The sequence below is a fragment of the Ruditapes philippinarum genome, unplaced genomic scaffold (genome assembly GCF_026571515.1).
Source record: "Ruditapes philippinarum isolate M1 unplaced genomic scaffold, ASM2657151v2 ctg22074_1_1_1_1, whole genome shotgun sequence".
Taxonomy (NCBI): Eukaryota; Metazoa; Mollusca; class Bivalvia; order Venerida; family Veneridae; genus Ruditapes; species Ruditapes philippinarum.
This window is the reverse complement of record NW_026857207.1, coordinates 1-56420: the sequence shown is the minus strand read 5'-3', so window position 1 is coordinate 56420 and position 56420 is coordinate 1. Positions and strand designations below refer to the sequence as shown.

The window sequence follows — 56420 nt, the reverse complement described above, 5'->3', positions numbered from 1 at the left end:
AGGATTTACTGTAATATTCCTCGTGTAAATCTATGTTTTATGTTTGGCTTGTGACTACATTATGTACGTGTAAACTTGTCATAATTGAAAGAAAATCGAATTGTCTTAACTTGTATATATAGTATATAGTATATTTTTGTTTAATTAATCTCAAGAACGTACGTTTTACATTTTGATGTACGATATGAAGTGTAATATGGACGGATCGAAGCTTTCATTAACTATTACATCTTAAGAACAGACTGTATAACTGAGTCTTCAGCATTTTTGGATTTTGACCTTAAACGTTTTCACGCAAAAGAGAAGATATTGCTTGGTTTGTTAGGCTTCTTATTAAAATTATTCATAATTGCCGCTTGGTGAAAGTCGTGGACCTCAAATCACCCCCTCCATCCCGACACAGTGAGTTTTAATTCAATCAAAGAAATTTGGATTTTTCATGAGCGGAAGCTATTATGTTAGTTGACAGAACGCCAGTTGTTGTTGTAGTAGTAAATCCGCTTGTATGAAATGGTGCACAGAGGAGCACATGAGGTCTTTCTCTACAACTTTAGATGGAAAGTCCCCATATGACCGAAAACTTACACAAAAGATTAACCATGATTCTTATCGTTATTGATGAACTAAACTGGGTTACATATTATCTTAAAGTGATAAAAATCGGATTAATTTATTTATAGACCATTTAGAATATGAAGATACATATCAATATATATGTAGGAAAATTTAATAAATCAGTTATTAGGCTTGCAAGACAAAACATTGATGTTAAGAAAGGTTTTGGTATTTCATTTGAAAGCGGATTGTAACGAGAAAAATTAAATAATCCATTTTGTTATATAAAGAGACGTGTGTATTTTAGATTTGGAATATTTATCTAGCAAAATTTAAGAGCTTTAATGATTTTTGTTTTAAAATTTAAAGCTTTTGCCCTGTATGGGCAAATATCGATAAATCTTAATTTGACATTACTTTTTTCAAAGAACGACTAGAAAAACAGAGTGGTTGGCCACCAGGGCCATATGCAATACCAATGTCGAAGTATGGCTGCCCCGAGTCGCAGTCTCGCGGATGGTTTAAAAGTTTATTGAAGGTCAACATGATTTCAATAAACAACAGTTCTGACAGTTCCTCTACAGTTTACAATAGGGAACCGGAGCGGAATTCTTTATTCGTAGACGATGACTTTTTCAAACCACCAGTTCAAGACAGAAGGGATGTGAAGCTGTATTTTTTTGCGTAAAATTCCGAAACGAAACTAAACTTGATCAAGGGACAATGGATTCCAGGGAACTACCCAGGCGTTTATAAGATTGGACAATTCGTGTCCTTTAGGTATATCTCTGTCAAACATGTTTCCTACTTGAAATGAAACTTACGCCGTTTGATAAGAATTTCCATTGTTATTGATTCTTTTATTAATAGAACTTCGATAAAAAAATGATCTCTGTCATTTTCGAAAGTATTTACTTTTATAATTATCGTATACCCTTACAATAAATATAAATAATATGATATTAAAAAAACAAAGAACCCAAAAAATTTTTTACCAAAATGCGATATATATAATATAGAATTATTAAAGAAAATATATACAGAAATTGATAGGAATAAATTTTAATATTTCTAGAATTCGAAAGTCAAGTCAAAACCATTTCCCCCATCATTTGACTTGTGTCGAGGTATTGTTCCAATTTTGAAGCATAAAGAGAAGTTTTTAAAAATGTGTGTTTTTGTTAAAATTTTATTTTAAACTTTTTTTTTTTCCCCCCTTGATGGCATTGATTCTGTAGCATAATATTCAACCAAAATGAAATTTTTAAAAATTTAAAGGGCAATTAGGTTTCTTGACTTTGCATTCCCATTTTATCCTTGCTAATTATAAAAAAAATCAAATTTGCACATTTTTAAATTGCTTTTTTCCCCAATAAAATTAAGTCAGTTGTTTTTGGAAAAAATGTCCGAAGTAAGATATTTTAAAAATTCCTTTTAAGGGAAACAACCCAAAAGGTTTAAAAATAAAACAATTAAAATGTTTTTAACAGAGAAAACCTAAGAAAAGGGGAAACACTCAAAACAAAGGGCAAAATCATTATGTTTGAAAACTGTTTTTATTCTTAAAAAAGGCAATTTTTTGGGATTTTCTTTTTTTTTCATTAATATCAAAAAATAACCTTTTTTGGAAAAAAAAAGATATACGAAAATCCTTTTTTTTTAAAAAATTTGATTTCAAACCCTTTTGGATTTACTTTTATTTTTTGAATTTTAAACCCTATAATAGACTGGTGTGCAAGTACTGTCTATCCTTTACAAAACCCATCATTTTTCTATAAAATACATTTTGTTTTGTCTCAAATTTTATTTTTTATAATTAGACTTATTCTTTGTAAAGTTTTAAACCCTTTTTTTAAAAAAAACATACCTGCTATGAAAAATTTAAAACCCTTTTTTTAAAAAAAACCGGACCCAAAGATACAAATTGCCTCATATTCAAAGTTTAAAACAGGGGTTCCAAAGGGAAAGAAAAACGCACTTTTTTTATTACTAAAAAGGTATTTTTTATTTTTAGGGGGTTTTTTGTTACTTGGAAAAAGGGAAAAAAAAAAAGGCCCAATAAAAAAAAGAAAAAAAAAAAAAGAAAAAAAAAACAAAAAAAAAAAAACAAAAAAAAACAAAATTTTAAAGTTTTTAAAATTTAATCTTTTAATTTCAATCCGAAAAATACATCTTCAGACTTTTTAGTCAAAAAACTTTTGGTTTTTAAACTTTTTGGGCCCCAAATGTGGCATAAAAATTTAGAAGGTTCTTCCATCTACTCTGATAACTTTCTAATTTGGGCGGGAAATTGCTTTGAAAATCACGTGTAAAACTATATACCCCCAAAATCTTAAAATTAAAAATAAAACCTAATTTCTTAAATTTGAATCTTTAAAAAAATTTATTAAAAGGGTAAAAAACAGTCTCTTTACGGTTTTTACTTCACACAAAGCAGGGGTGTGTTCATTTTTGGAACCTTTACAAATGTAGGTTTTTTTTTAAAAATAATATTAAAGCGTCCCAAAAAAAAATTTCTGCAAGTTATCTTTTTAAAAAAGACCAACATTTCTTGACCCGTAATAGGATAGTAGATTTCCAATTTTATACTTTAATTTTTGTTTTCCCTTTTTCAAATTGACTTTTCAATTTAAAATTTTTATAAATTTTTAAATAGAATTTTTGTGTTATTTTACCCCAAGGGTGACATAGTTAAACATGTATTTTTTAACCCCCCTCCAAAAAGTAAATTTTTTCAATTGATCAAATGGAAAAACCAATACCCCCCTATTTAAAACAGATAAAAATGGAAAAAATTTTTTAAAAAAAACTTTTTAAACCCGGGTTTAAAAACACTCTAAAATAAAACTTTCTTTTAACAATGTATGACCAAATTTTAAAATTTTTTTTAATTTTTAATTTTCTTTCTCTTTGGGGGGGGGAATTTTAAAAATTTAAAAGTGTATAATAAATTTTTAGAATACAAAACTGTAAAACTCACTTTAAAAAAGTCATCAACTTAGCTCTTTTCATATCTTTAAAAATTTATCGAAATAGAAAAAAAAATAATTTTAAGTTTTTTTCCCAAAATTTATTAATATAATTTTGGCGGGGAGATATCTTTCCAAAAATTTAAATTTTTAAAACTGACGAGGAAAACTTTTGATCAGTTTTAAGAGTTAAAACTAAAGTGGGGAAAAATATTTTTTTTTGTAAAAATCAAAAAAATCCCAAAACAAAAAAAGCAATTTGAATTTTTATCATTTGTTTTAAATTTTTTGGGTTTAACAAGGTGATAAAACAAATTTCCACCAAACATTTTCCCTTAAAATGGTTTTTTTTGACAGCTGTGCAAACATGAATAAAAGGTCTTTCCCAAAACCCTGTTGGGGCCCCTCAGCTAAATTTTAACAATCCCCAAAGGTGTCAGTTATGCCCGTTTTTTCAAACATAAATAAGTTTAACATACCGTGTTTTAGTTTTTAATGGGGTGAAAAAAAACCCGCAACTTTTTATGCAAAAAATTTTTTCTAAATTTTTGGAAAAAAAACTGGTAACGCCAAAAAATTTTCCCGTAAATTTTTCAAATTTATTGAAATATTTTGACTGAAAAAATTCTAAACAAAATTATTTTTTTTCAAAAAAGAAAAAAAAAATTTTACCCCTTTTTTTAATTTAAAAAGAAATTTAAAAAAATTAAAAGAAATTTTTTTGGGGTTTTAGGTATTGACAAATTACATGTTTCGCTTAAACTGACTTAAAGAAATATGGTAATTGGAAAATTAGAAGATAAATGAAATTGAAATGAGTATCTATCGAGGGTAAGAAAAAGTGATTCATATGAGTAATTCTATCGTGAAAGGGGGTAAAGTGTGTTAAAAAATTTCTATTTTAAAGGGGGTTTAAATGACTTAAATGGTTTTTAAAAAGAGATTGGGTATGTGAGTCGAAATTAAGTTCTAGGAGAAGAGTAAGTGAGTTGAAATAAGTTAATTATGAACCTGGAAAAAATAAGTTGAGGTTTTTTTGAAATGAAAAAAGTTTTATGAAAGAAATGGGAAAATAGGTTTTGAAGTTGAAATGAAAATTTTTTCCCCTAATGGGAGGAAAAAGGGTAATTGAGTTTTTTGAAAAATTGAAAAAAAAAGGTTTTTCTTTATGTATAAATTTGAAAAAGTGAGTTTTTCGAGTTTGAAAAATGAGTTTAAAATCCCATGGAAGATGGGATCCGTGAAAGGTTTTTGAAAAAAATAAGTTTTGTTCAATGGAATTTTGGGGTAAGTGAGTTTAATGAGTTTTTCTTTTTTCTTATGAATAATGAAAGGATTAAGTTAAGTTTGAAAATTGAGTAAAATCCATAAGGGACATTGGGGAAATTTAAGTGGGATTTTGAAAATTTAGTATTTTAATTTGAAAAGATAGGTTTTTAAGTGAGCCTTTGAAATGGGAGTTTTCTATGGAGAATGGGAAAATAAGTTGGAGTTTGAATGAGTTTTTCTTGGAGAATGGAATTTAAGTTTGAGTTGAAAATATATGGAAGATGGGATTAAGTTGGGGTGAAATGAGTTTAAAAATGGGAGAAATGAAAATTTTAAGTTTTTTTTTAAGCTAAAAAATGAAATAAGTTTTCTAGGGATCATGGGAAAAATTAGTGGAGGTTTTTGAAAAATTTATTTATCCATTAGGGGAATTGGGGAATAGTTGAAGTTTTGAATGAAGTTCCTAGGAAGTAAAAAGGTTTAAGTTAAAGATTTTTTTATTAAAAATAAGTTGTTTCCCTATGGGAGAAAATGGGGGAATAGTTTTGAGTTTTTGGAATGAAAAGTAAATCCCTATTTGGAAAGATGGGAATAAAGTTGAAAACTAAAAATGAGGTAATTTGTAAAGAGTTAAAGGGGTTCCTACTGGTTAACCTTTTTTTTTATGTCGCCCCTTATCTTATTTCCTCCAATTTAAATAAAGCAATCAGAAAATAGCATAATTCCCTTTTAAGAAAGTAATTGTCCTTGGGGTAAAAAAATTTTTTAGAATTATAACCTTTAAACCTGAGAACCCCAAGCTTTTTTAACAAATCAAACGAAACAATTATTTCCCCCCTTTTAATTGCCCAAAAAAAAAAAATTATTTTTGGGTTTTATGTTTTTGTTTTTGTTAACAAAATAAGTTGCAATTAATTTTGTTTGAAAAAGCGTTCCCATATTAAATTAAAGAAAAAAATCACAAACAATTGTGGGTTATGGAAAATTTAATGAAATAACAGATTGGTTTTCCTTTAATTCAAATCTTTATTATATGTTTTAAACTAAAAAGTAAAAGAAAATAATATTTTATTTTCCGAAGAAAATTTTTTTGTATACACAATTGTTGTTTGGGTTTTGTTTCCCTTCCAGCCATTGTTTTTTTTTTGGGGGCTTTTTTACGAAAAATGTAAAAGTAATTTACAAGTGTTTTAAAAATCTACATTGGAGAAAAATATTCAAGGTCTTAAAAATTAAATATAAGCAATTTTTGAACAAATGCCTTTTTTCCCCTAAACAAATCAAGTAAATTTGGGGTAAAATTTTTTATTATTTTGGGGTTCTCGTTTTTTCGGTCATGTTTTTCCCGTGAATGTTTCAAGAATTATTTTTAATAATCCATCCTTTTTTCATTTCGATGAAGGCAAATAAAAGGTTTCCATGATGAATCTTTCAACACTTTTTGGTTTTCTAATATATTTTTCATCAGAAAACATTGGATCCCATGGAACCAGAAATTTAGGTTTTAAAACCTCCCCTTCAAAATTAAAAACAGCATAATTAATAAAATTATCATTTAATAAACAATCTTGGGGAACATACCCATTTACAAAAATGAGCCTTTTACCATCAGAAATATCAAGCGCCCCATTCAATTTTTTTAACATTTTCCCTTAGGTTTATTTGCTTTAATAAGCAGAAATTACCTTCCTGATCAATCAAAATAAACAGTAAGTTTGTTAATTCTTTTTTAAATTAATTTAGGTTCAAATACTGTTATTATAATATGGAAAAAAGTCCCATTTTTTAACGAGAAAATATGAATAAAACAATGTCCCAAACTTAAACTACCTTGCAAAGTTAAGAAATAAAATGTTTTTTCGAACGAATGTTTTTTATTTTGGTGGGGGTGAAATTAATTGGAAAAATTCTTGCTCTTAAATAAATTATTCCCCCTTACTAACGAAAATTGCCGATTTTTGTTGGTTTTAAAAAAGCCGTATATAATTTAAAAGTGATATGCCAATTTTTTTGCCATAATTATATTAAATTTTTTTTAAATTTTTATATATGCCCCCCATAAATTTTAATCATCGTTATGTTTTGTTAAATATTTTCACAGAATTTTGGATTTTTAAATCCCAATTTTTTCAATAATTTTCAATAAAGGTGGATTTAACAAATTGTTTTAATTTGAAAACTACGCCAACATTGTAAAAAAAGAGTTTATTTCCCTTACATAATTAAAAAAAAGAATAAAATTTGTTTTTCAATTTTTTATTATTTTCTGGACGCTTTTTTAATGTATTTTGGAAATTAATAAACGGTATCATGGTTTAATGTCCCCCGGAATTTCCAAATTGCCCAATGTAAAAATAACTTGAAGGCAAAAAGTCCCCTAAGTAATCATAACGATGTAATTTTGGTTGTAAATTTTTAGAACCCGTTTTTTTTGAAATGGGTAATTTTTCTTTTTGACTTGTCCCAGCCGTTCCATTTGAAGTGTTTTAAAAGATTTTTACATCAACTCAAACAATTTTTGGTGAGTAATGGCAAAGAACAAAACAGAAATTCCCTTACAAAACGTACAAAAGCAATTTTTTTGGTTCTTTGTTTGTTTTTTTATCTATAACTGTTTTAATTAAACGGAAGGGGTTCCCAAAATAAATCCCGTTTTGAATATAATTTGAATAATTGTTTTTCGCCTCTACTACAAAATTAGCAATAAGAATTTTCCCAATCGTTGGGTTTAAATTGTGTTGCCCCTTTTAGGTTTGGGTTTTTTTTGTTTTATTCGCCCAAATATGGTTTTTTGCTTTATTAAGTCATCTTTATCCTTTAGTTTTTATTTAATTTTAAAAATTGGATAATTTTTGAATGGCCCAATCCTTTGTTTTTTCCGGAGGTGGGGCCTGCATTTTTTTAGGAATAACTATGAAAATTTTGTTTTTAATCATTTTGTTACAAATATGTAAAAAGTTGTTTTTTTTCAACCGTAGAAAAAAAAAAGTTTTTTCTTTTAAATATTCTATTTCTGAAATATTTCAAATCTTTTTTTGATACATTTTTCTTTTTTTGTTCTTAAACAAAATGTTTTTTTTTCTTTTTAGAAAATATCTTAGTTAAAGTTCTGGGGTTTTTGGGTTCCAAAATGATTTCCCCATGGAAATTAAAGAAAGGAATTGCGACTTTAAATTTGCCAACATAACAATCTACAGAAAAATTGAAATATACACTGGAATTTTAAAAGGTAGTGGCCCCTTTTTTTTTCGTTGGTTTTATTTATGGGGCCAATCCAAACGCTTGAAATTAATAATCTGTATATAATTGGGTTAAGAACCACATGACTTTAGCATAATGAAAATGGTAAAACGAAAATAATGGAAAACAAAATTTCGTTAGTTGTTTTTTATTCACTCATTTGTTGCTTTATATTATTAATGTAACTAATATATATGTTATGTATTTGGTTGTGCAATTGCCCGGCCGCGTTTCCTTCGTGAGTTTTAAAAGATTATTGGGGAATAGTGAAAAAAAAGGTTGAAAAAATTTTTTTTGAAAATGAGTAAAAAAATCTATGGGGAAGTTTGGGGGATAAAGTGAAGGTTTTGGAAAATAAGTGGGGGTTTAATTTTTTTTTAAATATTTTTGTTTGCTCCGCAAAAAATTCTCAGGCCAACGTTTGGATAAAACCCTAAAGCACAAATGGAAAGTAATGGGGTCCAACAAATTTTAAAAGAAATGTTTTTTTTGATCAGCAATAATAAAAACAAATAGTTGGGAAGTTTTAACTTGTCCCGTTTTTGGTGTGGGAAATTTTATTTTTCAAAAACTTTAACATAGTCAAAAAATAAATGCGCTATTCAAACTTTGTTTTTTTTCCTTGCGTTTAATTAATTTTGATCCTAGAGCCCATGAAAAAAACCTTTTAAAAAAGAAAATTGGAATTTGCTTTTCCATTTTTTCATTTTTTGGAAAAAGGCAAAATCATTAGTACATAAAATAAAACTTAGAATATGAAAGATTGGTATTTCCCAGGTTAAAACCAAACCACTGGAAAAAAATGAAAAAGTCGTTTTTTTAATGGGTTGGCCAACCCTTTAGAAAAGGTAATGGGAAAATCCACAATGTCGAATTTTCCCCTTTTGCCCCTTGTCCCATATGTAAATATTAACTTTTTTGTTGGTCCAGTAAGAACTTGAACAACCATACAGTGGGAATTTGTTGTGGGGCCAAAAATCTTGGTGGGTTGAATATAACAGGGCCGCAATAATTAATTTTTTTCAAACATGGTCAATAGAAAAGTTTACCCCGGCCCTCCGTGGATTCGAGGGGTTGAGTTCCTTTAATCCCAGTTTTTTACCTTTTCCTGGCCGGTTGGGTTCAATCCCCGAGAAGAATGCTTTTTTGGGGAAAGGCTTAAAAGTCCCTTAGTAAACTGGTGTTTACTGGTTTGGTCACTCTCCAGGGGGACGATGTTTTTTTTAGGAAACTTACCCCCGCCTTATAAATGACCTGGGGAATTTTAAAATTGGTTGGGAAAAAAGGCGAAAAATGAAAAAAACAAGAACAAAACAACAAAGTTCCAATCAGAAAGTTTTTCGATATTGCCCCTTGGAAATACCTTGTGGCAATATAAATTAAATCCTAATCAAATTTAAAACACGAACTTTTTTTGTTAAGAAGGCCATTAGCAAAATAAAAAAACAAGAACACAAGGGGTCAAGGTTGGGGGGCTTCGAAAACTGAAAAAAAAAACATCCTTTATGTTGTTTAAACCCATGAAAAGCCTTACGCCGTAATTTTGTTTAATCTGTTTGTCTTTTTTTTTTGTTTCAAAGGATAACGAAAAACCCTTTACCAATAAATTAATTCAGCAATGGGGGATAATCCCGAATTTTTTTTGTGGGTTAAATGGTAATTTTAGCTTTTTTTTTGAATAAAGCTAAATATACTTTAACACCCAACCGGAAAATAATGTATTGCAATTTTGGAGGTTTTTTTTTAATCATCCCTTATGGGAAGTTTTTGTTTTAAAAGAAATTGTGGGCAAATTTAACTTTTTTGGACAAGGGTTAAAATTAGAAAAATGCCAGTTACACCTTAACAACAAACACGTGGGCGAAATTTTCCCCTTCATGGGTAATTTAACTTAAGACAACAATTTTTTGTAAGATTTTTCCAACTTTTTTAAAAATTTTAAACATTAAAAAGTAATTTAACCAAAACGAAACAAAGTACAATAATTTAAACAAGTTTTAATAAAATTAAGACATTTTAAATTTAATTAATTTTTCATTTGCCAGGAAGAAAACAAGGGGTTCCCCATTTTTTAACATTTGCCATCCCCAAATTCCTTCCCATAAAATAAAGAAAGTTAAAGTATTTTGCGGGGTAACAATAAATAAAGTTTTAAAAAAATAAGGAGCCACGTGGGAGTGGGGGTAAAAAATTTTTGGTTTTGGAGTTTTAAAACCAAAAGAAGACTTCAGTCCAAAACTTATTGTAAAGACAGAGTGGTTTTTATCCAATTACCTTTTTCTTTAATATAATTTTCCCGAAAAAATAAATTTATCAATACGTTTTTAAGTCTTAATAAGAATAACATCCTGAAAATTAGCCGGAAAAATATTAATGTTTTTTGTTCCCCCGCCCCTTGGAAAAAAGGGTTTTCCCAAAGTTAAAGAAGAAGATTTGGGGGGAAAATTTTGGGGAAAATTGGTTTAACAACACAATTTTCTTTTGTTTCGATTAAAAAGTAATACTTAAAAGTAAAAGTATTTTTTTAATATGAAATTAACGTGGCTTTTTTTGGAGCCCAATGGAACTGGCCCCCTTTGGGATGTTGGAAATGAAAAAAAAAAATATCCAAAATTTGCTTTAAGTTCAAGCAAAAGTAAGATTTTTTTTCACCCAAAAAATTTTCCGTTGCAAATAAACTAATCAAAATAAAGAAAAATTCAAAACTAATTTTTTTTCAAAAATTTTCCTTTTATAAAATTGTATTTTTTGAAAAACATCTTTTTTTCAAATTAAAGATTGATTATTTTTAAATGATGATTTTTCTAATTTTTCCCCAAAAAATAATAGCCCCCCCCTTAAATAAGCTTTTTGGGGTTTTTAACCTTTTAGACCAATATTTCTTTTTTTTTGATTGTAAGGGAACCCTTTTTTGGGCTAGCCCTATTTGAATTGTGAACCTTTCCCCTTCCCCCATTTGCCGCGGTTTTTGTCCCTCCACAAGTAAAAGTTTTAAAGAAGGGTCGCAAAAATTAAACCTTTTTTACTAAAAGTGAAGTTTTAGTGGGTTTTTTTTCCTAATAAACCAAACCCAGTTTTTCGCAACAAGGGGAAATTGTTAGTAATACATTAATAAATGTAATCAATCCTTTCACAAAAGCGTTATTTTATATTTTCCAGTTTTCAATTTTCAAAACAGGTACCCTATTAATTTTTTTAATAGATTTTTATAAAAATATATCAATTTAAAAATCATAATACAAATTTGGTTAGAAAAATGTATGCCAAAATTTTTGTGGGGTTTTTTTCTGTTTCTATTTTAAGCAATCTTTTTTTTCCTGCAATAATTTTGCGCAGAACAACGGGCGAAAACCCCTGGCTTTTTGAAAGCCATACCCATGTTTTGGGCCAAGGGCAGTTCCCAATGAAATCACTTTTTTTCCTGGGCAACAAACCTTACCTTGGCAATCCTCTATCGGAAATAAAACCTTTTTACATGGCCCTTTACAGAACTTGAAACCAATCTTTGGGGAAATTTTGGGTTTTTTGGTTAAAATGAAGCCTATAAAAATAAATATTGTAAAAACAAAAATACTCATCGGAATACAAAAGGAACAACAAAGGCCCAAATTGATATTTTGAAATCTTAATCTTTTTTTATGCTATGAAAAAGACGATTTTTATTTTAAACTATTTTTGAATGCAAGATTTAATTTTAACATGAAAAAACAATTTTTTTTTCTTTTTAAAAAAAATTTCAAAATTAAAACCGTACTAACGTGGGTTTAAAAAAAAATGGTTTTTTTATTCACAAAATGCTTGAAAGGTTAAAAATGGGTTTTTTGGATGTGTTTTTTTATACATTAAACTTATTCTTATCTTTTTACAAAATAAATTTGGTTCAATGTAATTATGGCCCCTTTCCGTTCAATTTTTTTGTTTTTGAACCCCATTTAAATACGAGTTTAAAAACCCTTATAAAAATTTTTGAAAAGCTTGCCCCATCAAGCTTTGCATACATTCTATTTTTGCAACTTTTTTTAATGAAAACAAAATTTTTTAATACATTAGGGTGGATCTGATTTTCCTTTTGACCAACCAATTAAAGAAAAGGGTTTTTGGGTACATTCCCCTGTTTTTTCCTCCAAATACTGGGTTGAAACAACGGTGGACAACTTTTTAGTTTTGTATTTTGGGTAAATTAGTAAAAGATCAAACTTCAGAGATAAAAATGGAAACCATGGTAATTTCCCCCATGCCCTTTTTTTATATAATGGGTTTCCCCTTTTGAAAAATGTATGAAAAATTGAAAAAAAAAACCAAATTATCGATATTTAGAAGACAAAGACGTTGTCCCTTTTTGCTCGCCTTTTTGGCCAAAATCAAATTTACCCCTTTCAATTTAACCTTTTTGTTTGTTTAATATCAAAACTAATGAAAGCTTTAATGGGCAAGTAAACTTGGGGTTAAAATTGGTTCCCAAATTTTTTTTGTAAATGGCCCATTTTTTTACCATTTTTTAAGGCCGGAAAAAAAATACGGAAAAAAATACCTTTTTTAAAAAAGCGCTTTAAATATTCCCTTTTTCCCAAAAATTTTTTTTTCCATTATAAGTGGAATTTCACTTATTATCTAAAAATTTTTTCCTCTATTCCCTTTAAGGAATTTTTTAAACCCTGAGTTGGGAAAGTTTAAGAACGAAAAAATATGTAAGTATAATTGAAAACCCTTGTTTCCAAAACATTTCTTTTTTTCCAAGGTTTAGAACATTTTCAGCCTGGAAAACTGGGGGTGGATAAATTCAGAAACCCGTTTCCAAAATTTTTCCCCTCGAATTTTATCAGTGAAAAACAGAAATGTTTTTAAAATTTAATGAATTCCCAACTTGCGGAAAATCCGGCAAAAAACCAGATTCTAGAATGGTTTATTTTTTCAAAACTTTAAACCGCGCTGTTAAACTGCAAACGTAAGAAGGAATAATTTAAGTTTTCGGATAACTTTAAAGCCTTTTTAAATAAATAATTTGTTTTCCCACTTTTTAACCACCCTTTTTCCCATTCGCCTAAAAGGTTTTGAATTGCTTCCAAACATATTTTTTTTCCCTTTGAAAAAAACACGTTACGCAAAATAAAATTTCTTATATACATGTTCTACTTCGGTGAATAAAAAAAGTTTTTTTTTTAAAGGTTTGGGCTGTTAGTTTACTTTTTTACAAAATTAAGGGGTTTTTATTTAAAAACTTTAATTATATTTGATGAATAAACATTTTTTAAACCGTTAACAGGTATCGTTGACCTAAACATGACAGTTTACTAAAAAATGATCCCTTTTGAACAAGAATTGGAAAATCTGGAAATCATCGGTTTTTTTTTGAAAATACAGGTTTGAGGAATTTTTAAAAAGAAATCTTTTTTGGTAGCTTAAAAGCAGTTGTAGCGTTGCCATTTTATCAGTAAAGAAAACTCTTTTATCACTACATGGGTAAAAAAACTTGGGAAATTTTGGAAAAGTTCTAAGATTGCCGAAAGGGAGGAGTGGTTTGGGGAAAAAGAAACAAATGGTGGTAAAAAATTTAAAAATTAATTTATTTAAGGAAAACCCCTGGGGTTTTTGGGGGGCCAATAAAAAACTTAAAAAATTACAAAAAAAGGACATTAATGTCTTCAAGGGTCACCGTTAAAAATGCAAAAAAAAAAAATTTTTTTTTTAAAAATAAAATTTTTCCGTGTGGTTTATGAGTTATGGATATATTTTTTCTGAACTAAACCTTTTTGCCAATTTTTAAAAGGGCCTTATTTTTAGAAATGAGGAAAAAACTGTAAATAAATCTGTAAAAATCATCCCAATTATAAAAAATGTTTTTCTATTTCTCATTGTTAAAGAAAAACAAATAAAACATTCAAGTAAACACAATTACACACACCCAAAATGTTTGGTTCTAAACAAAATGTTCTTAAAAAATTATAAAAATTGTAACCCCTACCCCACCCTTTTTAAGCAACTAAGTTTTACCCTTTCCCTATCTAAAATGCCCTTTTTTTCAAAATTATCCTAAAAAATTTTTCGAAATGAGGGTCCTGTTTTCAAAAAACTTTGCTAAAATTTTTTTCAAAGGTTATTCATTAGTTGATCCATGCCGAATTGATAAAATACTTTTTACCGTGTAAAAGTTTTTATTTTTATCGAACTTTGAAAATATCTGGTATCAAATTTTTGTTAAATTTTGGATTATTTAACCAAAAAAAAAATTTAAAAATAATTTATAGTTAATTTAAATCTAACCTTTTTTTTTTTCTTCCATAAGGGGATTCAGAGAGATACATAAAAAAATGTTAAAAAAGAAAAAAAAAAGAAAAAAAAAGTTGCCCCTTTCTGGGGTTTTTTGAACCCACGCCCCTCAATTTCAATGTAGTTTACAAGCGATTCTAAGCCCTATTTGAAAAAAAAATTACTCTTTCAAAGTGGAGGGTAAAATGCATTACCCATGGTCCTTAACTTAAAAAATAGTTAATTCGAATTTTAAAAAAACTGGAATGAGACCAAACATGGTGTTGAATAAGGTTGAAAAAACCCTACCTCCCAAAGGTTGAAATTTTAATGTGTATAAAGAATATATTGCTATAATTAAATTTATTTGTTAATATGTATACGAATATTTAATAATCTAAACTTGTTTGTTCCCCATTAAAGTTTTGTATATGGATACCTCCATGGGCTTTAAAGCCTAATGGTTCTGAATAAAATAAACTTTAAATTGTTTAGGATATTGTTTCATACTTCAGTCGATCAGAGTTTTATTAATAGCCTCAAACCTTGTACACAAATGCAAATTTAACTTAAATTACTTGATCAGTATGTTGTTATATAACAATTAGTTTGTTGGTTTTGCAATTATTACGTGCTCTTAAATACGATTCCTGTTTAAAAGTTAGTATGTTAGGTTGGTTGGTTTCTTGGTATGAGGCCTTGTACAGAAATCAAATTTAAAAGTATCTGTTATTTTACAAATACCGAATTGAATGTTAATTTTTCAAATGAAGAAAGCACATAAGTATTTCATTTAAGACGAAACTTGATATCTAAAATTATTTATGATACATAACACATATAATTGCAGGAATATGCAACATGATAAATTTTATGACCCGCGTTCTATAAAGTTTCATTTTTACTAGTTTGGACCATTAAAAACTTTATATGTAAAAGAATCTATCCAATGGTAATGTGTTTGATATGGGTAAGGTTACTTACTTTATACTTTGGGTATATGATACTTGCTGCCTAGTTAGAGCACTGCCTAAAAATTAAATGAAGAAGAAAATTCAAATTTGAAATGCGCTTTTCTAAGGTTGAGATTCTATTCATATTGTTATACGCCAAAAACGTCAAAAATAAGTTTCTACTGTTAATAATAAAACGTAATATTCAGACTTGAATTTGTCTCTGCATGCTCGAAATTTGGCTTATTCACAGGGGAAAATGATTGTGTATTGGCTATAAAACAAAAAGTTAATAACTTCAAAACACTCTTCTTTTATATTCCTAATTGGGATCTGATCTGAGAAGTGTTCAAATATGAATGCATCTTGAAATGTCAATATTTCAAAAGATAAGAGAAAATGATGGTTATCAGATTGATAAATATGTTAGCTTTAAATTGATAACACATTCATAAAACACGCTCACTTAAGCTATGTTTATAGCTTGCTATACATTGTCTACTCGTATATTTTAATGCAAAAATAGTTTGTTTTTATAGGCACACGCATTTTCTTTTAAATTGTGGACCATTTGCTGCCTTTAATCGAAAAACAATGTGTCACATTGAAGATCCCATGATAACCGATGTTTCTTAATTCGAAATTACACCATTTTGTTATATAAATGGAAAACTTTACTTTAGCGGATGTAGGCGGTAACTTGCACTTTCCAGTACCGCCCATGAACAGACTCGATCAAACCGAGCCTGCAACATTTATAATTTCGTCGTTTTCTTAAAGTTCTTTAAGGATTCAGTTTTTCTGTATTCTGTAGAAAATCAGAGTAGGCCATTAAAATACCGAGTTATATTAAGATGCGTTGTATACTTGGCATATAGTGTAAAGACATTTTTTAATAATATTACCGAATAGGGACAAATCAAATGCATTTTCATCAGTTATTGCTTGTTAATTCAAATGTGAGTGTATTTTGAGTGAAGATGCACCCAATATACCCGAACAGCATCGTCAGTTAAGATGGATGCTTAAATGAAAAAAAGTTAATACCAATGCAATATATGCCACTAGACAAATAGCAAGTATCTCATTCGGAAGAGCTCAAACCATACCTTTCAAAACGTGATTTGAATATGGGAAAGATCTGTGCTGTGTGGATTCCCTATTTGCTGACATATGAGCAGAAAAGACTTCCAAGTAATGCGCAAAGATATAAATTAATGAAATCAAAATTACTATACACGGTCTTTAATGGTGACGATACATGAGTTTATTCTTATGAGCCAAAACAAAATCACCAAAACATAATTAAGGAAAAGCGCATGCATTGCAAAAATGACCGGCAGTATGCAGAAGGTATTGAATGCCATTTTCATTACAACTCAGTGTCCAGCCATTCAGGTTGCTGTTCCTTAAAGCAAATTAGTAAATGGGAAATTTTACAAGTCAAAGTTCTTCAGAAACTAAACAAATACTCGTATCATATTTGACCATTACCTTAAAGTAACGCGTCATCGCACATAGCATCTACAGTGCAATACTTTCTGTATCAGAAAATAAAAGTGTGTTCGCCCATTCTATGCATTCACCTGACCTTCCCTCCTTGTACAATTGTATGTTTTCAAAGCTAAAATTTGTTCAGTGCAAATACAACTGTTCTGACTGTTTGTAGTGTCTTCAATGTATATCTTAAAAGCCTTCAAATTTTGGGTCCGGAGCCTAAAACTTTGAATATCTGTCAGAATCCCTTGAGGGAACAAAATTAAAAACAATTTAGTGCAACCAATAAAGAATCGCAATTTTTGTTCCTAGATTCATCCTTATTCGAACACTTCTTGTTCCCTCTCATTTTCTATGCTATCGTGTTCCAATGCCCAGTTTTCAGTATCTGTTGCATTTGTTAATCATAAAAATTGATGATTCGTTTTTAAAAATGGCGCTATATGCTTTAAATATTTCATTGTGTTTTAATGCTTGTTGATTTGCTTTAAGTGGTCCAACATCTGAGATGATGTTGTTTCTAAAACTTTATGGCAAGTAATCTTTGTTTTAGCTAATACAAAACGCTTTTTATTAAACAGTTTATATGGTTCCGTTTCCGAGCTCTGTGTCATATCATTCGTATCTTGGAAATGTACAGTATTTAGATGGAAATTCCATAGTGACGTCACCGAATTACCCCCTAACGACAAATATTGACTATGAAATAAAATGGATTGTGAGTGTTGAAACCCAACGGTTTGCCAAAATTGTTTTCACTAATGTATCACTATCAAAGGTATGCGTTCATTTATCTTATTGTGATATTTTAAACCTTTAATGGATAACAGTTATTCGTAAGTAGATAACGTGGGTAAACTCATTGTTTTTTTGCTTTTTGTTGTTTTTTGTCTTTCTTTTTTCATTTGCAATATTACCGTTTTTTATTTTCAACTTTACATTTACTATAAAGAGAACTGAAACTCAATTTTATCAGTTTGAAATCAATTCTTTATATTAAGTTATATTCGAATTTCAAATTGAATGTTTTTGAAAATTATGTAATTGTTTGTATGTAATTGACTTCACAATCGTACATTGCTTTTAAGAAATTCTAGCCCGGTGTACTTTCGCTACAATTTTGATTGTTTCAAAAGGCTGCTGAAAATACAACCTTGCTCGATCTGTTCGTCTATCGTATAATGTTTTTCTTAGTAAAAAATATATTTTGACCTGCTCGTCCTCACTTTAATTTTAACAATGTAATTCTAACATCATATAAGTATATTTTTACCACTGGTTCGGTACTGGCTATTATATTATAGGATTGCGACGTGATAGTATCGGAAAACATCCAAAGAAATTCTGGATTTTTCATTGACCATAGTTTCAATAATGAAATATTCGTATTAGAAACAGACCAAAGCGTCGTGTCGTTTAACGCAAGGTGTAATCAAACATGGTTAACGATGAAATTTCGAGCAATTGTTACTACTGAAGGTAGATATTATGATATTTTTTAAACTAGCGAAAAGTTGAAATATTAAAGTTAAGGATTTCATCAAACAAAAATGTTCGCCTGACACATACTTGATAAAACCTGCAGATCTGTTAATTTGACCAAATATATGCAATATATCAAGTACTTTACCTCTGGTATTTATTAAAATTAAGTTGCAAAGTGTAATGTAAAACAAAAGATACAAACATATTTAATTAATTAATGTGTTTTAAGACACTGAAATCTGTATTTTTTATTATATGTCATAATTGCATTTGAAGTTAACGAAATAAAGTCGGATTTGTGACCTTTGTAAAATTATGTTCATTTAGTTGCTAAGAAAGGGCTTATGATGGTTTGTACAGTCATTCTGATTTCGCATTTGATATGAAATGGCATTTATTTAAATAGTAATTTTACAATAAGGTCAAAGGCATATTAAAACAAAAGTCAAGTTGACTAAATTCTAGGTATTTGCATCCCGATACAAGAATTCATACAATACATCCAATTATAACAAAGTTAGCCAATTATAGCCAACTTATGAGGTCTCATTTTATATTTTGAACTTTTCTTTTAACATTTGCCAATATCTCCTTCGTTTTAGGAAAACTGTTTTCTTTTCTTTTTTATTGCCTTAAGTATTCCGGTTTTGAACAGTGTTCCTATGCCAAAAGTTTTAACTACAAAACTGCTCCTGTTATTATTGCAGTCTTGATTAGTTCAGTAGTACGAATACTATTGGAAAATATAATAAAAATCATTCTGTTAACGCAATAAAAACAATAAGGTTTTAAAATAAATGCATAATATGAATAATTACCTTAATTTGAATGGATGCAAAACATTATTTTTTTAAATAAGAGCACCGATCAAGTAGAATTTGTGGAATCTGGAACTATAGACTGTCGGAAAGATTTCTTTCTGTTTATACCATTAAAGTTTGGGACAATTAAAAGTTCGGTCATTCAGAAAGCTGTTATTTTGTATGTCTTAAGGTTGTACGAGTTTTGCGAGTATTACTAAGCATGGATTTACTAAGCAGTAGAATTGGCCACCAAATTCCACTTGCTTAACTTCTTGACTATCATGTAATTTAACATGTTGAAGGATATAAAAAAAAACTATGAAACTTTTCACTGACTTAAATTTAGAGTAATTCTTTGAAATAAAACGTGTGATGTAATATCAATTTAATTGTTAAACCCCTATGGGTTTTTCTTTCAAAGTAAATTGATAGTATGTAAAACTAACACGAATTTCATTTTAATTGTTAAGCTTTTAATACTTTCATTCATTTAAGCTGTCATTGACATTGAATTTTCTGTATAAAATCTTCAATGCTTTTATATTTCATGACTATTTTGAAATTTGATTTAAGAAACATTTGTTATGCATAGTCCACAATGAATACTCACAAATAAGCGTGTATGTACCAAAATTTCAACGGTGGTTCAAAGACTCGTTTCAACGGGCGGGGTTGTGGGGTTTTATGACTGAAATGTTCAATTATTTTTTGTACGAGTATATACATGTATACTCAGTTGCAAAAGAAATTGTGTCCTTGGTTACTTGGAAATTCTTTTTACATACAAATGCAAGAACGTAGCAAAATTGGTATCAAAAATTGCAGAAGAAATGTATTGATCATACAATTGTTTAATTTGTAATGAAAATTTTAAAAGTCAGAATTAGAGTTACCTGTAAATAGCGATGAGTGATAAATATTAAAAAGTTGCAAAATTGTGATCTTTAATCATTTATTTTGCTCGTTACGTAGCCATTAATCTGCATTTGTTGTGTTCATCTTTTTGGATGAATGAATATGCTCGAGACTGCTGATGCAATGCCGTATGGACGTGGAATGATGTTCTTTAAAACACTTAAAATCAAAGTAGTTATGATAACTTTGTATAGCTAATATGTATTCAAAATATTTCCTTATGTACTATTTACCAGTACTTAATTGTTACTCGGTGGGTTGTTTCTGAATTTGATTTTTAGTATTCTTTAATTTTTCGCTAGCATATAAATTTGCAATTTTAAATCTTCATAATGTCGGATCCTTTCTTATTGCAGGATATGACGAAATTATTAACCTTTAAATTCAGATTATCAAATATGGGTGTAAATAATTTTTGAGTTTCTTATGTTGATAATTACTATTATGAGATTGTGCAATTGTGAATGGCGTAGGGGGGACCTGTAATACAAATATTAGTTTCTAATTTACACTTTGAAAGGCACACTGTCAACACTTGGAGAGGCACAATAACACTTTAAGGGACTGCTGAGGTAGAAGTTTATTCGTTTAGTTATCTCCATATTGATGTTTTCATTTATAGGTATTGATCAATTTCGTCTAGTGTAATGAAATGTGTCAAGACTATTATGTTATAAATCATTAATCTGTTTTTTACCTTCCAGAAACTCCAGCTTGCCTTAGCCTTGGTATCGTTCGTAAAAGAAACAGATTAGAACGGTGCTCTAAATCAAACATGATTCTTTCTACCCGTTCATATTTGAATATTGACCACACTTACGGTAATGAGGAGTTCCAAATATGCGCGTACGGTCACCAAAGCATTGATATCTCCTTCATTGATTTCTACATGCCGTGTTATAGTAGTGACAGGATTTTCGGTAAGAAGATTCAAAATTACGTTTACCTTTATATATGTCGTTATAATTGAAATAAATAATAAGAGTTTATATCTTATTTTGTTAGCGGGAAAATTTGTCTTTGTGTTTAAACGAATACCGATTATACAACATTATGTTTTTAAGAGAAATGATATTTTAGCATTTATGCATTATATAATTTTATTATGTTTGTTTAATGTTATTGATTTTAAGTCAAACGGACACAATAAAGGTCATACGGCGACTTTCAAACTTTACTGTGGAAAGTAGATCTCACTTGCCCTACGTGCAATATTAATGCATTATGTAAGTCACGGGCGGGAAATTAAGTAGACCCACCAACCTCTGTAAGCTAGCTGAAAAGCCCCCCCCCCACTTCACGCGCGATTTGCTTAGTCACAAGTGAAAAACAAACATTTTCACGCGCGCGACGCATTATTAAGAATATTCCCTTTTTGGTCTTTTTAGAGATTATAAAAACATTTTCTGGGTTTAAACACGGACGTTCAAATATAATGTAAAAGATTCTGGCTAACTTTAACGGATATTCTTACTTTGTTCAAAGCTTGCATTAACTGAAAATTTAACACATTTTCTTTACAGGCATACATTAATTCTTCTCTAATTTACATTAAACCGAAACTTTTACAATTGTCTGAATTTACACATAATAGATATTCTTCATAAACAGACAAAATAGTCATGCATTATGTCAATTACGGACGGGTATTTAGGACAAACTACCGAGTCTGCGATATAAGCATGTTAATAAGAGAGTAATTATTGACATTTCAATGTTTACTTTCCAGATTCAAAGCCTAGTAAGTATGTCTTCTGATAATGTATAAATATTTCTTAAATGTATGGAGAGCATGTGCATGATTGGCATAGCTTGCTATATTGAATGTTTCTCGTTTTGTCTCAGTTGTAATACTTGTATCTTTTTGATATGTGTAATGAAATTTATCAGTTAACTGTGTTTCCTGATCTTGATTTAAAATTGATTACAACAGCAAACGACCTCTCTTGTATAATATTTAATGAATAATGTTCTGAACTGTTACAATAAGGAGAATATGCGCATAAAAGGTCTAAGACTGTCTTGTAAATAGTTTTGTTCTTTGTATAAATACAAGGGTGTGCCAACATGTTTTGCAATATGGTCCATAAAAAATATCAAAGGGAAAATATTTTACATTTTTCTATTTAACCTCTTCTCTTTTGACAAATATAAAAAGTTCCAGACGTTCCATTCAATTCTAAATGCTTCAACAGTGTCCTTATGAATACATTTCAATAACTTGGCAAACCTCCACATCAACTCCTAGGACTGCAGGCCAAAGTGTTCTCAATTCATTGGTCGAAAGAAAACCCTTTGACGTGAAGATAACTGCTGTGCGCTTATCTGTCTGACCAAAAAATTGTAGAGATCACCAACTCATCATTATCAACTATTCTTTCTTCTTTAGTTACTGGTCAGACTGGTTGAAAGGCCAAATGCTAAAGAAATCTTGACCACTTGATATCAAAATCAATTGGGGTCATCTACTAGTCATGATCAACCTCTATCAAATGTCCCTATGTCATAAATGATATACTTCCATTAATTTATGCGATCTTATCGATACCATTTCTATATTATTTGAAATTGTTAGAAAAAAAGCTATCACTTAAATGCAAGATAATTATATAGACCCTGCGTTGTAAGTTAAGTGACAAGAAGTATGATCCCTGGTCAATTCCTTTAAAAGAATATTAACCCCCCCCCCCCGTTCATAATAGTATGACCCCGGTCAACATGATTTGTATACTTGTATACCCGACATGAAAAAAATGACACTTGCAAAGAGAGCCCCTGTTATATGTTGCCATAATCTAAAGGTAACCCCTTTCATAATTTACAGAAATTAATGAAGACATGCTTATAAGTTATGGAAAAAACATAAACAAAAAAATAATTTAAGGCATGACTAAATTTCAAGTTTGGTAGATCTTTATCCAAAATGCTATAGCTGTAAGTTGAATGATTTTTACAGACGAACTTTTTCTGATTTTATTTTCACTTGGTTTGTTAAATATACTTTAAACTAACAAACAAACAAGTTAACTTCTTGTCGTTGATTTGTATTACTTGTAATGCAAGAAATAACAAAATAATGTTACTACTTTTTGTGTACTTAATATATCATAGGGCGTAACGGTATACATGATTGTGGGGGGGGGGGACAAGTCAATATTTAAAAGGACCAGTGGTAAAAATATCAGTCTCTCAATCCAGTCTCTCAATCCAGGGATCATTGATTCGAGCTTTACAGTGGTCTTGACTATGTTTCTTCAAATTCTTCAAAGTTCAGTTGAGTTCCTGGAAACCGACTTTAGAGTTGTTCGAAAAAGCTTCAAGCTTTTATAAAGTAAAAATGTGTGAGACGTTTTTTATGAAGAATAGGGCATGCTTCCAATTGAATTCGGACCGGGGTCACTAATATACAGGTTAAAGATAAAATGAAGGCACATTTTGTCTCAACTTGAGTTTCTGAGGCAAGTTGATTATTATTTGACAAAAGTTAGTACGTTTACTTATATAAGGTGTAACTTTCATCAATAAAATTGACAGTATCAGTAGTATAGTTTGTACTACTGACTACTTTTTGAATAAACGGACGAATGAACAAAACTATTACGTAACGCACAACTAATTTTGCAATAGTTCGATAGTGTTGTAATTAATTTCTATTACTTGTGATAAGGACAACATTTTGCGCACTACTTGAACTTGCAAACATGAAAATAGCTCACATTTTTTTATTCATATACTTTACTAATTGATCATAACTAATTCTGAGGGTAACATGTAGCATATAGAAGGCTGTCCAATTAAGTCGTAGACAAATACTGTAAAACATAAATTAAACACTCCAGCCAAACATGCACAAGTTAACCTGCACCAATTGTGAAGTAAAATAATCGTTATTAACAAAAAAAAAAAAAAAAAAAAAACAGACGCTACATATTAAAGCATAAATATAGCCATGAGATGGGCATACATTAAGGATGAAGTTTTCCTTAAAAATAGAAACTTCCAAAGATACCACTGAGTGTTGTATTCAATGCACAAAAACGCTCATATCAAATAATAATAAATATCAAAAGTGAACACTTTCTATTCATGTGGTTAGAAAACAATGAGGGGTATATTACCCGATCACCTCAGTACTGAATATCATTGGGGGGAAAACGAAAATGACGGATTATGTCAGTAATAAAACCTGACAGTTTTTTGTTCTTCATCTCAGCATTTTTCCCTCCTAGAGTTCCATACCTCCTACTGTTGAGGATTGTATACCGCTGAAACCGGTGTAAAGAGGCGCGAAAGAGTTTGCACCTTTTTTATTTCTCATAAACAGTCTCATTAAACAATAGTAACGACAAAACAAGAAAGTAAAAGTAATTCAGCCTGTGTAAAAATTGAAGTCCGCACATTAACATGAACATAAAGTGAAAGGTCACAAGTCACAACAAAGATAACGAATGTGATATCAAACATTTGATTCAAGTTGTTAATTTATAATCTGTTCGAGATTTATTCGATGATGGTTCATATACATGTTTTAGGGGATCTTTTTTCTCCGAAATGAGTCAATACTTTATAGACAAGGGGTCGATTCATTAGAATATTGACATGGGGTCAATTTCTGTCGGCGTTACTTTTCTTCGTTTCACTGGCTTCCAGTCTAACATTACTTCGTTATGTTAATCCTAAGATTTTAAGATTTTTTGTTGTACTTTAATTGTTGCCGGTGCAAATAATATCAATTTTAATTGAAATTCTTACACTGCATCTTGTTTTCTTTATAACGCTTTCTAACGATTACATTCTGTTTTACATGTTTTATAAATGATTTATTTTCTTTTTACATTAAAATAGAATTTAAATCACGATTTGCTATCAAAGATGCTGACGGCGAACACGAGTTTTGCTCTGGAATATTACCACCGAAGACATACAAATCAAAAGGTTCAGAGATTAAATTGTTTTATCGACGTCTTGATTTTTCGGGATACTTGAACTCGTTTGGCAAAATAACAGAGCGAATTGAAGGATTTCGGATACAGTATAAAATAATTAATCATTCATTTCAAAAGTATACAACTGAGATTTCAGGATCTGAATCAGAATCATCAGGTATTATTTATATGCGAAATCAAAACAAAGATTGTATCATCTGTGAACGAAATCATGTTTTTTGTTATTTTTTGTTATTTTAATGTCAGCTAGATACTTCAATATAGAGTATAATCATATAAAGGAATTCCTTTTATCCCCTTAAAGCATAGAAATCATGGAATATTAAAAGAAAAGGTTAAGTAAAAAGTCTTCCCTTTGTTTCAATCCTGAATATTTGGAATTACTTACTATTGTTAACGACTAAGTGTTTTGAAGAAGTGCATAAGAAATGGTATTTTGTCTATGATATATAAGCCCCTAAAGGATCAATAAATTTTTTTAAATGGAACATGTTTTTATATTTCAGCTTGCTCAGGGCTTTTCAGAAAATGCTATACAGTTATCTCTGAAGAGGTCTCATGGGATATTGCAAACAGCAAATGCCGTACGCGCAGTGAACATCTTGTTACTATTACATCAAGAAAGGAAATGAAATACCTACAATACTTACTACGAAATGCGTTATATAACATTAATCAGCGACGTGGGAAAGATAACAAACTTCAGGGAGCACATATTGGTAAATAGTTTGATTTATTTTCTTTCTTTTTTTTACTTTATCTTTTTATTGCTTACATATGTCAACATCAATAGAATGTGTTCCGAGTAAATAATATTAATTCTAGGAAAATATTTTCTAATTATATTTTTCTATAATTTTATATACGTAAAGTAACTTATCCACATAAGATTTTTAATATTTTGTTTATTTACTGAATGTATTCCTGTGTTATTATGATCCCGTATTGATATTTTGATTTAAAAGGCTTAAGACGATTTACGAACAAAAACAAGAAGACAAGTTTTAATTGGGTGAACGGCAACAGTGTAACTTTCACTGCATGGTAATGAATTTATGTTATTTATGTGATACTACATAACAACAATTTTGAAAACAATTGAATTGTAATCATATCTTGCATTGTGCGGGTAATCTATATAGTGCCTATAATTTACAACTAAAATTTACCCATTAACTAAGAGGGTAAAATCATTTATGTTTGAATATCTATAACGTATATCTACTATTTTTATCTTTCTAGTCATTTTGTGTTAATTTTGAAAAAGTTTGTCTCCAGAGAATTTTCTGTTACATTAAAATATGCTCCAAGCACAAAAATATATATGCTGTTTGTGTGTTTGTGCGTCATTTGTTGCCATTTTTTTGAAAGGCAATTATGCTTGAAAAAATGGGTCAAAGACAGAAAAGGCCGGGTTGCATTTGTATACCAAATATCATGATGCTGTGATGTTACGGAAATCAATTTACCACTGACCATTTAAATGTCGAAAATTTAACTAAGTAGGTAAACAGGAAGTGGATGAGCAACAGACCTGAAATAAAATCCAAAGGTATGGAACTACATGTCAATGCTGTATGCCAAATATCAAGAGGCTGTGATAAGTGGTTGCTGAGAAAACTGTTACGAAAATTTCCTACCATTGACCATTAATGTCGAAAATTTAACTAAGTTGATCAACAGGAAAAGGATGAGCAACAGACCTGAAATCAAATCCCACATAATGGTACCATGTGTTAATGTTGCATGCAAAATATCAAAAGGCTGTGATTAGTAGTGCTGAGAAAACTGTTACGAAAATGTCCTACCATTGACTATTAATGTCGAAAATTTAACTAAGTCGATTAACAGGAAGTGGATGAGTGACAGACCTGAAATCGAATCCCACAGTATGGGACCAAGTGTCAATGCTGTATGCCACATATCAAGAGGCTGTGATAAGTAGTTGCTGAGGAAACTGTTACGAAAATTTCCTACCATTGACTATTAATGTCGAAAATTTAACTATGTCGATTAACAGAAAGTGAATAAGCTACAGACCTGAAATTGAATCCCATGGTATAGGACCCTGCGTCAATGCTGTATGCAAGGTATCAAGAGTCTGTGATAAGTAGTTGCTGAGAAACCTGTTACGGAAATTTCCTTACATTGACCATTAATGTCGAAAATTTAACTAAGTCGATAAACAGGAAGTGGATGATAGACAGACCTGAAATCGAATCCCACAGTATGGGGCTACCTGTCAATGATGTATGCCAAATATCAAGAGGCTGTCATAAGTAGTTGCTAAGAAAATTGTTACAAAAGTTTTTCCCCGCCCGTTCACCCGCCACCCGCCAACTGCCCGCCCGCCGCCCATCATTCACCATACTATAACCCGGGTTTGCACATGAACAACCCGGCCAAAAATGTTTACTTAAGTCAGTTCAGGGAAATTATTACGAGGGACGGGTGGGTGAGGGACTTCATTCATGAGTTCTCCATTTACGACAGAAGGGTGGGTATTTTAATTAAATTATTTTCCTATTAAAATTCCGTGAAATCCCAAATAACGATTTCAAACCTGTACACTTTAACTTATTGAATATAAAGACCACACGAATAAACGATTCAACTTCATGAACTTCATCTAATTAATACAACTTAATGGACGTGTTCTAACTTCTCGTCTACAACTTCACGAATTCGCCATTTAACCTTCGTGACTCGACGAATTAACTTCGTGAATGAATTCACGGTTTTAAACATTCAGTCTTTCACTTAATGAATTCACGATTTCATTTACATAAAATTACATTTGTAATATTTGTTTCAAACTTGGCGATTTTAGCCTCGTGAATTCACGATTTGAACTACTGGAATTTAAGATTTCAGTATCAAGCAATCGTATCCATGTGAACAAAATTTGAAGGGGATATTATGGAGACGGCTTGTTCGCCGGTCATTCTGTCCGCACTTGTAGTATTGGAAATGAGTCTTACCTTTCTTATAACATAAGATTGATTCAATTAAAACTTATGTGAACTGTTTGTGCTAGTATGTAGATAAGCATTCTGAGAAACAAATCATAATTTCTCCATTTCTTTTCATGCAAGAGTTATTTTTGTTTAAATATTTGTTTCTGGTACGAACCAATTTGTATCAGAAAAAAATTGACGTAATTTAAGTCTTATAAGACATTTTTACGTAGTGATTTATTGCAAACGTGTAATTAGATAATGTTGCATCGGCATTTTGAAAAGTATTGCATTATACAATTGCAACGTACTATACAAATGGGACGAATGTGGTTGGGCGAAAATGTCGTATAAATCAGATGGTACGAAACCTATGTGTGCCAATCGTCATCAAAGAGTTAACAGTATTAAATAGGATAAGGATATTTATTGGTATTAAAATGTCCTTTGAATGATAATGTTGGGACGAAAAGGAAACGTGTTTTGGACGAATTTGCGTGTGGTACGTCATATAAACTGTTGGGGGAAATGGCAGCGTTTAACCACATGAAACAACTCAATTAAGTAAGAATTCATTCACAAAGCATCAGGGCTAATAAAAGATTATACGAGAAAAAGTAAACAGAGTTTCCATTGAACTGTATATTATGCTCAAAGCAAAAGACCTTGCTCGAATGAATCGAGTGATAGTGTCTTTCTTTGCTAAATATTTCTGCCAACACTTTCAAAATAACAAATAACAACAGAGTTTCATATACTTCAGTCAAAAGAGCTGCATATGGGCTTTTAGCATCGATTCTGTGGATGTAATGCAATTCACTTTGGGTTCATTGAGATAGTTAACGGTCATTTTAGCGGCAGGACGATAGGCCGAGTCTTGATGGAATAACATATCATTCTCTCTTCCAGGAAAAAGTGGCGGGACATCTTTTTTGAGAAACGGTTTTAGTTCTTGGTTTATGTCATATTTTGCATTGACTTTAACCCCATTATTGATAAAAATTGTCTTGCCCTTAACCAAAAATACAAGTGCAATGCATCTTGGTTTACAAACTTGCGTTAGTTCAGGACTGTCTTATTAGTTCGAACGTTTCAAACACGACATCGACCTTAACTACCGCCAATATAAACCACAGTTAAGACGGAGATAAAGATGGTCAAGCTAGTCATTTCAAAATGAAGGGCTCACTAAGCCTTTGAACACGGCACTTTTATAAAGGTTAAAGGTTAAGAACGATTGTCCAAGTGAACATTACATTTTTATAATATATAAATCCATCACATCTTGATCACGAAGAAGAATTGTTAAAACATTATGTTCGTTAGGTTTTTTAACTATATCCGAATCGATCCCAATATCTAAACTTATCAAAGGTCAACGTTCGCTCGGTGGAGCAGGATCCTGGGAGGTTGACGGTAAACTGGCTCTCTCGTTGGCAATACCACCGAAAATGCACGTACCGTGTCTTAGGCAAATCGGTCACCTCGCCTCCCGTGTACCAACTTCTTCCGTATCGCTTTATATTTATTACCAGAACTCTGTCATTTTAATGCAAGTAGAATAGAATTCATATTCGACTCCATGCCCGAAATGCATTTGTCAAGCTGTTTAAGGTTCAAATTTCAAGCACGTAGTTAAAAACTAAAAAAAAATTGTTATCGTTAGATAAATCCAATTCACCTGTTTGACAAGGTGTCCGTATCCGACACTGGCAGAATATCATGTACTGACTTTTGAGCCATGGAGAAAACTTCAAAAACAAAAGAATAAATTTACAAAATAATCAACAAAAACAAATGTCACTTGACCGGTAAGTCGCAAAAGTAAAACTGAATATTGGGTAGAGGTAGCACCAGTTGGTCATGTAGTGATCATTTGGTTATTTATTGAGAAGCTTTGTTTTATTTTTAATAAGTGTCTGCGAGGGGGTATCCGTAAAGAAAAGTTTTATAAGAAACAGAATGAAATGATATTGAAATTTTCTGAAATTATCAGGCAAAGAGTTTCATATAACAGGTGCGGCATACCTAAAAGTTTTTTTTTCAAGCAGTTAAAGTCCTAACTTGAGGGAACTGCAAAGTATTTTAATATTAACAAGACATGACAGAAGTTTTTATTGATATGATCCGATAAATGAACAGAGGGCATATCATGTTTCAATTGCAATAGTCTTTATTTTCTATTCTTCTTATTTGTACTGTTGGCAGATCCTCAGATAGATACCAAATCATTGAAAAGCCTTTCTTGCATTGTTTCAATCTTTCTTGACAATATAAAATATGAAAACTTTAAGCCCATTTGCATGATTTAAGTTGCGCCTATTCTTTAAAGATAATTAACTGATTTGATGCCTTGGAAATTAATTGTTGGTCAATATCTGTTCAAAGAAGTTTGACAGTTTCACCTCAGATTATTTCTCTTGTGTTTATTTTGAATATAGAGACTTTTGCCTTTTGCAAAATGTTGTTGTTTACCAATCGCAGTAGTTTGATACTTATCCCGGATGCTTGCATTTTATACAAGTGAAACCTCTTTATACTAGTCAACTCTTCAAAAGTCACGAATTTAAAATCGTGTAGTTAAAAACATTTATTCATGTAAGAATAAAGTACAAAATTTGAAATGATATTCCTTGGTTGTTATACGCTTGATATATGTATCTAAAATTTAATTTAAGCTTTTTTTAAATTTGCAGGGAAAGCGGACAACCTTCAATAGCAGATTGTACCCTTACGTTATTCGAGTATTTCAACACCGAATCACTATGGAGGACTGAAGATTGTTTGTATAATTTAGTCGATTTTTTCGTATGTGAGAAACCGTTTTTAGAGGACGGGAATAACACGAGAGGTATATTTCATAGCTTTTTTTCACAGTTGTTTTCGCGACAGGAACAAATGAATATTGATGATGATTTTCAGATTTACAATATTTTTGTTAATTCTAAGAAATTTGATATATTTGGTAGTTATAACTTTTTATCATTGATGTGATATTTGTAAAACATATTTGACTCTAGAGCAAGTCCATATATATGATAGCTGGGAGACCTTTGCATTATAGCATTAACTTGTAATGCGGGAAGCATATGAAATGACTCAAGTTACCCAAGTGTCTGTATTGAGTAAAAGTAGAGAGTTTAATACTGAAATGTAACTTTTCTATAAAAAAGAAATCTGTTTATTCTCACGGAGACCATGATAATATAAACTAGTCCATGTACACGGAGAGACATGTGATCTGAAAGCCGTACATGATCGATTTATTAATACTGTATTTTAGGTAATTAAACATTTTTTCATACATTAGTTTTTATGAAAGAGTAATAAAAATTATAACAGATAGAAGATGCATTCATTTTTAAAGAACTTTGTTGCTACTACTTTTGTATAAGTCCTTTTGCCTTTGTTACGTTTATCCCGAGAGGCCGAGGTCCTGTGTAAGTCCCTTTGTTAGGTAGTGAACGCTCGACAAAAAGATGCATAAATTAAAGTTATGAATGATATGAACGTTTTCTCAAGCTTTTTTCTCAAGATGTGCGAAAGAAAGAAGCATGCATGTGTTTCTAAAGTAACAACATGTAAATAACTGATTAAGGAACTCCGACCAAATTGAATTTTATATGTAAGGTGCTATAGCACAAAGTCTCAAAGTCAATTTATTATATTTTCACGACATGTTCATGTATCTTCGAAGATGTTTAATTTGAGTCTTGTAACATGTGGTATTTTAACCATAACAAAGTGAGACATACATTGTTAGGTTTACCTCGGGACTGCGTGCGGGTTGGTTTGTTTTATCAGAAGCTTGTTTTTATAACAATGTGAGGTATTGTTTTTGTTCACCTAACCCTTACCCTTAACTTACCCTAATGAGTATTTCTAAACACCTTTAACAGCTTCCACCGGTAATGTCTAACAGCACGCGTTTAAAACTCTCAATGACTCACTAAATAAGGTTAAAAGTTCTTCAGTGGCTCCCTCACATAACCAAAAACACTCTCAGTCTGAATACACTAGGCTCCCCTCTCTCACTGTTTTTTGTGAAGTTGGAATAACAATATACAAATATACACTGACTGTCCAATCACTCCCCCTAATATACCATTTATATAGAGCATAATTGTCATAAGTTTCTCTCATGAGTTATTTTATTGCATATCGCTATCGGTTCTCTCCTCTCCTCACGCTCTCTCTTCCTCCCTCAATTAGTTGTCAAAAGTCTCTCCGTAACAAGGAAGGCTCGCAAAAATAGTTAACTTATTTTTGCAAGACTTAGCTTCCGCTTACCTGTTATACGCATAATGCAGACAAAATATCCTGACGCAGTGACGATGACTCACAACAGCTCTGCATTCGAGCGTGCTAACTACAATAGATTCATGACACATCGACGCCTGGAAGTCCAGCTAACGGAATAGCCCGACACAACCATAAGTGGACAACACGGTATGGACAGCGTGAGTTTGGACAGGCGTCGACTCTACACACCTAGTGTATTGAACTCCATTCTTTTTTAAATCCAAAGTTGAAAACCCAAAACCATAAATATTTTTCTCTCTCTGAAACAAAATTTCCATTTTGTAGCCGTTACAATAGAAAACCAATCACCCGCAAATATGAGAAATCGCGGAATTAAACAAACAAACCGACACCTACGGTGCTTATACACTTAATACAATACAGATTCACTAGAAACTGCTGTATTATTGCATACAAAGTTCAGTTGTGCATGAAACAAAGCAAAATTTACTTTTTTGTACACATTATCAATAATGCGGTAGCATAGCGTTTTTTTTCTAAAATTACAATCTTATTATATAATTAGATTTGTTAGAGTTGAAAATGTAATCTTGTACTTATACACATTTTTACATCATTAAGTCAATATAAATTCCTGTTGCAGAGTCGCACTTAGAGACTGGCATCTTTGCAGCCATGTGTTACCTTCGGCAAGGGCAAAATAAAAAGCCCCTGACCTACAGAAATAGTTATACTGTTTTTATCCAGATAAAACACATTTCGAAATGCAATCTTGAAACAGTTTATAAGATAATATTTTGATAACTTACCGATGCAAATATAAGAATGTAATCAGAACTCTTCTGCATGCATGCATTTAGGGTCTTTCACATATATATAAGAAAATTAAAGGACTTCATTTGAATCAAGATAAGAACAATTTAATTGCGCGTACCTTCAAACCACTTTACCACCCTCTTCTACCGCCCCATCCTGTAAAATTTCGTTGCGCGAGGGTTTACTTCTCAAACTTAGATATGCGGAGCCTCTAAAGTGACTTGTTTGGTTGTTTCCTTGTTGGTTGTTTTTGTTGGGTTTTGTCCACATGTTTGTATAAATTATTACGTTCTAAACGAAATGTGAAAGTGAAGTGTTCTTTCTTTGATATTCACATGACGACCATAGAGTGCCTTACGTCAATTATACTTCTATAGAAATATGATATATCATGAATATGATCAGTTGAAGAAGATAAGAGCTCTTTTTGATGTTATACAGATTTTCTTATTTACATTTCTCTTTCAATTAAATGTAAACATTTATTAGACAAAGATACCATCAGTTTGCCTAAAACGGAGGTGCTTGACGCTAAATGCATTGATGGATCATCAATACTTATGGTGAACTGGTGTGATAAGAATTTCGACTGCTTAGACTTTACCGAGATGGACGCATTGTCATATGTATGAACCAAAATATGTATGAGTTTTGTACAAATTGTCGCCTCGTATATAAATGTTAGGTGTTTACTGTCTGACAACTGTGTTTTAGGCCTGACCGTGATTGGCTTTGTAAGATCCATTAAAGCAATCTAAATCAGATTTTGTTGGTTAATCATTATTGATTCCAGGAGCCACTAATGATAATTATGTCTCTTTTTATACAATCTCAAATATTGTTAATCCTTAAACATTTGTTTTCGAGAGAGTTTGTTTCCATTACTTTGACGGCGCGCTCCCGACGTTCATGCATCCCGGTACCGAATACAATTAGGTCGGTCTTATTTGCGTGTTCTAAAAATCAGCGAAAGGTGATTTTTGGGAAAACCTTCAAACTGTTTCCACAAGCTTAAACAGTTTAAAAGAAAAAAAATATCTGACGTCAAGAACTATATATCTCAGATTCTATTTCTTCTTAACTCTGTATCTCACATGTTTATCATTTGACATAAGCGAGTATAAGGGGTTATTCTTGTAGTGTTTCTTTTTAAAGTTTTCTTTTCATACGATTCAGTTGTTCATAAATAATAGCGTATCCTTTGGATGTTGATCCTCAGTAACAGATCAATACGTTAAGTGTACAACTATTCAATCCACACTAATGGTGTATTAGTTCTTTAAGCCATCAAATTACACCTCAGTCAAGAAACGGTACACAGGATGGAAAAGCATCATCCTTACCTTCTGGCACCTATATTACGTTGATACTCTTATTTAGTTGTTAACTTTAAAAACTTTTCATGATATTTTTATTTAGATCACAGTCTCACAAATTATACCAATACAATGATAAATTCTGATGTACCACGCCGGCAAAATTCCGGGGCGTATTTCCGCTGTAAAAATAGCAAAGAGTGGATATCTATGTTATGCTAAATGTGAGTACACTCGATCGTTCATGATTGCCTTGCATGCTTCGGACGAAAGTGCGTCCAAGTTGTGCCCACCGGGCAATCTTGGTATGATTTTGTCACATTTCATTAGTCAGCTAGTGTAGTTTTCTACTCGATGTTATTCCAATGAAACAGTTCTCTGTGACAATTTATAGATGGTTTATTGGTCTCATTTTTAACCACCAATAGATAATAATTCACACATATAACCTTTAAGTTTATTATTTTTCATTACAATAAATCATTTACAAAATATCTACTCTATAGCTAGTTACTTAAAAGAATTCAGTATTAACGACAATGGTTTGAGTTCCCGACTCACATCAAATTATTTGCATTTTTTATGAATATATACCTATATTTCAAATATCTGTTGATGTGTCTGCAAAATATCACGTTGACTACCTTTGCTGCTATGTTAACATCATCTCAGAAAATTTCTGTTAAATAACTTAAGAAACGAACGAGATACGGAAACATGAAAATATCTCATAGAAAATAGGAAATTTGAAATGGTGACGTCCAAAGAATTTATGGAGCAGCAATTAGTAATAAGGTTTCTTGAGTATTTCTAGATGACACCTGTTAGATTTATCAACTAATATACCAAATAGAATAGTTAACCAACATATCCCGTGCATGCGTTTGAAAAAGACATGAACGGAACCAGTGTTTTGCACTACAGAAAATAATTAATAAAAACGAATAGGAAGACCGATATGTGTCCCCTATTTCATACAGCTAAAGCAGGAGCAACGGTACCAGAAGTTCGCTTAAAGCAATAAATTAATGTATTTCATCCTAACATTGAATAGAGATCAACAACCACATAATTTAAGTGGGTTTATTGGTGTTTTATGGGTAAAGCTGCATCGTTTATGCGTTGAAAGCCACGAAGTGTATTACATAAACATAACGCTGTATTTGACACGTGCCATTATTCATATTGTTGCTGTGGTATTAATGGCTTTTTTATTGTTTGTTGATTTTTTTGTAAATATGTAAATTTGTGAAACTGTTTCCATTATATGGGTTTATAAGATATTAAAAATATCAAATTTATACCTATTTTATTTAACTTTTAAACAATCTTGTCACAGAATATTGGGACAACCCACGTAACTTATAATTTATTTTATTAATTATTAATTGTTTTATTTAAAGTATTATTTTAATATACATAACAACATATGCTTTCTGTAAATTATAATTGATATATTAGTGTTTGGTTGCTGATTATGCTCTTTTATCAAAGAAATTATTTGATTTGATGGCCTTGACTCAATACTGTAATCATTGATTTCTTCATGATTTTTGTCTCCTTTCGGACGATACAATTTGATGTATTATTCCTTTTTTAAGAACAAAAAGGAATACTTTTATTCTTTTATAAAAAAAGATGTCATTTTTACATTTTTAGGATGTGATGAAAATGAGTTTTCTTGTGACAACGGAAATTGCATAAAACTGAGTCAAGTGTGCGACTTTAAATCGGACTGTGTGGACGGCACAGATGAATTTTTTGGTCGTTAAAGCTTTTAACATTTCGAAAAAGTTATAATTGGAAAAAACCCTTTTATTATCAAAGACTTTATATTAAATACATGATTTGTAAAGGGCTTCCTGTTCAACTAAGAAAGAAGATAATGGAGGAATGGTTAAAAAAAAAATTATGGACATTTTGGGGTACATAAAATTAAAATTCTTAATGCGTTTGTATCCCCGATGAGAAAATTTAAGGTATTTATTTCCAAGGGATATTAAAGAATTCATTCTTCAGATCTAAACTTGACGGATTTTCACACTTTTCTGTGAAGAGACTGGACAATTGTTTTACTTGAATAATAAAGTCACACGGTTGTTAGTCCAGAGAGTACATATGTAAAAAGTAATTCCATTTTACATAAGAAATACACAGAAGACCCGATATTTTGTTCCAAGATATAAAGCTTTGGAGGAGGGGTTTGGTCCCGAAGATTTGCCCTTTAGGGGTCTGCATATGCGTAAAAGAGAAGATAAAAGTGAAAAAGTGTCCAATGGACTTCGAAGGGTTATTACAACCAAATAACTACTGATATTAAAATGTCTGAAAGTCACAATAACTTTATGAAAGTCTGCAAGTGTTCCAAATCAGTCACAGACAAATAAAATGGACTTTTAAGGGTTCCAAGATGTCAAAAATGTCATTATATCAACTGGGAAAAATCCTAAAAGTCAGCGTGTGCCCCAGAATAATCAGTCGCAGACCAACGAAACGGACTTCTGAGGGCTACTTGAACCTAAATTAGAAATAACAAATTTATATTGTTCATTGTCCGTTTATTATAATTATCTCGAGACAGTTGGTCGCCAAAAATATGTAAACGATCTAAAGTTATATACATGTTAATAAAAATAAATCATACATTTTCACAAAAAAAGCTTTGAATAGAAAGAAGAATTTTACATGGCAATAATGACAATAATGACATTTTTTTTTATTTAGAAGCTTTAATGAAAAAAATAGACAAATTACAGTATTAGATGTTGGCATGGGTCTACATTCCCCAGTTTTAATCACTTTCCCCGCTATGCATGGAAATTGGAAGTACATTCATTCCTCTACTCAACTTTTCCACGGCCTTCTCTTTAAAACTCCCTCATGCCCCTCTTTCACTCCACACCCACGCCTCCTCTGTTATTCTTGATGCCTCTCTCGTTCATCGTAATGCCTTTGGAAATGTTCTTTTTTGCTTCTTAGAGGCATCCTTTCGGGGTTAATTTCACTGTTTTGCTATTGTTTCCGAACAATCCTCCAGACTAAGTTAGATTTTAAAATCTAAATTTGGCTTCCACACCCAGGCTCCTCTTGGAGTTCCATTTTCCCTATTTCTGCGATAATTTTAGAAGAATCACAGACTGGCAGGAAGTTTGATGGCAAATTTTAGAAAATTGTTGGCAATTTTCTACAATCAAAGGAGCGTCCCGGAAGTTCAATATCATTTGGTCCTTGTAGACAGAATTTCTTAAGGACCTAATTTTAGGAATTTGTTGATGCCCAATAGCTTTCTGGGTTATTATAGTTAACTCAGCAGTCCCGTTGGACAATTCCACTTTATCTTCCCCTTCACGCATGTTGTACACCCGTAAAGGAAATAGTAATTTTGGGACCAAAATCCCTTCCCATTTTTATAATCTTTTGAGCAAAATATTGGGATCAAGGACCTTCATGGTCCCCGCATTGCTAAGATTAGGTTAATAAGAAAGTTGGGAAACAAAAAGTTTTATGTAGGTACTTAAAGCATACCGAAAGTCAACGTTGGAAAGTTCATTGATTGGCCGTTATTAAGTGTAAAAGCCAACCCCCAGACCTTGTTTCGAAGGTTATTCAATAACGGGTTGACTTTATTTGTTCAAACTCCATCTTGTATTGGCAACTGGATGGTCGTTGGTTCAAACCACAGAAGGGTCAACTTTTTTTTCTTCAACAATTATATATCTTACAGACCCTTTTTTGAAAGAAAATGTGTTGACTCTAAATTATACAATAATTACTGGTATTTATTGGTTCAATGATTCTAAATTTGATATAAAAAATTCAAAGACTGACATTTTTCAAAGTCTAAGAAAATCAAAACTTCGCGGTAGAAGTATTCACTATATAACAAGATTATTCAAAATACTTTTGAAAAAAAAAATACAGAAAAATAGAAATTAGCTCCTAATTTTGGTTCGTAATTCCGCGAAAACACTCTAGATAACTTCATGTTTCAAATTTTAAAGGATCCTTGTGTCAACATCAAATAAAGCTCTAGAAGATGACAGCGTTTTCATTTTTTTTTTCAAAATTATAGTATATCAAGCATTGTATTACCCTATCTTCTTTATTTTTTTGTAGTCCTTTTCTTGTTAGTATTAACAATACAATGTATTTAACACATGGTTCAATTCTTTTATTTCTGCTGTTAAATTGACTGTTTTACAATCACTTAAAGATTACCCAGAGTGTGATGATGCTGAGTTTCGTTGTGAAAATGGACAATGTATTCCAATAGACAATCGATGTAACGCTGAATACGACTGTTTCGACAATAGCGATGAAAAAGATTGTGGTTTGTATTTGACTTTGAATTCCAGTGTAAAGCAACTTTAAATATAAAATATTTTATTTCAAAATATTGTATTCCAATGTGTAACGTCCATGTTGGTATCTAAAAAGCTATATAGGTAATCATTGCAATTAACCCATTACTTCATGAGCATTTTGTGAAAAATGGCTGTTTTCATTGAAAAGTCTCCCGTTACAAGTTCAAATTGCTATAATACTATAAAAACTGCTTCAACACTAATCAAACTTGGCACAAATGTTGACTGGACCATTGTCCTTGCAACAACATGCTCAGGCTTAAATTTTCTGTTACCATGGCAACGAGGGGACATCTCAAAATTGCCAAAAATCACTATTTTTGCGTTGATTTTTTCCATCAAAATTGATTTCAAAGTGCTGCAACTTCTCAATGGATTGAGATAGAGTCAAATGCTTTTCAGCGTTGGTTACACGTTACCTTATGATCAATCTGGGGTCATTTACAGCCTCTCACAAGTCCAAAATTTTCTTGGCGATGAGGGGGACTACGCCCCCCTTCAAACCCCCCCAAAACAGAAGGGGGCACCATCCCTTCTGGCAACCCCCTGATGTATCTTTTGGTTGGGGGGCCGCGCCGAAAAAGAGGTCACTTTTTTTAACAACATTTCTCGAACAAAAACAAGTGTTTGGGGCCTAAATAAGGCATTTTTTCATCATTTGAGACAACAAAAGGGGGGGGGGTGAAAAAGGCGTTAAAAGGCGTGTATATGAAGTAATGGGTTAATGAAAGTCGGATGACAGCAACAACTTTACCTAAATTCAATTTCCAAAATGTTGCCTTATGATGAAACGTTATCTTTCTTAAACAAAAATAAATCCAAGTGACCAACGAATGAAGGTTTCAATCAATTCAGCGTGGAAGCTCCTTGTTTGGTGATTTGTATTTTTTATAGTCGTAACGTTTATCTTAATAAAAATAATAATTGAATTGATAAAACCACTGAAATTTGTATATGTAAATTTTCTTGTTCTTTCTCTTTATTAAATTAGAATGTTGGTAATCATTCAATATTATAAGGTTGTAATACATTGTTGAACGCAATACTGACTTCTATAGGACGATAGCACTGTGCTGAATGACTCTAAACGTTTTTTTTTGTCACGCCTCTTTATTTAATTTTGTCACTTCGTTCAAGGAATGAGGGTACACAGATAACAATTGATATTAAAATATGTTGATTTAAAATGGAAACGGGGCTACATGTTGTACGAGGTGCATTTGATATAGATAATTTTTGGACTCTGGAAATGAAAACGAGGATAATTTGGTAACTGATTTCTTTTGGAACATCACGTGGTTCAAACGTTGAAAGTTCATTATATTCTGTAAGTGAAATAAATGTGTGTCTATAAACTGTATTGACGAAGGTAGTCATATGAACTTAAGTAGGCTAACATTCCTACTGCCCAGCTTTTATGTTGCAAATGAATATCAAATCTTACTAAACATTCTTAGGAGTCACCTGATAGTATGCTGTTTAATTTATATATCCCTGATTACTTATAATCTCCAATTCATAAACTTTTGCAGAACATACACTTCAAAATGTGAAATTGTTGCTAAATTTTCAGAGGGGCGTAAGAAACAATTTCATACTTTTTAGAAATAAGCGTCTAAAGATTTGAGTGTAAAGACCTTTTTGTGACATGACTGATTTCTTTAATTTTTGCTGTGATTCGAAGCTTTTTATGATATTTTTTCGTTTTTTTTTTAACATTTTTAGAAGTATCGTTATTTTACATTTGATTTAAAGTAGCAAGAACGGAAAATGAGATACGACTTTTGAAACTATTTGGACATATCTGATAAATTCCACAATGACGTATCGACAAACGTCATTGTAGAACTAAGCTATTATAATGAATGATTTATACGTCTATAGTTGTGATGATACAAAATTCTGCTGCCAAGGCGACTGCAGTATTAAATAAGTTGACAATACACTAAGTACAATAGAAAAACACTTTGTATCATCATCTCTACGTTGCAGTCATTGATAAATATTTTTAAGGCATTGAACATCACAGAATTTCTGTTTTGTGGGAATCGTGAGTCCAACCACAGTGTAAATGATTTTATTCCCGGATTATTTCCTTTGATGTCTCGCAATATCTTTACTACAGCACTTGATATTTAACGCTATTACATTAAGTAAGTCGAAACAGTTTACAACTTGTGCTTTGTCACAGCGATCACTGTCCCGTCCAATGTTTGTATGCAAGTCCAGACGGTTATAAGTTTAAGATATGTTCTTTAGTACCAGAAACCTTGCTAACATTATCACAGAAGTATAGCATCTGAAACACAACATGACATCACTCAATGAAAAACATGTTCATCTGTATTTGTTTCAACAAAAGTGTAATTCAACCGTTTACTATCATTAAACCACCCATTACATTTTCTTTAGCTATATGCAACAGTAGATTTTATAAGTCTTTAGAGTGATGTATGTCATTAAAATCCCTGGAGTGAGCTTTGTCTTGTGAAAGTATTTTACATATGTATCCGAATATCAAAGTATCCGAAAGAAGCAGAGCAGATGTCTGTATTATTCTACAATGAATCACTATACTTAACCATTTAAAGAATTTTCACTAAAAAGATTTAACAAGAAAGTCATTACTAAAATACTTATACTTACATATCCGTGGTATAATTTGGTGTAAATCTGAAAATATTTGTGACAATATATTTTCGGCATGTAACGGCGCCATGTTTTTTTTTCAAATCGCTCAATATGATTAGCTAAAGTTTTACGCCTATCTGGAATTAATCAAAAATATATTTATAGGTAATACGTCTTTCTGAAATTGATATTTTTGTTATTTTTGTTCTACAAGGACATACACCATACGAATGTGTTGAGCTCTCAAAACGAACAAAATGAAACCAAACGTCAAGTTTTGACATACGCCCTCAGAAAATAAATCAACCAGTTGATATTATGCTTAAACTTAAAAAATAATGGTATATTTTATGTATTCCGTGTGTTATTAGAGTGATTTCTTGTCAGCTGAGGCTTAAAATTTTTTTTATTTATTTAAATCGAACTGAGATTGATAGTTTATAATTAATTGATAAATATCAAATACTGCCAGTTAGATAATGAATTAGATTAATCAGAAGACAGTCTCAAATACCAATACGTTTTTTGTTACATTGAAAAAGACCATTAAAAAAGTTTCTCTTGAGAAAGAATCAGAGGACTATCACCTTCAAATTTATTAACAGTATTAAAATGTGTTCACTTTTCTTAATAATAAGTTTTAATGAATATGAAGTAGACAGGCAAACTGCAGCGTCTGCAATATCTATTTTCCTGGACAAGTTTTTATATAAGGTCAACAACATTTTCTATTCATCAGTTCTAGAAAATAAAATACTTATCTATACTGTATCAAAATTAGGCTAGAATAAACTTTATTAACAGTTTTAATTAAATATTTTTGGCCGTCCAATTTAAAATTTCTCTATCAACATCTCAAAACAATTTTTTAGACATGAAATCATTCTCTCTATTTTATCACCATATCAGCATTATTTTTCTGTGTGAAGACCGTAAAATGTCGCCCCGTAAGATGTTATATTTCGGACTTTTGAAGGTCGTTTAGCACGATATTATTGATGTGCTTGTGTTACTTAAAGTTATTTCGGTTTTGTTTTTTCTACGTGGATGGTTCCTGTCTTCCTTACTTCAAAAACTGTAGAACCTACTATAAAATATGTGGCCTTCTGTTTAAATTGGTCTTTTTACAGTTTATCAATGATATGAAAGCTTTATAATCTCCCGGCATATACGTTTCTTTGTATGTACTTGCATTAACGTGTCTCATTGAAAGTTCACAACCGCATCTGCGTATGTTTCTTAAATCAAAATTTTACAAATATCATGTTTAAAGGTTCTACTTCAGCCGGCACTAGGGTGCGTATAAGGTAGTTTGCACTTTACAGTACCATCCATGAACAGACTCAATTGAGTCTGCACCATTTTCAATGTTGCTGTTTTTGGAGATTTTTGGAGTTTTTTTATTTCTTATTATTTCATTTCACTTAACTTGGTGAAGAAAATTCTTCAAAAGATGTTATTTGATATACGTATATGGTAACTTAATTTAAAACGTCAATGTATGGAATTCATATTCATAAAATATACACAATGAAAATAGTTATATTTTTTGTCCTGTCATGATATAGCAGACTGTTTCTGTTGTCCAAACAAAAGCGTTGTTTTCTAAGCGATCACACTTAAAGTGTAGTTTCTGTACATATATGGACATTTAATAATAATCAATAAAAAAACACACACACACACACGCACGCACACACGCACACTTACACATAAGAATTTTCATAAAATCTTATTGTAAACATAAAATTAAAAAATACCTTTCCCAACTTTGTAAATTTTTTAAAGTAGAAAGCAATATTTTTTTTTCTAAAATTAAAATTGGGCATTTATTGCTTAAAAATGTTTGACTCAAATGACGTAAAACTTTTCTTCTATTCTTAAATCTCTTAAATGAAAGGCATTGCTATAATTTTCTTGTGAGATGTCCTTTTAGAAAACGCATTCGGCTTCAAAACGTATTATATATTAATTTGTATTAAACAAATACAACCTCAGCGAAAAAAGGAAGCTTTTATCATGTATAATGTGTTCTTTTTTCTATTTTTCTTATTTTTTCTTAATTTTTTTTAAAAACAGAAAAAATAGTGTTTTTGCAATGAAACCTCCCATTATCTTTAAAGCAATACGAATATAAATCAAAGAAATGCAACAATATAGATATAATAACAACATGTAGATATATTGATTTGTCATGTATATGACCACGTTTAATTTTAATAGTTTAAATTATTTTTGAAACATGTCAAGAGGGGAATTCCTGCATCCTATATAGTAAAAAGTCAACAGCAATTACATTACAGCGTCCAAACTTTGTCATTACAGTGTATAGGAACATTTTGAAGTATGTGCAAGTTAAAAAATATTAAGCACTCTTACCAGGAAATTAAAAATGTTTATATTGCTTAACTTTGTAGACCTTTATCGAAAGTAACAGGTATTTACATGTTATAGTGTCATTGTTATTGCTGAAATTAACCTTTGAAAACCTTTTTTTATTATGCAGGAAAATATTATATCTCTGCTACATTGTAATAAAAAAGGCTCAATCTGAGTCTATGTAATTTTAACTAGTCCTTCATTTTACTTGCTATTTGTGTTTTAAGTAATGCATATATATATACATATTGTGAAAAAATTACTGGCTCATTATCTTGTTTTACTACAAGATTTCTGTGTGAAATCGTTTCGTTGTGCTGCTGATTACAAATGTATTCCACATCGACTGAGGTGCGATCACTATCCTGACTGTAGGGATGGCGGAGACGAAGGGTTTTGCAAAGGGAATCCTCCAACTTCTGATGACTTCAGCAGTAAATATCTTTCGATAAGGAATATCCATGCAAGTAAGCAAGCTTCTTAAATAAAGGCATTACATTACCAATACACTATGGTAAACAAGACTAACACGGAAAAGTGGCGTTCAAGGAACGCTACAAGAATTATATTTGAGTCTTAAGAATAGAGTGCCGACAAATATGCAAATATGCTCGTGTGACTGTAATAAGTTTCATTGTAAATTGCTAGTTGACAGTTTTCAAATATTCTGACAGCTTTTGTTTGAAAACCTCTTTGCTTTTTCTTAAATGAGAATCATTCCTTCAGGCGCTTTAAATGGAAAAGAGAATAAAAAGGAAACAGATTTAAAGTGAGCAAAAAGTATTTATTTTAAACTTGGCATTTTAATTAGAATAGATATGACAAGTAAGTACATACAAATTTTTAACTTCCTCGAGGCATTTTGTCTCTTGTGCATTAAGGCCTATAGTAAAGATTGTCACATAAAAACTAATTCCAATAATAGTACTTGTTTAAATAGGGACTTATGATCAACGCGCGGTTATTTGTTTTCTATCAGATAATTTTGATTGGAAAATCATGCAAAAAGGAAACGATTCTGGAAGAATCAAATTTTCAACACCGTATTCAGCTCTACAGTTTCTTTGGTGGAGTTATCATAGAAGAAAATTTGTTTTTGACGAAAGCTATTCATGTTTTTATAAGGTAAGTACATTTCTAGCAGAGTTTGACCTCTAATTGCATTTTCATTTTTTTTCGTACATTAAAAATTATAGTGATTCGATAATGATTTAAAACATATCACTGAAAAAATAAAATTGTTATTATTCTTTTAATATATCATTCTTAGATTTTTTTCTGTAAGACCTAACCAGCATTGCTTTATGCAGTTCTAAAAGAAATAAAAAGACATGCATTCATTGAAGATGGTTTCAAATATTGTTTACTATATTCAGGTACTTGTCTTGTCATTTCTTTGTTTTTCCGTATATCAAGTAAACGTTAATGTTTTATGCTTAATTTTCCTTACATTTAATAATTGTGCAAAACTATTTTAAAAATAAGAATAAGATACACATTACACAATACATGATGTCACATTACAATGCTAAACGTATCCAATATGTATCCGAGTATACTACACTTGTCATGCAGAGAGCAATGATATGCATTTTCATTTTATCCAACACTTCTGTTCAGTAATATGTATGATATGAGAGGCGATAATTTTTTTATATCAGGTTCAAGCAGATTGCAAGTACGGATTTCGAGAAGCGGCATTTGTTGACAATTACCACAATGACTTTGCATATCCGTCCTGCCACTGCACAATAGGAACTTATAAAATACATCAAACTTATCTGTATGTATTTAAATAATATTTCTGTTTTTCATGAGAAAATTAAGCTTTGGTATAATTGAATGATATTTAAGTGTTTTGCTTGTTTAGTAATAGAAATTATGTTTGAAAGACCTGGAATTGATCATTTACTTCGTCTGTCAATTATCAGTTGGAGAAATAAAGTTTCCAAAGTTGATGCCAATCATATCAGATCTAAAATATCAATTTAACTGAATTTAAAATAAAGCCAAAATACAAAATATTTTATTTAAGTTTGTTAAATGAAAAGGCTTGAAAAATATTTTTGCAAACTGATAAATTGATAGTAAGTTCGGTTAAAGCTTTAAACATGCTATTTTATGGTAATTGTGTAAGAAGCTGTAAGTTCATTGAAACACTTTCAAATGTTTACTAAGCAAAGAGTGTAAACTTTCTTGCTCATGGAAACAACGGCTTGTCCCCCTACGGCATTTGAACCCACGCGGTCTGCAATCCTTATATTACCGTATAAGTGGTTTTTTTCTGCGGTGACTTTATTTCTGTGTATTCTGCGGTCAATTTCAGCACCGCAGAAATAAAAACCGCAGAATATTTCTCCAAGTTTTGTTTTTTAACCTGTTACGATATGTGTTCTACATTATGACCTGTTTCGTCTAAAGTAATAACGACTAACTGATTATAACGGTTGGCGGGTCATCGAGTTTTGTAAAATTGCCGTCAGCTATGTATGTATCTGTGCTTATACGGATGTACTTATTGTTAATTATGCCAATTTGTGAATATTTTTTTTAAAAATCATACATGAATAAGGTGTTTGCCAGGACCACTAAATCATTCAAACCATTTTAACCCTTATACTGCTAAATAATCGTCGTATATTTTAATTGTTGTCTGATTTATTTTAAATTTATATTAATTTTCTTAAATTAATGCAACTACCAAGATATATTTTTCACACGTCATTTCACGCTGATGCATACTTTTCTATTGTTGCGCATTATATTTCTTTGCACGCAAACAATAAATTTGTTTGTAATTACTGTAAAATTTTTGGGTGATGACGATAAACAAATGCGAATGTGTACAATGCAAATACAATAGGAAGAGTAATGAGATTTAGACCATGATAATATGAGCCGCAGAATTTAAAACACGTTTTGTTCAAAGAATGTGCCGCAGAAATAAATTCCGCAGAAATAAAAACATGCTAAAATTTGGAAAAACCGCAGAATTTGGAGCCCGCAGAAAAAACCGCTTATACGGTACTCTGCATATTAATATATAATATTTTTTATCAGAAAGAATTTATACACGTGTATATACCACCAAATCGAAATGTCAGACCAATCACTGCGCTTAGCATAGCATTCGTAAATGCTCAGCCATCACAAAAATGATATTTTCAGTTTAGCTTTATATACTGTCACAAATTGCACTTCAAATTGCTACTGGCTACAAATTCACATGTATAGTGTTTGTTCTCTGTAATATATCTGTTATCTATCTTAATAAAAGTTTGTTTCTGGCTTATCTGAAAGCATGCTGATTTATGAAAGGCAATGATGTATGTTATTGGTCATGTATGTTGAGAACATGCTACATATTTCAAGAAAATCAAACTTATATTAGATATATTTAGATTTTAAGTCGTAAAACATATTCAAAATAAAGTAATAATTTACATGCTATATGTGATTAAATACGGATTTTGCAGTATTTATCACCGTTTTTTCTACTGCGTGACAAACGCACTAAGGGCTATGTTCTGAGTAATGTGACCTCTAGTTCACGTAGAGTGTAAGTGCCGTTTGCAATGTGTAAATTACTTTCTTTGTTCACTTAACAATATTTTACTTTAAATGAATTTCCATGAAAATTAGCATGAATCTGGAGGAATGCTGATTTTAAATGTAAATAGCTTCCATTTGATGACAATGTAATTTTGGGGAGTACAGAACGGGGAGGCGGTCTGTACAAGAGACAAAAGTATTTCTCGAACAATGATATTTCGGATACAATTGCTTAATTATGTATAAGTGGTATGTAGGGTCGGAAATTTAGAAAGTTCCTGTAAACACAGTATAAAAAAACAACAAAAAAAAACGTTTTATATATGTCACATGATGCTGTTAGATTCAAATTTTCAGGAATTCTCGGAGTTCTTTTAATATGGTCTCGATAACCAGATGCGATGGAAGTGAAATCACGGAATCTCAGGATGCTGTAAGAAAAATTGTCGAGGGGATAAATACCGTTGGTGGAATAGTGTATGCTATGCCAGATTTCATAGACATAGACCCTGGGCTTCCTTACTGCTCCTACGGTACCTCGGCTTTATATTTACCAGTATAAATATAAATATCTTTAAATTTCTTTGATATGATGTCTACCAATGTTCAGATTATAATATACTATGTATATTTATGATCACCTCATGGTATTTCCCATTGCTATGTCATGTTTGTTGTATTATGTTGTATTTTGGGCCGGAGGCCTATGTAACAAGAATAAATTTTACTCTTTTCTCTTTAGTATAATCTTAACAAACATTAATATTTTCGGAACCAAATACAATTTCGTTCATTTCTTTCCAAAAAGAAGTGTCGTACTATTTAGGAAGATACAATTCTTCAAAAACAACAATATCTTTTAAATGATTTTGAAATCCTTTGAAATTGTTCATACTTTATCTTTTCATGAGCATAACTCAAAAAATATTAATTTAAGAGATAAAAATTTGAAAATTCACAAATTGATACACATTTAGGAAAGTTGCAGTAATTAATCAAAGAACAGAAGTACGAACGGGCTATATATCTGTTACTATGTTTTAATCTATGTAAACAATGCAGTCGTACGATTTTAGACATATGAAACAGACTATACTGCAAAGTGAAAATTATTTAGTTAGCCACCTATATTTTTTCTATGAAAATGACAATTATTATTTTGTATCCCTGCAATGTCTCATAATTCCCTGAACAAATCTATTCTAACTAAAATAATTAAAAACGCACTTGCGAAAAATGATTTTCTCAAGAATGCCAATAGATTCCACAAATATGTGCTGCACATAAATAATAACATTTTTCGATTGTAATAAAATAAAATTTGTAATAACAAGGTAATTAAATAAGTAATATCCAGGACTGCAGCTTATTAATTGAACAAAACGATTTAGATCTATTTCACATGACTAAAACAGAAAATATACAAAAAATGACACTCGATTGTTTGAATGATGTGGTAGCTAGTTTAAGCCTTTCTCCTAGACGCTAAACACATACTGAATTGGGCAAGCAAACATACATGTACATGTGCAGAAGTATCACCGTCATCCTAAAAGCATAGCTTTCAGATTTGTATTCTTTTGTTAGTGTCATGCGAAAACTGTTGCAGGTATAACATTGTTAGTGGAAAATGTATATTCAAACATTAAAACTTTATCTCTAAAGCTGTACAACCTTTGTATTTTTAAAACGATTTAATGACACGTGAGATATCATATTGTTTATAATTTTGTTTTTGTTGTTATATTTAAGTTTCGATTCTGGTTAGATATTTTGCATTTGCATATTTCGATTTGTTTTTAGTTATTTAAATCAAATAATTTACTTTTTTATCTACAGATTACAATGCAAGCGTATTTGGTGAGTTTTTTATATGTGAACGAGACGAGATAATCATACCAGAGTCGATGATTTGTATTTATGCCGTAGATGCCAGCGGTTACATGACAGGATGTAGATCTGGAGACCATTTACAAAATTGTGGTAATGAATATATTTATCAGATAATATAAATAATATGTTCTTATTTCAAAAAATATGAAAACAAGATATTTTGTGTCCGGTTTTATTCCCGATAATTTAACCAACGTGTAAACCAGTAAGCGGAATGGACCCATCAGTCTTATTTCGGAGGGAGTAATACTGCATTATTTTGCGAAAGGGGAAGAAAATACATGATGTAAATTTGATTTTAGGGGAAAATTGAACGTTTAAGAATTTTCCTTGAGACAGGGTTAATGGGCATTGAATGGGTTTAAAATAACCACTTTTAAAGGGGAAAACCGCGATTTTCCAGTACAGAGGATAGGCGGATATAGCCGGCCGGAGACGAGGCACTTTTTAGAATTTACTATTCCAAATATGGAAGAACCCATACTGGGATTTATTTTGTGACCCAAAGTGAAAGTGCATGGTATTCTTCAAAGGACTATAAATTCTTGTATAAGCGCCATGTGTTTGCCCAGACTTTCTCTTACACAGTTTAAATAAGATTTTATATGGAATAAACACCAGTCATAGTCTTTAGTCACACGAAGTCCCTGTAAAATTCTGTCATAATACATTGTAATAATTCATTTAAATTGCGATCTCATTTTTATTATTACGTTCTCGAAAGTTATGATATAGCCTATTTCAAAGTTTAAAAATATAGCTGTTATGATTTGCACACAAAGAGGCAACCCTCTGAATTCCCTTTATCACTTTTGCCTTTTAGGGAATGAAGTAGCCAAATGAAATACCATTTGGCGTAGAAATGAAGACATTTGAACATGTTGAGTGCAATTCTTCTTGACCTTAAACTTTTTATTATCTTTTTATTTCCAATTAGGCTCATGAAATCACAAGTTTACCTCTCAAGAATCTAATTTAAATGTATTTAACAATATTTTGATAATGAATTTGGAGCAAAAATTATAAAACTATTACTGATATCTAGATTTCTTTAAAAAATAACTTGACAAATGGCCAAAGAAAATATAAGCAAATTGAGATTCATGCTAATGAAGTGTAAACAGTACATCGAAAACAAAAAGAAACTTTCTTGTAATTTAATATTGTATGGTTGGGGGGGATTTAACAAAAGACGAATATAAAGGTTACAACTGAATTGCACACAATTAATCATTGCTAAAGAAGTGAGAAACAAAAGAATGTGTTTTTTTATTTTGTACTTCTTTTTATATTTTTTTTTTTTTTTTTCAGAAAAATTTCCGTGTCCTGAAAATACAGTGAAATGTCCTGGAAGTTACTGTATCGAGCAGAGATTTCTATGTGATGGGCATATAGAATGTCCTGGAGGAGAAGACGAACAAGATTGTAGTAAGTGATCAAAATTTATAATAATTATTATAACTAAACTTAACACATATTTTTGACCAAAATCAAACTAAACGAAACGAATAAGCGCGTACGGCTGCTATAGCAGTCATTATACTTTAGCCAACATTTCATTTTTTTTCGAGGAATTTGTTGCTTTTTAGATCATTTGCGAGAATGTCGAACTGACTATTGATGTGAAAGCGACTTTTGTCTTTCGTCAAAATATTTATTTTCCAAGATCATTCATTAGAATGACGAGATGATTAGAGTATTACTGACGTTTTTTATGTTGTTGTTTTTTTTTTGTTGTTTTTCTTTTATATATATTTTGGAGAAAAAAACTCTCGTCATGTCGTCTTTCTCACGAATGATCTTGAAATATAAACATTTTTAATGGAAACACTTTGATGAGGTCAGGAAAATAATGTCTTAGAACTGAATATGCTTATTCATTTCTCTCTATTTGGTGAACAGAAATATTAGTTCATTTACTTTCCGTAGTGCACTTTTCGGGAATATAATTGCACGGCTCTGCGTGACTTTTTGCACTTCCGGTCATTTGCATTTCCTGCTTACGGGGATATACGCATAATAAGTTAAGAAGTTCTTTTGAGTTTAGCTATGAAATGATTTTTAAAATATTCTTTTTTTAAATTTTACAAAGCAATCATTAAAATCGAATCCCCGTTTCAATTTGATGTTACGTCTAGCATAAAATTTTTCAAACCCTTTACCTATTTGTTTTATGAAAAAATTTTTAAAAAGTTTTTCTGTCTACGGCGTTTTTTTCAAAAAGGGGTTGTCTGTTGTCAGGAATGATAAAAACTATGGGCCTATAGGTTTATTAAAAAAAGTATCTTGTGACGGTTAAAACTCGTTTGAATACTAATATTTTAAAAAATGTAAAACATGCTGTGTTCTTGTTAGGTAATAGATTAAGTATTTTTCTGCCGAAGGCCGTCTAAAATTGAACAATTTACAGGGAATAATGGAATAAATGTAGAAGTTTCATTGGCAGGGCCAAAACACCATTTTTGGGGAAGGGGCGTCAGCCTTTTTCTTGGGGAAATATGCGTGATTTTGGCATACTTTGGGGAAAGGGGTCTAAAATTTTAAAACCCAAATTTTAACAAAGTTTTTAAAATAAAAAAAGAAAAAGCACGGGGGAAATACTAATAAGACCAATTCACCCAAATCTTTTAAATTTTGATCTAAATTCTATGGGTTTCAAAAGACTGGGGGAATTTTTAAAAACCAAACTGGGGAAAAAGGGGCCCATTTGGATAGGGAAGAAAAGGCTATATTTGGGGCCTTTTAAAAAAGAAGGGTTTTTTGGTCCTTTTTTGGTAAATTTTAAAAAATTAAAAAACGAAATTTTTGGAATCTAAATTTCCCCATTCTAAAACAAGGTGAAAAAAAAGGTTTTTTTAAATATTTATTCTATTTCAATCTTTTAAAAATTATGGGGGTTTTTTGGAAATAAACAAAATTTTTCCCCTTTTGGTTTTTTAAAAAAAATTTTAATAATTTCTAATTTTCTCTTTTTTTTTTTTTTCTTTTTATTTAATTTTTTTAAAATATTTCAATTGTTTACCTATGCTTTCCAAAAATTGTTTTAAAATTTGCTTTTTTTACATCTCATTGAGTTAAAAAATTTTTCGTTCAAATAAAAATCCAAAGGGGAAACCCGTTGACGTTTCGTTTCCCTAAAACTTTCCCGCATGTTTAATTTTTCGAAAAAACAAAAACCAAAATTATTGGATTTTTGTTTCGTTAGGGCCCCAGTTTATTTGGGGGCCTTTTACCTTTTATTTTTCCTTAAGTAAAGGGAACGTGGGGAAATATTTGGTGACCAATAATCAAACCGGACTTTTAAAGGAACAATTTTGTTTTTCACGAACAAAAAAAATAAATCACTGTTATGAAAAAATTCTTTGTTAAATATTGAATTGTTAGGGTTTACCCGGGACTGATGTTTATTTTTGGTTTCGGACAGATTTTTCAAAAAAAAATTTTTGAAAAAAAAGGGTTTTTGGGTTTTAGGAAACATTAACCCAAAAAAATTACAAGAAAAACTGCAGACTGGGTTTAAATGAGTTTTTGAAAGCCAAATTTAAATATCTATTTAGCTTGGGGATTTGTTTATTATAAAACCTGTAAAAAAACCCAAAAAATAGGGGGGTTCCCTTTTGTTTTAAACCCCAATATGGCTATGCCACTAAAAATTTGGGAGCATTTTTTTAATTCATAACCCCATTTTTTAAGTTTTTTAAATTTGGGACCCCAAAAGTTAAAACAAGGAAATTAAAAAATTTTAACAGTTTACTTTATTTAATTGTGATAATCTGTAAAAAAAATTAAATGCCCAAAAAAAATTTTTAAAAATTAATAACCCCGTGAAAATTTGCAAAAAAAAAATTTCCCAGTTTTTAAAGATATCTTAACACATAAACTGCATCAATTTTTGACCCCCCAAAAGCCGGATTAAATTTCCCCTTTAAAGTAAAAGTTTTGGCCCGGGGTCATTTGCAATAAAAAGTGAAAAATAATTTTTCCCAAACTAAAAAGAATGACATTTTTGGGCCCCAATTATTTTGTCTTAAAGGAGGGAAACACCCTTTTAATTTTAAAATTTTTAACCGAAAAAGGGGGCCCTAATATCTTTTTACAAAAACCCCCAAAAAAAAAAACAACTCTGTTATGCGTTTGGGGAGAGAAATGTTTATTTTAATTGTATGTCCACGACTAAATAGTTAATTTTTAATTTCACTTTATGAAAAACCAAAAATTTAAAGGACAATGGAGGAATAACATCTTACAAAAAACAGTTTATATCTACACGGAATTGAAAATAAAAATCTGTGGGTTTTAAAATTTTTTAAATATTTTAAAATTTTTGGGATTAAAAAGATATAAATTATTTGCCCCTTTTGGCAAAAATTTATGGGGGTTTAGGCTTTTAAAAAAGGAGGGGGTTTTGGAAACAAATTTTTATTTGAAAAAGTTTTTTTTCAAAAAATTTGATTCGGCAAATCCGTCTTTAGGAATGAGCGCCGCCACGAACAACCTAACCTACTTTGTAGGGGTTAACGTTGTTACCGTGGCATGCCACGTTAAAGTTTATTTGTAAAGCGTAAAACTTTAAATTCATTCCTCAGGATAAGGAACATCACAGAACATTCCGAAAATGCTAAAAAAGAAAATCAATCACCAAAGGTATCTACACGTTCTTGATATCATTCTTGAATGTTGAATTTGAAAATTGCCGTCGTTAGAAAAATCTCGCTTTAGAACTGATTTCAACAATCAATACGCGCCAAAACATTAACTCTTTTTTCACGAACGTGACAAAACCGGTTTTGTTATACAATGTTACTCCGTAAGGACAAATAGTACTTCAACTATTACGAGAACGTTTGAGCGTACTTAAAAAGTCCCAACTATCTTCTACAAAAACAAGAAATACAACTCTGGTATGCGTTGCGAGAGATAATTGCTTATAGAAAATACAAGTATAAAGCGGAAAGAAATTCAAATTCAAAAACCGATAAAATATTAATAAAAATGTACTATAATTTAAGAATCTTTCGGCTAACGGATCAATCTTTTTTCTAAAGAATCCTGTACGTAAACCGTCCTTGGCTATATCGGTCTTCCAATTCGGACCGTGTCTCTTAAGACATCTGTCAGACACACTCGACGCGTTCCACATTTGTAGCACCACTTTGCCTCTTAAAGAATGTGTACCAAGATCTAACTCGGCGTTCCAACAAGCCTTTAATTTTTTAACAAAGACATTCCCTAGCGCGTTGTATAGCTCAAGCTTTCTGTACCTTTTTTCACTAAATTTGAAATGTTTTTTGAACGAAAATAATGGTTTGTCCAACTCTAAAGATAATTTTTGCATGCGTTACGCTAACGTTGTAAATTAGAATAAGGATCAGCTTTGTGTTAGTACCTTTGGCTTAAACAATTTCAGATCCATTCCTATAAACAATCGGTTTTGCTTTGTCTTAACCATTAACCAAATAATGATCTCTTTTAAATGAATTATGAATGAATATCATTACAATGTAAATTGCTTACTTCGTCTTTATGCCATGAACCCTAAAAATAAATCATAGCTAATCTCTTAAATCAAATTACGCCACGGAAATGATTCATATAACGAACACAAAGAATCTGAATCATTTCAGTTGTAAGAGTGCTTTCTTATGAACTGGTTTTCGAAACATATACGCTTTTGGAAGCTTCAAGTTAATTGTTTGTAAAAACAATCTATTTCTTGTCGTATCAGAATAGTCATTCAAAGAATGAACCCACTTAACACTGGTTAAAAAACAGATGAAATTACATTATATATTTTCCTGATCCATTAAGAAATGTTAGTACATAGCAACCGATATTGGTTGCTGGCAGGGTAACTGCAGTCAGACCGTTGCGTTTAACACAGTTAATTTTAAACAATAATTGAAAGGAGAACGATTTTTTCTTAACGGTTGTATCGCTTGACTGCGTCAATTAACTGGCCATCTGTTCCGTGATGCCTACATGAGATTGATGATGGTATTTCCTGCCTCGTCCATTTTTCCTTTTTACGTGTCTCTTAAACCAAGACCTGTCAAAAGATAAATGTAATTATTATAATGTGTTTAAGGTAAGCATCTTAAAGCTAAGCATGTCAAACGATAAATAATCTTTACCGAAACACCATTATTTCCGTCCACCGGGTAGTGACGCAAAAATCTTCCTAAATTTTCTTATTTCTTTTATAAATTTTTTTGATATTTTCCATCAGCTTCAATACATGGCCAAAATGGCGCACTTTCCCATTTCGGGGAAAATAAGCGTACATTTTCGCTTGTTCCGCGATTGCAACTTTTTTTATACAATCTGGCACCAGCCTTGGTGGGCAGGAACTAACCAATTTTATATCATGACCCCAATTACTGGGATTTAAAGCATCTACTCTTCTGTCCGGGGAAACCCACCATCGCAGAATTAAAACCTTAAACATTGGTTATGTGAAATGTGATGCGAATCTGTCAATCGAATGCGTACCCCACCTTTGTAATCTATATTCTTAAAATATTGTATTTTAATTTCCCACCAAATCATTCTGAAATCAAAAACATCTACTTAGATAATCGCTTTTTTCGTTTCCTCTCTAAGTATCATTTCAGGACACACGAATGATTGTTCTTTCTTCGCAGAATTGAATTTAAATCTAATGCATTATTGTGCACATTGAGATTTACGGACTACCGCTTTTTAGCAAAATTTGATTTGACATTTTTGTTATCAGAATACACCTTGACGTTGTGAATTTTTCAAAACAAATACCCGTAATGTTTTTGCATATCTCTATGGTAATGCCTCTGTTTCCCGCCAGTGTGGAAGCTACGTTGCTTTCTCAATGGTCAGACCAAGAACCGATTACCTGTATCTGATCACTAAGCTAGAGAATATTGCGCATTGTTATGTTTCCTTAACAATTTTGCGCTGGGGCGAAAAGTTAAATTGCCCTCTCTGTTGGGCACGGTTTCCCACTTCCAGGGGGTAAAACATATAGCTTGAAAATTTCCCACCTTCCGGGGATATACTTCTTTTTCGAAAATAGGAAATATTTCGAGGTTACAGAATCATTACCTTTGTGTCTAAATGCTCAGAATGAAAATCTGCCATTGTACATAACCAACTTCTGGTTGGCTTCTGAATACAGTCAAACATATATTTTGTTGTTTTCTACATAATAATCATGTAATTGCTTCCACATTCTCAACATTACCCACCATAACCGGACCCACTGGGCGCTCCGCGGAAACACTTGAACAAATAAATTGTTATTCATATTTGAACGCATCTTCCGTTTTGTTTCAGAATTTCTGCGTTTTTAGCCCCAAACCGTAAACTCAGACAATGCGTTGTCTGTTACTACTACTG

General features: G+C 31.0%; 2 protein-coding genes across 2 annotated transcripts; both read left to right on the top strand.

Moving 5' to 3' along the window:
* Nucleotides 1-16362: 16362 nt before the first annotated feature.
* LOC132749073 (uncharacterized) lies at nucleotides 16363-30829 on the top strand. Its single transcript, XM_060738754.1, has 8 exons — nucleotides 16363-16426; nucleotides 17311-17507; nucleotides 18034-18208; nucleotides 20637-20852; nucleotides 24778-25035; nucleotides 25385-25597; nucleotides 25844-25922; nucleotides 30532-30829. Exons 1-8 carry the CDS (start codon nucleotides 16363-16365, stop codon nucleotides 30827-30829), a joined length of 1500 nt encoding a protein of 499 aa, XP_060594737.1.
* A 5060-nt stretch (nucleotides 30830-35889) lies between these two features.
* LOC132749072 (uncharacterized) lies at nucleotides 35890-50477 on the top strand (the record flags this gene model as incomplete). The annotated part of the gene is made up of 8 exons (XM_060738753.1): nucleotides 35890-35994; nucleotides 38444-38560; nucleotides 43895-44071; nucleotides 44584-44729; nucleotides 45266-45387; nucleotides 47514-47689; nucleotides 48996-49139; nucleotides 50361-50477. Coding segments are annotated over exons 4-8 (685 nt in total), but the record flags the coding sequence as incomplete, so codon positions are not given.
* Between the last annotated feature and the right edge of the window lie 5943 nt (nucleotides 50478-56420).

Bases quoted from the DNA above. Each gene is read 5' to 3' on its own strand.
- LOC132749073 (XM_060738754.1), top strand. From the start codon at position 16,363: ATGGGAAAGATCTGTGCTGTGTGGATTCCCTATTTGCTGACATATGAG. The intron at 25,598-25,843 runs GTAAATAGTTTG...TTGATTTAAAAG, and splicing joins ACTTCAGGGAGCACATATTG to GCTTAAGACGATTTACGAAC. The intron at 25,923-30,531 runs GTAATGAATTTA...TTAAATTTGCAG, and splicing joins AGTGTAACTTTCACTGCATG to GGAAAGCGGACAACCTTCAA.